At 33.6% G+C, this 72,089-nt stretch overlaps 1 protein-coding gene across 2 annotated transcripts; it reads left to right on the top strand.

Moving 5' to 3' along the window:
- The first annotated feature begins 27,205 nt into the window (after positions 1–27,205).
- Positions 27,206–61,459, top strand: LOC148942141 (uncharacterized). Of its 2 annotated transcripts, XM_089103071.1 has the most exons (4): positions 27,207–27,285; positions 33,927–34,179; positions 42,677–43,228; positions 59,442–61,459. In XM_089103071.1, the coding sequence occupies exons 3-4, from the start codon at positions 42,838–42,840 to the stop codon at positions 60,713–60,715; spliced, it is 1,665 nt and encodes a 554-aa protein (XP_088959197.1). In that variant the 5' UTR covers positions 27,207–27,285; positions 33,927–34,179; positions 42,677–42,837; the 3' UTR covers positions 60,716–61,459. The 2 variants fall into 2 exon arrangements, with proteins under 2 accessions (XP_088959198.1, XP_088959197.1); XM_089103072.1 differs by lacking the exon at positions 33,927–34,179 and having other exon boundaries at positions 27,206–27,285.
- The last annotated feature ends 10,630 nt before the right edge of the window (positions 61,460–72,089 follow it).

Genomic DNA, 72,089 nt, shown 5'->3' with positions numbered 1-72,089 from the left:
TGAGAAAATATCTTTCTTTGAATAGACAACTCTATAAAATTATTGCCTAGAATCAAACGTTTGTCCATAAGCACAAAATTCCCACTGACTTGCTCTCTCTAAAATCTATTATTTTTTTCGAGTCATGAATCTCATGAAACCAACTTCTGACAGACCTAAATTTTTTCTATTCTAGAAAGTATACGCTAGTCTACTATAGAAAGAAAAATACCTTTGATTTAGAAATATTTTTATTGAGCATAGTTACAACAATAATATTCACTGATGTATTTTGTTCTCATCAATATATTTCGATAGCACATCTAATGCTGCCCGAAGTTTATTTATATGTATAATATTCAGTTTCACAGCAAAACATAGTTGTTCCTCCTGCTTAAATTTGCTAAATGATATCACGTATATAGCATATATATCGTCCCATTCAAGGCATAGTCTACAGCCACCGGTTATTTCCACAGCCACATTGGGTACTCGTATATTGTTGCTGCTACCGGCTCCATCATCAATCTCCAATATTGTAAATGCACCACTCATGTTTCTCTACTAATATCCTCTCAAATAAACTATTCTCTCTGAATTAAATTCTCTTACTAATATGAATTGTAATAAAAACCATCCCTTTTATTCAACTCCAATCACCAATCAAGTTATCGTATATTGAGTAACCACCGCTGTCACTGATAGGCTCCTAAAAAATGTCTAAATCAAACAGGCCATTCATTGTGCAATTCTTATAAATAACAAAAAACCAGTTTCTTGTACGCTTCATATCTATTACACTTTTTAGCATATTCTTGTAGAAGTGAATGTATGGTTGAATGTATAGTTGAATCTATAGTTGAAAGTACTAGATAGATTACTACTAGCGCTGTCAACCAGTTCCCTCTACGCTGGCAACCCTGCTGAGCAAGAGCAATAAGTAAGTAAGTAAGTACTCCAGGAGAGTACCTACCAGCAGATTATCAACGATATTAATGTTATAACTTGAATGATGGGGAACAACCTTTTTGAAGAACTAAAATGATCTCAGCAGACACAAAGTGTGCTTAATGTTTATAACCGATATCGCAACCAAATAACATCAACCCGTCTAATGGACGCCAATAATGGTCAATCCTTTTGATTAACAGCTTACGTCAATCAATTGATTGAAGCATGATTGACCGTCTGGGATCCGATTGAGTCGCTTAAACTTTCTATAAATCACCATCAACGCTGGACTCAAACAGACGTCAAACAGGTTCCTAGACGGTCAATCATACTTTAATCAATTGATTAGCAGAATCTTTTGATCAAAATGATTGACCGTCTAGGGTGTCCTTAACTCCAACCTTTTCTGTGAAATAGAATGACTCAAATTCAACAGAAAATTATCAGAGATCATTGTTACTGTATCATCACTTAGTCTGTCTGAATGCACAACACCTGAGCAGCAAAATAGATTCCTTTAATCGCATTGTTTCACTAATGAAGCGAGTAGAAAGAGGGGTACCAGTCCCACGATGACACCACTGCTGCCACCTACAATTGAGTGCGCATGTGCCTAAACATATAGACAATGTATTGATCCACGAGAGGGGAACTAAATTTCTGAGAACTTGATTTGCATAATCGAGGGGAGAGAATTTCCGAGAAATTGATTTACATAATCGAGGGGAATTATTGATTTACGAAAGGGGAATTAAGAAACAAATATGGCTTCTTTGATCTTAGGTCTGAGGGATAAACGGTCTTAAGGTCAGAGAGAAAAATTAATATTCTATTTTTAAATATGGCTTCATTGATCTTTAGTGTCAGGAATTAGAAATGACATCACTTGTTATCTTGGAATTATGCGGGAGTCTAAAGAGATAGAAATTCTATTTTTAAATACGGCTTCTTCGATCTTTAGGTCACAGAGATAAATTAATATTCTATCGAAACCAAAATAGTGTAGCTAGGAACATCTATGAGATGAAGAGATTAACGCGGGAAAGGGTTTCCTAGGAATTTCAAATGTGACAGCGCAGGGATGCTAAAACAAAAGGAACACACAGAAATTACGTTTAGGGGATTTTTGGGCAAAACCGTCTTAGACATTTTAGGGAATTATTTGGGCGAAACAGTTAGAGACATTTTAGAAGATGATTTTAGAAGATGATTTAGAAGAAAATTTGGGGTGAAACTTTGTGGTCGTTATAATACACAAGTTCCATTTGAACAATGTTGTGAGGTCCTCTACCCCAACCCCAAAGGGCCCTCCTACCCCAAACCCAAAGGGCCCCCCAACCCCAATACCCCCCCCCTGGGGCCCCCGATCCCCAAAATGCCCCTAGACCCCCAAACGGCGCCCAGTGCCTCCAAAGGCCCCCCGGTCCCCCAAAGGCCCTCGAGCCCCACGAGCCTCCAAAGACCCACCGGGCCCCCAAAGGACCCCCGCACCCCCAAAGCCCCACCGAGCCCCTCCCTTCCTCCCTCCCTTATTGAATTTTTTTTAGTTTTTTCGGACTGAATTTTATAGACTTAAAAATTATCCAACATTTTTCTGGTTTTTTCTTTAACCCATTGGCGTAGAGTTTTAGCCTAGAGTCTTAGCTTAGAGTTTTTGTTAGAATTCTAGTTTACTTTAGTTTTAGTTAAGAGTTTAGAGTTTTACCTTAGAGTTTTATTTAGAGTGGAAGTTTACTTTAGTTTTAGTTAAGAGTTTAGAGTTTTAGCTTAGAGTCTTAGCTTAGAGTTTTTGTTAGAGTTCTAGCTTAGTTTAGTAATAGTTAAGAGTTTAGTTTTTAGCTTAGAGTCTTAGCTTAGAGTTTTAGTTAGAGTTGAAGTTTACTTTAGTTTTAGTTAAAAGTTTAGGGTTCTAGCTTAGAGTCTTAGCTTAGAGTTTTGTTAGAGTTCTAGTTTTGTTTAGTAATATTTAAAAGTTTAGTTTTTTGCTTAGAGTCTTAGTTTAGAGTTTTTGTTGAATTTCTAGTTTAGTTTAGTTTTATTTAATAGTTTAGAGTTTTAGCCTAGAGTTTTACTTAGAGGTGAAGTTAAGTTCAGTAATAGTTAAGAGTTTAGAGTTTTAGCTTAGAGTCTTAACTTAGAGTTTTAGTTAAAGTTGTAGTTTTAGTTAAGTTTTAGTTAAGCGTTTAGAGCTTTAGCCTAGAGTTTTAGCTTAGAGTCTTAGCTTAGAGTTTTAGTTAGAGTTGTAGTTTAGTTTAGTTTTAGTTAAGAGTTTAGAGTTTTAGCTTAGAGTTTTAGTTAGAGTTGAAGTTTATTTTAGTAATAGTTAAGAGTTTAGAGGTTTAGCTTAGAATCTTAACTTAGAGCTTTAGTTAAAGTTATAATTTTAGTTAAGTTTTAGTTAATAGTTTAGAGTTTTATCTTAGAGTCTTAGCTTAGAGTTTTAGTTAGAGTTCTAGTTTAGTTTAGCAATAGTTAAGAGTTTAGTTTTTAGCTTAGAGTCTTAGCTTAGAGTTTTTTTTAGAGTTCTAGTTTAGTTTAGTAATAGTTAAGAGTTTAGTTTTTAGCTTAGAGTCTTAGCTTAGAGTTTTAGTTAGAGTTGAAGTTTACTTTAGTTTTAGTTAAGAGTTTAGAGTTTTAGCTTAGAGTCTTAGCGTAGAGTTTTTGTTAGAGTTCTAGTTTAGTTTAGTAATAGTTAAGAGTTTAGTTTTTAGCTTAGAGTCTTAGCTTAGAGTTTTTGTTGATTTTCTAGTTTAGTTTAGTTTTAGTTAAGAGTTTAGAGTTTTAGCTTAGAGTTTTAGTTAGAGTTGAAGTTTAGTTTAGTAATAGTTAAGAGTTTAGAGTTTTAGCTTAGAGTCTTAGTTAAAGTTGTAGTTTTAGTTAAGTTTTAGGTAAGAGTTTAGAGTTTTAGCTTAGAGTCTTAGCTTAGAGTTTTAACGTAAAGTTTTAGTTTAATTTCTTGTTTACTTTAGCTTTAGTTAAGAATTTAGAGTTTTACCTTAGACTCCTAGCTTAGAGTTGTTGTTGAAGTTCTAGTTTAGTTTAGTTTTAGTTAAGAGTTTAGAGTTTTTACCTCAGAGTCTTAGCTTAGAGTTTTAGTTAGGGTTGAAGTTTAGTTTAGTTATAGTTAAGAGCTTAGAGTTTTACCTTAGAGTCTTAGCTTAGAGTTTTAGTTAGAGTTGAAGTTTACTTTAGTTTTAGTTAAGAGTTTAGAGTTTCAGCTTAGAGTCTTAGCTTAGAGTCTTAGCTTAGAGTTTTTGTTAGAGTTCCAGTTTAGTTTAGTTTTAGTCAAGAGTTTAGTTTTTAGCATAGATTCTTAACTTAGAGTTTTTGTTAAAGTTCTAGTTTAGGTTAGTTTTAGTTAAGAGTTTAGAGTTTTACCTTAGAGTCTTAGCTTAGAGTTTTAGTTGTAGTTGAAGTTTAGTTTAGTTATAGTTAAGAATTTAGAGTTTAGCATAGAGTCATAGCTTAGAGTTTTTGTTAGAGTTCTAGTTTAGTTTTAGTTCAGAGTTTAGAGTCTTATCTTAGAGTCCTAGCTTAGAGTTTTAGTTAGAGTTCTAGTTTAGTTTAGTTATAGTTAAGAGTTTAGAGTTTTAGCCTACTCCTAGCTTAGTTTTAGTTAGAGTTGAAGTTTAGTTTAGTTATAGTTGAGAGTCTTAGCTTATAGTTTTTGTTTAAGTTCTAGTTTAGTTTAGATTTAGTTATGAGTTTAGAGATTTTACCTTAGAGTCTTAGTTTAGAGTTTTAGGTAGGGATCTAATTTAGTTTAGTAATAGTAAAGGGTTTAGAGTTTTAGCTTGGAGTCTTAGCTTAGAGTTTTGTTAGAGTTCTAGTCTAGTTTAGTTTTAGTTAAGAGTTTAGAGTTTCACCTTAAAGTCTTAATTTAGAGTTTTAGTTGGAGTTGAAGTTTAGTTTAGCTATAGTTAAGAGTTTGAAGTTTTAGCTTTGAGTCTTAGCTTATAGTTTTAGTTAGAGTTGAAGTTTAGTTTAGTGATAGTTAAGAATTTAGAGTTATAGCTTAGAATCATAGCTTAGAGTTTTAGTTAAAGTTATAGTTTAATTAATCTTTAGTTAAGAGTTTAGAGTTTTAGCCTAGAGTATTAGCTTAGAGTCTTAGCTTAGAGTTTTAGTTGAAGCTGAAGTTTAGTTTAGTTATAGTTAAGAGTTTGAAGATTTAGCTTTGAGTCTTAGATTAGAGTTATAGTTAGAGTTTTAGTTTAGTTAATTTTCAGATAAGAGTTGTTAGTTTTAGCCTAGAGTCTTCTCCTTGATTCATATCCTAGTGTCTTATGTATAGTTGAAGTTTAGTTTATCTTTATCTACTAATTGAGAGTTTTAGCCTATGGTATTAACCTGTCGTTTAGTATGAGTTGATTTTTAGTTTAGCTTTTGTTAAGAATTTGGAGTTTTAGCTTAGAGTCTTAGCTTAGAGTTTTAGTTAGAGTTGAAGTTTAGTGTAGTTATAGTTAAGAATTTAGAGTTTCAACTTAGAATCATAGCTTAGAGTTTTAGTTGTAGTTGAAGTTTAGTTATAGTTAAGAATTTAGAGTTTAGCTTAGAGTCATAGCTTAGAGTTTTTGTTAGAGTTCTAGTTTAGTTTTAGTTAAGAGTTTAGAGTTTTACCTTAGAGTCCTAGCTTAGAGTTTTAGTTAGAGTTCTAGTTTAGTTTAGTTATAGTTAAGAGTTTAGAGTTTTAGCCTACTCCTAGCTTAGAGTCTTAGTTAGAGTTGAAGTGTAGTTTAGTTATATTTAAGAGTTTATAGCTTTAGCTTAGAGTCTTAGCTTAGAGTTTTTGTTGTAGTTCTTGTTTAGTTTAGATTTAGTTATGAGTGTGAAGTTTTTACATTATAACATTAGCTTAGAGTTTTAGTTAGAGTTCTAGTTTAGTTTAGTAATAGTTCAGAGTTTAGAGTTTTAGCTTAGAGTCTTAGCTTAGAGTTTTGTTAGAGTTCTAGTCTAATTTAGTTTTAGTTAAGAGTTTAGAGTTTCACCTTAGAGTCTTAGCTGAGAGTTTTAGTTAGAGTTGAAGTTTAGTTTAGCTATAGTTAAGAGTTTGGAGTTTTAGCTTTGAGTCATAGCTTACAGTTTTAGTTAAGAGTTGAAGTTTTGTTTATTTGTACTTAAGAATATAGAGTTATAGCTTAGAATCATAGCTTAGAGTTTTAGTTAAAGTTATAGTTTAATTAAGCTTTAGTTAAGAGTTTAGAGTTTCAGCCTAGAGTCTTAGCTTTGAGTCTTAGCTTAGAGTTTTATTTAGAGTTTAATTTGAAGTTTAATCATCGCTTAGATTTTTAAGTTTAATACTATAGTACTAACTTGTAGTTTAGTAATATTTTAAGTTTAATTCGTCTATTTTTAATAGTTTGGAGTTGTATCTTTGATTCTTAACTTAGAGTTTTAATTAGAATTCAAGTTTAGTTTAGATTTAGTTAAGAATTTAGAGTTTTGGCTTTGAGTCTTAGCTTAGAGTTTTAGGTAGAGAGGAAGTTTAGTTTATTTATAGTTAAGATTTGAGAGTTTTAGCCTAGAGTCTTAGCTTAGAGTTCAGTTAGAGTTGATGATTAGTTAAGCTATAGTTAAGAGTTTGGAGTTTTAGCATTGAGTCTTAGCATAGAGTTTTAGTTATAGTTGAAGTTTAGTTTAGTTATAGTTAAGAATTTAGAGTTTTAACTTAGAATCATAGCTTAGAGTTTTAGTTAAAGTTGTAGTTTAGTTAAGTTTTAGTTACGAGTTTAGAGTTTTAGCCTAGAATCTTAGCTTAGAGTTTTTGTTGAAGTTCTAGTTAAGTTTTAGTTAAGAGTTTAGATTTTTAGCCAAAAGTCTTAGCTTAGAGTCATAGCTTAGAATTTTGTTGATGTTCTAGTTTACTTTAGTTTTAGTTAAGAGTTTAGAGTTTTACCTTAGAGTCTTAGCTTAGAGTTTTTGTTAGAGTTATAGTTTAGTTTAGTTTTTGTTAAGAGTTTAGAGTTTTAGCTTAGAGTCTTAACTTAGAGTTTTAGTTAGAGTTGAAGTTTAGTTTAGTAATAGCTAAGAGTTTAGCGTTTTAGCTTAGAGTTTTTGTTAGAGTTCTAATTTAGTTTAGTTTTAGCTTAGTTATTATGAGTTTAGAGTTTTACTTTAGTCTTAGCTTAGTATTTTAGTTAGAGTTGAAGTCTATTTTAGGTATATTTACTACTTCAGAGTTTTATCTTATAGCAAGATCTTAGAGTTTTAGTTAAAGTTGTAGTTTAGTTAAGTTTTAGTTAAGAGTTTAGAGTTTTAGCCTAGAGTCCAAGAGCTTTAGTTAGAGTTGAAGTTTAGTTTAGTTATAGTTAAGAGTTTGGATTTCTTAGCTTAGAGTCTTAGCTTAGAGTTTCTGTTAGAGTTCTAGTTTAGTTTAGTTTTAGTTAAGAGTTTAGAGGTTTGCCTTAGAGTCTTAGCTTGAAGTTTTAGTTAGAGTTGAAATTTAGTTCAGTTTAATTTTACTTTATAGTTTTAGATTAAAGTTCTAGTTTAGTTTAGTTTAGTTTTAGTTGAGTTTAGAGTTTTTGCTTAGAGTCTTAGCTTAGATTTTTAGTTAGAGTTGAAGTTTAGTTATAGTTATAGTTAAGAATTTAGAGTTTACTTTAGAGTTTTAGTTAGAGTTCTAGTTTAGTTTTGGTTATGAGTTTTAGCTTAGAGTCTTAGCTTAGAGTTTAGTTAGAGTTGAAGTTTAGTTATAGTTAAGAGTTTAGATTCTTAGTTTAGAGTCTTAGCTTAGAGTTTTATTTAGAGTTGAAGTTTAGTTTAGTTATAGTTAAGAGTTTAGATTTTCTAGCTTAGAGTCATAGCGTAGAGTCTTAGCTTAGAGTTTTAGTTAGAGTTCTAGTTTAGTTTAGCTTTGGTTAAGACTTATAGCCTAGAGTCTTAGCTTAGAGTTTTAGTTAGAGTTGAAGTTTAGTTTTGTTTAAGACTTTAGAGTTTTAGCTTAGAGTTTTAGTTAGAGTTCTAGTTTAGTTAATCTTTAGTTAAGATTTTCAGCTTAGAGCTATATCTTAGAGTTTAGATAAAGTTTAAGTATAGCTATAGTTAAGAGTTTAGAGTTTTAGTTTAGAGTCTTAGCTTAGAGTTTTAGTTAGAGTTATAGTTTAGTTTAGTTATAGTTAAGAGTTTATAGTTTTAAATTTGAGTGTTATACTAAAGTTTTATTTAGAGTTGTAGGTGTGTTTGTTGTATTTAAGAATTTATAGTTTTAGCTTATAGTCTTAGTTGGAGTTATACTTTAGTTTATTTTTAGTTAAGAGTTTATAGTTTTAGCTTAGAGTTTTAGCTTAAAGTTCTATTTAAAGCTCTAGTTTAGTTTAGTTTTAGTTAAGAGTTTAGAGTTTTATCTTGGAGTCTTAGCTCAGATTTTTATTTAGAGTTCTAGTTTAGTTTAGTTTTAGTTAAGAGTTTAGAGTTTTACCTTTGAGTCTGAACTTAGAGTTTTAGTTATAGTTCCAATTTAGTTTAGTTATAGCTAAGAGTTTATAGTTTTAGCTTAGAGTCTTAACTTAGAGTTTTGTTAGAGTTCTAGTCTAGTTTACTTTTAGTTAAGATTCTTAGCTTAGAGTTTTACCCTAGATTCTTAGCTTAGAGTTTTAGTTAGAGTTGAAGTTTAGTTTAGCTATAGTTAAGAGTTTGAAGTTTTAGCTTTGAGTCTTAGCTTATAGTTTTAGTTAGAGTTGAAGTTTAGTTCAGTTATAGTTAAGAATTTAGAGTTATAGCTTAGAATCATAGCTTAGAGTTTTAGTTAAAGTTATAGTTTAATTAAGCTTTAGTTAAGAGTTAAGAGTTTCAGCCTAGAGTCTTAGCTTTGAGTCTTAGCTTAGAGTTTTAGTTGGAGTTGAAGTTTAGTTTAGTTATAGTTATGAGTTTGAAGTTTTGGCTTTGAGTCTTAGCTTAGAGTTTTAGTTAGAGTTGAAGTTTAGTTTAGTTATAGTTAAGAGTTTAGAGTTTTAGCCTAGAGTCTTAGCTTAGATTCTTAGCTTAGAGTTTTAGTTAGAGTTGAAGTTAAGTTTAGTTATAGTTAAGAGTTGAGAGTTTTAGCCTATAGTCTTAGCTTAGAGTTTAGTTAGAGTTGAAGTTTAGTTTAGCTATAGTTAAGAGTTTGGAGTTTTAGCTTTGAGTCTTAGCTTAGAGTTTTAGTTAGAGTTGAAGTTTAGTGTAGTTATAGTTAAGAATTTAGAGTTTTAGAGTTTTAAAACTCTAGCTTAGAGTTTTAGTTAGAGTTCTATTTTAGTTTAGTTTTAGTTAATAGTTTAGAGTTTTAGCTTGGAGTCTTAGTTTAGAGTTTTAGTTAGAGTTTTAGTTTAGTTTAGTTTTAGTTAAGAGTTTAGACTTTTACCTTAGAGTCTTAGCTTAGAGTTTTAGTTAGAGTTCTAGTTTAGTTTAGTTTTAGTTAAGAGTTTAGAGTTTTATCTTGGAGTCTTAGCTTAGACTTTTAGTTAGAGTTCTAGTTTAGTTTAGTTTTAGTTAGGAGTTTAGAGTTTTACCTTAGAGTCTTAGCTTAGAGTTTTAGTTAGGATTAGAGTTTTGAGTTTTATTAGAGTTTTATTTGAGTTTAATTAGAGTTAAGAGTTTAGAGTTTTATCTTTAAGTCTTAGCTTAGAGTTTTTTTTAGAGTTCTAGTCTAGTTTAGTTTTAGTTAAGAGTTTAGAGTTTTACCTTTGAGTCTTAGCTTAGAGTTTTAGTTAGGATTGAAGTTTAGTTTAGTTATAGTTAATAGTTTAGAGTTTTAGCCTAGACTCCTAGCTTAGAGTTTTAGTTGGTTTTAGTTAGCGTTTCTAGCTTGGAGTCTTAGCTTAGAGTTTTAGTTAGAGTTCTAGTTTAGTTTAGTTTTAGTTAAGAGTTTAGACTTTTACCTTAGAGTCTTAGCTTAGAGTTTTAGTTAGAGTTCTAGTTTAGTTTAGTTTTAGTTAAGAGTTTATAGTTTTATCTTGGAGTCTTAGCTTAGAGTTTTAGTTAGAGTTCTAGTTTAGTTTTAGTTAGGAGTTCAGAGTTTTAGCTTAGTGTTTTATCTTAGAGTTTTAGTTCGGATTGAAGTTTAGTTTAGTTATAGTTAAGAGTTTAGAGTTTTACCTTAGCTTAGAGATTTTAGATCTAAGTCTTAGAGTCTTAGCTTAGAGATTTTTCTTAGAAGTAACAATTTTTTCGTTTATGAGATTAAGTTTTCTGTCAGAAGTAGCAATTTTTCCTTTCACACTAACAAATTTTCTCATCAAAGTAATAATTTTTTACTTAACACTAACAGAGTTTTAGTAACACTAACAAATTTTCTCATCGAATCAACAACTTTTTCCTCAATACTAAAAAACTTCTACTTAAAAATATCAAATTTTTCTTAGAAGTATAATTTTTTTCCGTTTACGATACAAAGTTTTCAGTCAAAAGTAGCAAGTTTTCCTTAACACTTAAAAATTTTCTCATCAAAGTAAAAAATTGTCCTTAACACTCACGGAGTTTTAATTATAGCTATCAAATTTCTCTTAGAAGTTATAATTTTTCGTCAGTGATAACAAATTTTCTGTTAGAACTAACAAGATTTATGTCCAAGATACCAAAAAGACCGTCAGTGATAACAATTTTTTGATTGTGATAACGAATTTTCTGTCAAAGGTAGCAAGTTTTCTGCCAAAGATACCAATTCTTTATTAAAATTAAAGATTTTTCGTCACTGATTACACAGTTTCTGCTAGAACTAGCAAGTTGTCCTGGAAAGATAACAATTTTTTCTTAGAAGTAGCAAATTTCTTCCAACAGCACCAAGTTTTCTGTCAAAGATATCAAATCTTCTCTTAGGAGTAACAGCTTTTTCCTTAATACTAACAAACCTTTATTTAACACACCCAATTTCTCTTGGAAGTTACATTTTTTCATCAGTGATTACACGTTTTCTGCTTGAGCTTGCAAGTTTTCTCTCAAACATACAATTTTTTTTCTTAGAAGTATCAATTTTCATTATGATGACAAGTTAACTGTTAGAAATAACAAGTTTTAAGTCAAACATACCAAATATTTCTTGGAATTAACAATTTTTTCGTTGATGATAAAAATTTTTTCTGTCAGAAGTAGCAAGTTTTGCTTAAGACTAACAAATCTTCGCATCGAAAGTTCATCTAACCTCCAAAACCATAGGTTAGGTTAAGTATAAATAAATATTAAATAAATTAATAGAAACATTTCATCATGTTTAAGTTAGGTTAGGTTAGGTTAGCTCATCATGAGCGCTCATGATAAGCTAACCTAACCTAACTTAAAAATGGTACAACGTCGACTTGGGGGGATTTTCCGGCGAGTATGGTTAGGTTAGGTTAGGCTAGATTAAGTTAGTTTAGGTTAAGTTAAGTTAGGTTAGGTTAGCCTACGTTTAAGTCTACACTCTTAACTAAAACCAAGCAAAAATATAGCTCTAACAGAAACTCTAAGATTAGAGTCCAAGCTAAAACTCTAAACTATTGAATAAAACTAAACTAAAGTATACATACAACTAAGATTCAAGTCTGCGTCTTTAGATTTTAGACAAAAACTAAGCCAAACTTCAACTCTAACTAAAACTCTAGGCTAAGACTGTAATTCAAAACTCTAAAGACTTAGCTGTAACTAAACTAAACTACAACTCTATCAAAAACTTTAAGCTATGACTATAAAATAGAAAATCTAGACTCTGAACTATAACCAAACTAGACTTCAACTCTCAGTAAAACTCGAAGCCAAGACCCTAAACAAAAACTCTAAACTATTAACTATAACTAAAATTCAACTTTAACTTAACTCTAAGCTATTACTCTAGGCTAAAAATCGTAGCTTAAGCTAAACTAAACTAGATCTCTAACGAAAAATCTAATCTCAAACTCTAAACTCGTAACCAAAACTAAAGTAAACTTCAACTCTAACTAAAACTCTAAGCTAAGACTCTAGACTAAAACTCTAAACTCAACTAAAACTAAACTAAACTTCAACTGTAACAGAATCTCTAAGCCAAGACTCTAGGCTAAAACTCTAAACTCTTAACTAAAACTTAACTAAACTACAACTTTAACTAAAACTCTAAGCGATGACTCTAAGCTAAAACTCTAAATTCTTAACTATAACTAAACTAAACTTCAACTCTAACTAAAACTCTAAGCTAAGACTCTAAGGTAAAACTCTGAACTCATAACTAAAACTAAAATAAACTAGAACTCTAAAAAACTCTAAGCTAAACTCTAAGCTAAGCTAAAACTAGAATTCTAAGCTAAAACTCTAATCTCCTAACTATTACTAAACTAAACTTCAACTCTAACTTCAACTCTAACTAAAACTCTAAATTAAGAATTTATGCTAAAACTCTAAACTCTTAACTAAAACTAAACTAAACTAGAACTTCAACAACATCTCTAAGCTAAGACTCTAAGCTAAAAATTCTAAACTCTTAACTAAAACTAAACTAAACTATAACTCTAACAAAAACTCTAATCTAAGACTCTAAGGTAAAACTCTAAACTCTTAACTAAAACTAAATTAAACTAGAACTTCAACAAAGACTCTAGGCTAAGACTTTAGGCTAAAACTCTAAACTCTTAACTAGAACTTAACTGGAACTTCAACAAAAACTCTAAGCTAAGACTCTAAGCTAAGACTCTAGGCTAAAGCTCTAAACTCTTAACTAAAACTTAACTAAACTACAGCTTTAACTAAGACTCTAAGCTATGATTCTAAGCTAAAACTCTAAATTCTTAACTACAACTAAACTAAACTTCAACTCTAACTAAAACTCTAAGCTAAAACTCAAAGCTAAGACTTCAAACTCTTAACTATACCTAAACTAAACTTCAACTCTAACTAAACTCTAAGATAAAACTCTAGGCTAAAAATCTTAACCAAAACTAAACTAAACTAGAACTCTAACTAAAACTCTAAGCTAAAACTCTAAACTCTTAACTATAACTAAACTTCAACTCTAACTAAAACTCTAATCTAAGACTCTAAGTTAAAACTCTAAACTAAAACTAAACTAGAACTCTAACAAAAACTCTAAGCTAAGACTCTACGCTATGACTCTAAGCAAAGAACTCTAAACTTAACTAAACTTCACCTCTAACTAAAACTCTAAGCTAAGACTCTAAACTAAGACTCTAAACTATTAACTATAACTAAACTTCAACTCTAACTAAACTCTAAGCTAAGACTCTAGGCTAAAACTCATAACCAAAACTAAACTAAACTAGAACTCTAACTAAAACTCTAAGCTAAAACTCTAAATTCTTAACTATAACTATAACTAAACTTCAACTCTAACTAAAACTCTAAGATAAGACTCTAATCTAAAACTCTAAACTCAACTAAAACTAAACTAAACTAAACTAGAGCTCTAATCTAAAACTATAAAGTAAAACTAAACTGAACTAAACTTCAACTCTAACTGAAACTTCAAGCTAAGACTCTAAGGCAAAACTCTAGACTCTTAACTAAAACTAAACTAAACTAGAACTCTAACAGAAACTCTAAGCTAAGACTTTAAGCAAAATACTCTAAACTCTTAACTATAACTAAACTAAACTTCAACTCTAACTAAAGCTCTAAGCTAAGACTGTAGGCTAAAACTCTAACCTCTTAACTAAAACTTAACTAAACTACAACTTTAACTAAAACTCTAAGCTATGACTCTAACCAAAAACTCTAAATTCTTAACTATAACTAAACTAAACTTCAACTCTAACTAAAACTCTAAGCTAAGACTCTAAGGCAAAACTCTAAATTCATAACTAAAACTAAACTAAACTAGAACTCTAAAAAACTCTAAGCTAAAACTCTAAACTCTTAACTATTACTAAACTAAACTTCAACTCTAACTAAAACTCTAAGTTAAGACTCTAAGATAAAACTCTAAACTCTTAACTAAAACTAAACTAAACTAGAACTTCAACAACAACTCTAAGCTAAGACTCTAAGCTAAAACTCTAAACTCTTAACTAAAACTAAAGTAAACTAGAACTTCAACAAAAGCTCTAAGCTAAGACTCTAAGCTAAGACTCTAGGCTAAAACTCTAAACTCTTAAATAAAACTTAACTAGAACTTCAACAAAAAATCTAAGATAAGACTCTAAGCTTAGAATCTAGGCTAAAACTCTAACCTCGTAACTAAAACTTAACTAAACTATAACTTTAACTAAGACACTAAGCTATGATTCTAGGATAAAACTCTAAATTCTTAACTAAAACTAAACTAAACTTCAACTCTAACTAAAACTCTAAGATAAGAATCAAAGATAAAACTCCAAACTCTTAAATATATATAAACTATACTTAAACTCCAACTAAACTCTAAACTAGGACTTTAGGCTAAAACTCTAAACTCTTAACTATAACTAAACTAAACTTCAACTCTAACTAAAACTCTAAGCTAAGACTCAAAGCTAAGACTCTAGGCTAAAACTCTAAACTATTAACTAAAACATAATTTAACTATAACTTTAACTAAGACTCTAAGCTATGATTCTAAGCTAGAAATCTAAATTCTTAACTATAACTAAACTAAACTTCAACTCTAACTAAAACTCTAAGCTAAGACTCAAAGCTAAAACTCCAAACTCTTAACTATAGCTAAACTAAACTTCAACTCTAACTAAAACTCTAAGCTAAGACTTTAAGGTGAAACTCTAGACTCTTAACTAAAACTAAACTAGACTAGAACTCTAACAAAACTCTAAGTTTAGACTCTAAGCTAAAACTGTAAACTCTTAACTATTACTAAACTAGAACTCTAACTAAAACTCTAAGATAAGGCTCTAAGATAAAAACTCTAATCTCTTAACTAAAACTAAACTAAACTAGAACTTCAACAAAAACTCTAAGCTAAGACTCTAAGCTAAAACTCTAAACTCTTAACTATAACTAAACTAAACTAAACTTCAACTCTAACTAAAAATCTAAGCTAGGAGTCTAGGCTAAAACTCTAAACTATTAATTATAACTAAACTAAATTAGAACTTTAACTAAAAGCCTAAGCTAGGACTCTAAGGTAAAACTCTTAACTAAAACTAAACTAGAACTCTAACAAAAACTCTAAGCTATGACTCTAAGCTAAACTCTAAATTCTTAACTATAACTAAACTAAACTTCAACTCTAACTAAAACTCTAAATTAAGATTTTATGCTAAAACTCTAAACTCTTAACTAAAACTAAACTAAACTAGAACTTCAACAACATCTCTAAGCTAAGACTCTAAGCTAAAAATTCTAAACTCTTAACTAAAACTAAACTAAACTATAACTCTAACAAAAACTCTAAGCTAAGACTCTAAGCTAAAACTCTAAACTCTTAACTAAAACTAAAGTAAACTAGAACTTCAACAAAAACTCTAAGCTAAAAACTGTAAGCTAAGACTCTAAGTTAAAACTCTAAACTCTTAACTAAAACTTAACTAGTACTTCAACAAAAACTCTAAGCTAAAACTCTAAGCTAAGACTCTAGGCTAAAGCTCTAAACTCTTAACTAAAACTTAACTAAACTACAGCTTTAACTAAGACTCTAAGCTATGATTCTAAGCTAAAACTCTAAATTCTTAACTACAACTAAACTAAACTTCAACTCTAACTAAAACTCTAAGCTAAAACTCAAAGCTAAGACTTCAAACTCTTAACTATACCTAAACTAAACTTCAACTCTAACTAAACTCTAAGCTAAAACTCTAGGCTAAAACTCTTAACCAAAACTAAACTAAACTAGTACTCTAACTAAAACTCTAAGCTAAAACTATAAAATCTTAACTATAACTAAACTTCAACTCTAACTAAAACTCTAAGCTAAGACTCTAAGGTAAAGCTCTAAACTAAAACTAAACTAGAACTCTAACAAAAACTCTAAGCTAAGACTCTACGCTATGACTCTAAGCAAAGAACTCTAAACTTAACTAAACTTCAACTCTAACTAAAATTCAAAGCTAAGACTCTAATCTAAATCTCTAAACTCTTAACTATAACTAAACTTCAACTCTAACTAAACTCTAAGCTAAAAATCTAGGCTAAAACTCTTAACCAAAACTAAACTAAACTAGAAATCTAAAAAAAACTCTAAGCTAAAACTAAAAATTCTTAACTATAAATATAACTAAACTTCAACTCTAAGCTACGACTCTAAGCCAAAACTATAAACTCAACTAAAAATAAACTAAATTAAACTAGAACTCTAAGCTAAAAATATAAAGTAAAACTAAACTGAACAAAACTTAAACTCTAACTAAACTTCAAGCTAAGACTCTAAGGCAAAACTCTAAACTCTTAACTAAAACTAAACTAAACTAGATCTCTAACAGAAACTCTAAGCTAAGACTCTAAGCAAAATACTCTAAACTCTTAACTATAACTAAACTAAACTTCAACTCTAACTAAAGCTCTAAGCTAAGACTGTAGGCTAAAACTCTAACCTCTTAACTAAAACTTAACTAAACTACAACTTTAACTAAAACTCTAAGCTATGACTCTAACCAAAAACTCTAAATTCTTAACTATAACTAAACTAAACTTCAACTCTAACTAAAACTCTAAGCTAAGACTCTAAGGCAAAACTCTAAACTCATAACTAAAACTAAACTAAACTAGAACTCTAAAAAACTCTAAGCTAAAACTCTAAACTCTTAACTATTACTAAACTAAACTTCAACTCTAACTAAAACTCTAAGTTAAGACTCTAAGCTAAAACTCTAAACTCTTAACTAAAACTAAACTAAACTAGAACTTCAACAGCAACTCTAAGCTAAGACTCTAGGTTAAAACTCTACACTCTAAACTAAAAGTAAACTAAACTAGAACTTTAACTAAAACTCTAAGTTAGAACTCTAAACTAAGACTCTAGGCTAAAAGTCTGAACTCGTAACTAAAACTTACCTACACCATAACTTTAGGTAAAAAACTAAGCTGTGATTCTAGGATAAAACTCTAAATTCTTAACTACGACTAAACTAAACTTCAACTCTAACTAAAACTATAAGCTAAGACTCAAAGTTAAAACTCCAAACTCTTAACTATAGCTAAACTATACTTCAACTCCAACTAAACTCTAAACTAGGACTTTAGGCTAAATCTCTCAACTCTCAACTATAACTAAGCTAAACTTCAACTCTACCTAAAACTCTAAGCTAAGACTCTAAGCTAAGACTCTAGGCTAAAACTCTAAACTCTTAACTAAAACATAATTGAACTATAACTTTAAATAAGACTCTAAGCTATGATTCTAAGCTATAGATCTAAATTCTTAACTATAACTAAACTAAACTTCAACTCTAACTAAAACTCTAAGCTAAGACTCAAAGCTAAAACTTCAAACTCTTAACTATAGCTAAACTAAACTTCAACTCTAACTAAAACTCTAAGCTAAGACTTTAAGGTGAAACTCTAGACTCTTAACTAAAACTAAACTAGACTAGAACTCTAACAAAACTCTAAGTTTAGACTCTAAGCTAAAACTGTAAACTCTTAACTATTACTAAACTAGAACTCTAACTAAAACTCTAAGCTAAGGCTCTAAGATAAAAACTCTAATCTCTTAACTAAAACTAAACTAAACTAGAACTTCAACAAAAACTCTAAGCTAAGACTCTAAGCTAAAACTCTAAACTCTTAACTATAACTAAACTAAACTAAACTTCAACTCTAACTAAACTCTAAGCTAAGACTCTAAGCTAAAACTCTAAACTCTTAACTAAAAACAAACTAAAATACAACTCTAACTAAAAGCCTAAGCTAGGACTCTAAGGTAAAACTCTTAACTAAAACTAAACTAGAACTCTAACAAAAACTCTAAGCTATGACTCTAAGCTAAACTCTAAATTCTTAACTATAACTAAACTAAACTTCAACTCTAACTAAAACTCTAATCTAAGACTCTAAGGTAAAACTCTAAACTCTTAACTAAAACTAAAATAAACTAGAACTTAAACAAAAACTCTAAGCAAAGACTCTAAGCTAAAAAATAAACTCTTAACTAAAACTAAACTAAACTAGAAGTCTAACAAAAACTCTAAGGTAAAACTCTAAACTCTTAACTAAAACTAAAGTAAACTTCAACTCTAACTAAAACTCTAAGCTAAGACTCTAAGGTAAAACTCCAAACTCTTAACTATAACTAAACTAAACTTCAACCCTAACTAAAACTTCAACCCTAACTAAAGCTAAGACTCTAAGGTAAAAACTCTAAACTCTTAACTAAAACTAAACTAAACTAGAACTTCAACAAAAACTCTAAGCTAAGACTCTATGGTAAAACTCTAAACTCTTAACTAAAACTAAAGTAAACTAGAACTCTAACAAAAACTCTAAGCTAAGACTCTAAGGTAAAACTCTAAACTCTTAACTAAAATTAAATTAAACTAGAACTTCAACAAAAACTCTAAGCTAAGACTCTAAGGTAAAACTCTAAACTCTTAACTAAAACTAAATTACACTAGAACTCTAACAAAAACTCTAAGCTAAGACTTTAAAGTAAAACTCAAAACTCTTAACTAAAATTAAACTAAACTAGAACTTCAACAAAAACTCTAAGCTAAGACTCTAAGCTAAGACTCTAGGCTAAAACTCTAAACTCTTAACTAAAACTTAACTAAAACTACAACTTTAACTAAAACTCTAAGTTAAGACTCTAAGCTAAAACTCTAAACTCTTAACTATTACTAAACTAAACTTCAACTCCAACTAAAACTCTAAGCTAAAACTCTAAACTCTTAACTAAAATTAAACTAAACTAGAACTTCAACAAAAACTCTAAGCTAAGACTCTAAGCTAAAAACTAAACTTTTAACTATTGCTAAACTAAACTGGAACTCTAACAAAACTCTAAGCTAAGACTCTAAGCTAAAACCCTAAACTCTTAACTAAAACTAAAGTAAACTTCAACTCTAACTAAAACTCTAAGCTAAGACTCTAAGCTAAAAACTAAACTCTTAACTATTACTAAACTAGAACTCTAACTAAAACTCTAAGCTAAGGCTCTAAGGTAAAAATTCTAAACTATTAACTAAAACTAAACTAAACTATAACTTCAACAAAAACTCTAAGCTAAGACTCTAAGCTAAAACTTCAAACTCATAACTATAACTAAACTTAAACTTGAACTCTAACTAAAACTCTAAGCTAGGAGCCTAAGCTAAAACTCTCAGCTCCTAACTAAAAATAAACTTAACTAGAACTCTAAATAAAACTCTATGCTAAGAATCTAAGGTAAAACTCTAAACTCTTAACTAAAACTAAACTAGAACTCTAACAAAAACTCTAAGCTATGACTCTAAGCTAAACTCCAAATTCTTAACTATAACTAAACTAAACTTCAACTCTAACTAAAACTCTAATCTAAGACTCTAAGGTAAAACTCTAATCTCTTAACTAAAACTAAAATAAACTAGAACTTAAACAAAAACTCTAAGCAAAGACTCTAAGCTAAAAAATAAACTCTTAACTATAACTAAACTTGAACTCTAACTAAAACTCTAATGCATAACTCTAAACTCCTAACTAAAAATAAACTAAACTAAAAATCTAAAAAAAACTCTAAGCTAAGAATAAAATGTAAAACTAGAAAACCTTAAATTAACCTCAACTAATATTCAGATCTATCATAAATTATAAACAAATAATATGATCTAAAAATAGTAAAAAAAACTGAGCTAAACTAAATACTCGGACAAAAATCTCAGCTATGATTCTATTATAAAACGCTAAACTCTTAACTAAAACTAAACTAAGCTTTAACTACAAAAAAAACTCTAAGCTAAGAATCTAAGGTAAAACTCTAAACTCTTAACTATAACTAAATTAAGATAGAACTTCAACAACAACTTCAATCTAAGACTCTAAGCTAAGACTCTAGGCTAAAACTCTAAACTCTTAACTAAAACTTAAATAAAACTACAACTTTAACTAAAGCTCTAAGTTAAGACTTTCAGACAAAACTATAAACTCTTAAATATTACTAAACTAAATTTCAACTCTAACTAAAACTATAAGCTAAAACTAAACTCTTAACTAAATATAAACTAAAATAGAACATCAAAAAAAACACTAATCTAAGACTCTAAGCTAGAAACTAAACTCTTAACTATTTCTAAACTAAACTTGAACTCTAACAAAACTCTAAGCTAAGACTCTAAGCTAAAACCCTAAACTCTTAACTAAAACTAAAGTAAACTTCAACTCTAACTAAAACTCTAAGCTAAGACTCTAAGATAAAAACTAAACTCTTAACTATTACTAAACTAAACCAGAACTCTAACAAAAACTATAAGATATGACTATGAGCTAAAACTCTAAACTCTTAACTAAAAATAAATTAAAATTGAACTCTAAATAAAACTCTAAGGTAAAACTCTAAGCTAAAACTCTAAACTCTTAACTAAAACTAAAGTAAACTTCAACTCTAACTAAAACTCTAAGCTAAGACTCTAAGATAAAAACTAAACTCTTAACTATTACTAAACTAAACTAGAACTCTAACAAAACTCTAAGCTAAGACTCTAAGCTAAAACTCTAAACTCTTAACTAAAGTAAACTTCAACTCTAAATAAAACTCTAAGCTAAGACTCTAAGGTAAAACTCTAAACTCTTAACTAAAACTAAAGTAAACTAGAATTCTAACAAAAACTCTAAGCTAAGACTCTAGGCTAAAACTGTATACCAATGGGTTAAAGAAAAAACCGGAAAAATGTTGGATAATTTCCAAGTCTAAAAAATTCAGTCCGAAACAACTTTAAAAAATTCAATAAGGGAGGGAGGAAGGGAGGGGATCGGTGGGACTTTGGGGGTGCGGGGGTCATTTGGGGACCTGGGGGGTCTTTGGGGGCTCGGGGGCCTTTGGGGGCCCGGGGGCATTTTGGGGCTAGGGGGCCCCGGGGGGCATTGGGGTTGGAGGGGGCCCTTTTGGTTTGGGGTAGGAGGGCCCTTTGGGGTTGGGGTAGAGGACCTCACAACACTGTTCAAATAGGACTTGTGTATTATAACGACCACAGAGTTTCACCCCCAAACATCTTCTAAATCATATTCTAAAATCATCTTCTAAAATGTCTCTAACTGTTTCGCCCAAATAATTCCCTAAAATGTCTAAAACGGTTTCGCCCAAATAATCCCCTAAGCGTAATTTCTGCGTATTCCTTTTGTTTTGGCATCCCTGCGCTGTCACATTTGAAATTCCTAGGAAACCCTTTCCCGCGTTAATCTCTTCATCTCATAGATGTTCCTAGCTACACTATTATGGTTTCGATAGAATATTAATTTATCTCTGTGACCTAAAGATCGAAGAAGCCGTATTTAAAAATAGAATTTCTATCTCTTTAGACTCCCGCATAATTCCAAGATAACAAGTGATGTCATTTCTAATTCCTGACACTAAAGATCAATGAAGCCATATTTAAAAATAGAATATTAATTTTTCTCTCTGACCTAAAGACCGTTTATCGCTCAGACCTAAGATCAAAGAAGCCACATTAGTTTCTTAATTCCCCTTTCGTAAATCAATAATTCCCCTCGATTATATAAATCAATTTCTCAGAAATTCTCTCCCCTCGATTATGCAAATCAAGTTCTCAGAAATTTAGTTCTCCTCTTGTGGATCAATACATTGTCAATATGGTTAGGCATATGCGCACTCAATTGTAGGTGGCAGTAGTGGTGTCATCGTGGGACTGGTACCCCCCTTTCTACTGAAGCGCTGTAATTGCTTTTCGGAATGGAATGGTAGAAGTGGATCAACGTATCTGCATTAGATTTAAATCGAATAAAAAGAAAACAATTTTTCATTCAAATGTTCTGAAACACTATCGCTAAATAAAGCATTCGCACCTATTTGCTAATTCTATACATCGTGAAATAAAATTCAGGTAACTGAATTTTAGGTAACTGAAGATTAGCCACTTTTTTAGGGATGATTACCATTATCGAAACATTGTTACATGAAATTTTGATCTAAGAGCAGGCAACGAAGGATTAATGAGAAATGGTGTCATCCCCCTTCATATCTTTGGTAGGCCTAGAGATAATATAAAAACAACCAAAACTATACTAAAAGTCAGTTAATATTAAAAACCACAAACAATTTGAAGTGAAAGTAAGGAGCAAAAACAAACTAAAAATGAACAAAACATTATCAGAGGCAACGCTATAGCGTTATCTATAGTAAAGGCCATACGACTGCAATGCTTTATAATGATTTTTTTCCCCAGAGGCACTTCATATGGAAGGGGTCGTTTTTAAATTTTGAAATAACCATTTTGTTCTACGTAATTGATTTCCAGATAGAAATTATGTTTTTGAGGAGGACACCCCCCCACAGCCCACCGGACAAGGGTTGTAAGTTATGCCCTGGGGGTATATAAGCATTTTATTGAAAGCTTTGTCGTAGAAACTTCAAAAAATGCTCATTTAATTGGAAATTCAAATAGCTAGTGACTTTTTAATAGTCAAACGTGATTGGAGGGCAACTAATGCCCCTCTCACGCTCACATTTTCCCCAAACATATCCAATCGAAATTTTGAGACAGCCATTTTCTTCGACGCGGTTGAAAATTCTGGAAATTAGGTCTTCGACGATGACAACCCCCCCCCCCCCCAAAAAAAAATCTTCAGGGCTCGGGTTGTAATTTATATCCTGGGGACATATAAGGTTTTTATAGAAAGTGTTGTCGTAGAAACTTCAAAAAGGGCTCATTTTTTTGGAAGTTTAAATGGCTAGTGTCCTTTTTAATAGTTGAAAGTGATTGGAAGGCAACTAACATCCCTTCTAGACCCGTCATTTCCCCAAATACATCCAATCAAAATTTTGAGGTAGCCATTTTGTTCAACGTTGTTGAAAGTTCTGGAAATTATATCTTTGAGCATGACACTCTCCGCTCCCCATGGTCTTCAGGGCAAGGGTTATAAGTTATGCCCTGGGGGCATCTATGGTTCTAAAGGGAGGAATGCTCGTATAAACTTCAGAGGGCTCATTTGGTTCAAAATTGAAAGTTCTAGTTCATTTTTAAAGCGTCAAAAGATGTTGGAGGGTAATCCACCCCTCCTAACGCCCTTTTTTCCCAAATGCATCCGATAAATTTTTGAGATAGCTATTTTGTTAAAAATAGTTCAAAGATAATATAAAAACGCCGGTGTCAACACAACCCCCCCCCCCAGGGCCCGGGGGCCGGTATTGTAAGTTATCCCCGGGGGGCATATATGGTTCTTATGGAAGGAATACTCGTATACACTTCAGAAAGGGCTCTTTTGATTGGAAATTGAAAGTTCTAGTTCATTTTTCAAGCGTCAAAAGATGTCGGAGGGTAATCCACCCCTCCTCACGCCCTTTTTCCCAAATGCATCCGATAAAAATTTTGAGATAGCTATTTTGTTAAAAATAGTTCAAAGATCATATAAAAACGCCGGTGTCAACACAACCCCCCCCCCCCGGGCCCGGGGGCAGGTTTTGTAAGTTATCCCCAGGGGCATATATGGTTCTTATGGAAGGGATGCTTATATAAACTTCAAAGAGGGCTCATTTGATTGGAAATTGAAAGTTCTGGTTCACTTTTAAGGCGTCAAAAGACATTGGAGGACACCTACCCCCCCCCCCCTTCCAAGCCCTCTTTTCTCGAACCCATCTGATAAGAACTTTGAGATAGCCGTTTTTTGTGAATGGCTATCTCAAAGTTCAAAGACCATATAATGAATACTCCGGGGTTGACACAGCCCCCGAGGGCCTGAGGGCAGGCATTGTAAGTTATGCCCTGGGGGAATATATGGTTCTTATGGAAGGTATGCTCGTAAAAACTTCGCAGAGGGCTAATATGATTGGAAATTGAAAGTTATAGTTCAGTTTTTTCAGAGTCAAAAGAGATTGGAGGGCAACTAGCCCCCCCCCCCCCACGCCCTCTTTTTTTTCCGAATGCATCCGATGAAAATTTTGAGATAGCAATGAAGTTAAAAATTGCTCAAAAGTCAGATACCCTAAACTCAGGTGTCGACACAATCCCCCAGGGCCCGGGGGCAGGCTTTGTAAGTTATGCCCTGGGGCATGTATGGTTCTTATGAAAGGGATGCTCGTATAAACTTAATACAGGGCTCATTTGATCGGAAATTGAAAGTTTTAGCTCACTTTTCAAGAGTCAAAAGAGATTGGAGGACACCTAGCCGCCCCCCCCCTTCCAAGCTGTTTATTCTCAAACTCATCTGATAAGAACTTTGAGATAGCCCTTTTTTGTAAATGGGTATCTCAAAGTTCAAAGACCATATAACGAAAACTCCGGGGTCGACACAGCCCTCCCCCCCGGGCCTGATGGCAGGCGTTGTAAGTTATGCCCTGGGGGAATATATTGTTCTTATGGAAGGGATGCTCGTAAAAACTTCGGAAAGGGCTAATATGATTGAAAATTGAAAGTTATAGTTCGGTTTTTCAGAGTCACAAGAGATTGGAGGGCAACTAGCCTCCCCACGCCCTCTTTTTTCCGAATGCATCCGATGAAAATTTTGAGATAGTCATTAAGTTAAAAAAATTTCAAAAGTCAGATAACAAAAACTCAGGTGTCAACACAACCCCCCAGGGCCCGGGGGCAGGTGCTGTAAGTTATGCCCGGGGGCATGTATGGTTCTTATTGAAGGGATACTCATATAAACTTCATAGATGGCTCATTTGATTGGAAATTGAAAGTTCTAGCTCACTTTTTAAGAGTCAAGAGATTGTAGGACAACTAGCACCCCCACGCCCTTTTTCCCCAAAGCCATCCGCTACAAATTTTGAGATAGTCAGTTTTTTAAAAATTGTTCAAAAATTAGATAACAAAACTCCGGTGTCAACACAACCCCCCAGGGCCTAGGGGATAGGCGTTTTAAATGTTTTCCTAAGGGTGTGTATCGTTATTATGAAACGGATGCTCGTATAAACTTCAGAGAGGACTCATTTGATTGGAACTTCAAAGTTCTGATTCACTTTTTAAGAGTCAAAAGATACAGGAAGGAAACTAGCCCCCCCCCCCCCCACACACACACCCTTTTTTCCCCAACTCTATCCGATAAAATTTTTAAAATAGCCATTTCATCAAATATAATTCAAAGGCCAGATGTGAAAAACTCCTGTGTAGACGCAACCCCCCATGACTCAGAGAAAGGTGGTACGAGTAATGTTCTGGTGGTATACTTGTTACTCATACAAGGGAAATTTGTATAACAAACAGGAAGGGCTCATTTGATTGGAAATTTAATGTTGTCGTTTAAAATTTAAGAGTCAAGAGAGTTCAGTGGACAATTGGCCCCCCCCCCTCCTCCACGCCCTAAATACGTCAGATAAAAATTTTTAGATAAACATTTTGTTAAAAGTAGTTCCAAGTTCAGATAACAAAAACTCCGGTGTTGACACAGCCCTCCTGGGCCCGAGGGTAGGCGTTGTATATTATGCCTTGGGGGCATATATGGTTTTTATGGAAGGGATGCTCGTATAAACTTCATAGAGGGCTCATTTGATTGGAAATTGAAAGTTGTAATTCAGTTTTTAAGAGTAAAAAGTGATCGGAGGGCATCTAGGCTTCCCCCCACACTCCATTTATTTTTTTCCCAGACGCACTTCATATAGAAGGGGTCGTCGTATAAACTTCAAAGGGGGCAAACTTCTTTCACTTTGATATTGTTAGTTTGTTACTTTGATACCAGTTTTGATACTTTGGTGAAGATTTAATTTTTTTTTAAGTTTGGTTTTGAAATAAGGAATTCTTAAAAACTTGAAACTTTTTGCAATCAAAAACGAACAAAAATTAATTTGAAAGAAAATATCGAAAAATAAGTTTTTCACAGAAAAGTAAAGGCCATTTTAAACTTAAGATCATCAGATACAAATACCTGTTAGAATTCAAACTGAAAACGACCAGAAATTACTATTAAAGAATAAATGAAAAAGCGCTAATAATGCAGCAGGTTTTAGACTTTTACAGTGAGAGAAGAAGGCGATACCCAAACTCTTGTTTGTAGAGATTTTTGTTCGTTTCAAGCTTGATTTGCATATTCAATTTAAGTTTAATTTGTTTTTAAATTTATTTATTAATTTACACTAATAATTATTGCCTCTTTGTTTGCATTGATTGTTTATTTAATTTATGTTCGTTTTAGATTTCATTTATACATTAATAGCAAAATATTTTTTTCGTTGTAAGCTTGATTTTCATATTCAATCTAAGCATTACTCGCTTTAAGAATTATTTATTCATTTACATTATTACTAGTTGTGTGTTTTTTCCTATGATTGTTTATTTAATTTCTGTTGGTTTTGAGTTTCATTTATTCTTAGTAATTTCTGGTCGTTTTGAGTTTGAATTATAACAGGTATTTTGAATCTGCTGAGCTTAAGTTTAAAATGGTCTTTACTTTTCTTTGAAAAAACTAGTTTTCGGAATTTTTTTTTTTTAATTAATTCTTTGTAAGAAAGGATGTAAGGAAGGACTGTCCTCTTCAAAAACTTACTCTGTATGCATGCATATGACTTTTCACAATGCACAACAAACAAATTAAACAATCACAATAAACAAATGCACTAGCACACAATTGAATTTTTATCTCATCACTTTGAGAATGAAAAGGCTTACTTATTCGTAATTTGGATAAATATCAAAATTTTCAAATTTAATGTTTTGTACGGTTGTCAGTAGATAAAAAACTTGGAATCATGAGCTAGCTGTGCATAGTACACTCTAAAATTAGTGAACTTTAGAGTACACAACGGAAGTCGGAAAAGGGGACAACCGCCTCAAGTACATTGCAAGTTTTGCTTGCTTCATTTCTAATGTACAAAGTATTTTCATTCTGTTGTCGATGGCTTGTTAAGATAGGAGAAAATAAAAATGTTTAAAATTCCACTGGAGGTCGTTCAGTGAAACTGAAAGCGCTTATAAATCTCATGGACGGTGGTTAAAAAAAGAACTAAAAATGATTTTAAAAATCATACAAGATCTTGGGATAAAATGAAATCCCACCAAAGCAGGAACTTATGCTTAAATTAAACGCAAAATAACACAATAAAGAACACAGCGCCGAGAGAAACTCTTTTAATCATTACTAGTTTCTTTTGTTTCTGAAAAGAAAACAGAAAAAAATTACGTATTTTAATCTCTTTTATTTGCGTCTGTGTCTCCTATTACTTCCAAATGGGTTGGCTTTTTCAATTTTACCTGTCTTCATTTTTCTCAGGATATGCGTGAGCTCTTTCTCATGTTAAAGTAATTATTTGCTGCGCAAGTTCTTTCTTAATAGCAAAAGGTTAGCTATTTGGAGCTAGTACTAGCAAAAAGGTGAAGAGAGTAATAGGCCTACATTCCTCTTCTCAAGTAGTCTAAAGAAGGATAGAATCAAAATGATATAAAACGACTTTTGACTGTACTGGTTATGGTAATAAAAACTTTATTTTGTGTAAACCAAGCTCCATCCAAATTTCTGTGTAATTAATTTTATAATTTGTATAAGTTTATCGGTTAAATTTAAGTCAACTATTTGGTACCAGGGGTGGCCCTCTTTGGATCCATAGTTGAGGAAACAGACAAGAGGTGTGTGAAATAGATGTTCAACTGAGTAAGTTTTTGGTAACCAATGAATTTGGTGCTTGTGCTCGTCTTTCTTCGTATCTTCCAAAAATGTTTTCATGATCATTGCCTATTGAAATCAAGCTTATTCAGAAATTTTGATCCTAACAAAAGATAACCAAGAAACAGGTGGATCAAAGCCTAAAAGCCGGGGAGGGTGTGATAACCCTCATTTAAATCACTTCTTAATCATATTATACGATTATATCATGGTTTACGTAAAAGCCTACGAAAAAATTTCGTTTTTTATTTGTATTATACATAATAGTATAGAATATTATACACAGAATAATATATTCAGAATATTATAGAGAGAAAAAAGAATACTTTGCGCAAACACGTAACTAAAAGAGCAGTTAAGATTTCGATTCACCTCTTCATTAAAACAGACCATTTCGGGACATTCTTATTTCAGTCTAACGTATCGGAGAAGCTTTCCTCACTCACCAACAATATTAAAGAGTCAGAGATGGATACAGGGGGAGGGCGAGGGGGCACCCCCCTAACGTCGTATAAAGTAGTGTAATTTACTTAATTAACGCAAGTTTGCGTGAATTAAACTTGCTCCTAACGCAAGTTTTTGGGATCAACCTATTTTGCGCCCCCCTAAAAACAATCCTGGATCGGCTTCTGGAGGGAATCTAGTAGAAAATCAAGCATGGTAATTCTCAGCCAATTCTTAAACAACTTATGTTTGCTGATATTCTTTCAGCACCAGATGTAGTTGCTGCAACTTCACAAAGACAACTTGAACTGCTGTCACTTGCAATTTTCTTCAACCAGGACTTCTTTGAAGCGCGTAATCAAACAGTTCATGGTAAGGAACTGTAAGTAAGGCTCAATAGTAACCGAAACTCTAAAAAAAAAAATTTGATACCAATGTATATATCAAAAAGGTTGGTTTTTTATGCTGATTTCAAATGAGTAAATTTCATTAAGTTTAATCTTACTCATCAAAGTTTACGAGCCCGAGAAGATTCTCCTGATTTTCGAAAAAAGGGGGAAACAGCCTCTAAAAGTCAAGCAATCTCAATGAAAATCACACCATCAGATTCAACAGAACCTATCCTTTTTGTAGGTTTCAAGCTCCTGTCTGCAAAACTTTGGAATTTTGTATTTTTTGCCAGAAGAAAGATCCGCATGCGTGTTTATTTGTTTTTTTTTTACGAGTGGTGATCGTATCGACCCAGTGGTCCTTGAATATGGAGAGAGGGCTCGTTCGAACAAAAATTAAAAACTCTAGTGCCCCTTTTAAGTGACCCAAGATATTGAAGGGCAACTAGGCCCCCTCCCCCGCCCCTATTTCGCCCCAAAACGTGCGATCAAAATTTTGAGATGACCATTATATTCATCATAGTTGAAAGGCCCAATAACTATGCCTTTGGGTATAACTTGACCCCCTACCTCCCCAGGGGAAAGGTCTTTAAGCTATAAAATTTACCCATTGTTTTCGCATAGTATTTTTTTTTGGGATGTAGGCATACATTTTTTTTGAGAGGGGGACACATTTTCTGCTGGGGGTTTTCCTATCGGGGAATTTTCCATGGGGAGGGAAGTTTCCAGTGAGTGAACTTGTCAGGGAAAATTATACATTGGTGGAATTTGCCACAATTCCTACACAAAACTCTTTTTATGTGTCTTGCTTTCTCTTTCCCGTATCAATTTTACGCGCAGAATGGTAAAGAGGAATTGTCTGGGGTAAATTTTCACCGGGATTGAATTGTCTAGAGGATATTTCCGTGGGGACAGGGATTTTTTTCGTGGAGGTGGGGCCAGATTTCCTGGCATTATTTAAAAATAATTAGAAATTAAATAAAACAAAATAAGTTTTTTTCAACTGATAGTAAGGAGCAACATTAAAATATAAAACGAACAGAATATATTACGTATATAAAGGGGGTTGCCCCCTCGCAAAACCTCGCTCTTTATTCTAAAGTTTGAATTTTGTCCTAATTCTTAAATTATGACTCTTGAAACACAAGGGCCGTTTAATTAGAACAATAAGACGCCTTTTTAAAAGTACTAAAAAACTTTAGCGTAAAGAGCGAGGTGTTGAGGAGGGGACAGTCCCCTTTATTTAAGTAATAGCTTCTGTTCGTTTTAAGTTTGAATGCTGCTCCTTACTTTTAGTTGAAAACACTTGTTTTTTTTTATTTCATGTCTTGCCAAAAGTGAACAAAAACTTCAATATCAAACAGTTCGTGGTAACGAACTGTAAGTAAGGAGCGACCCGGCTCAATAGTAACTGAAACTCTAAAAACCGGGATTTTGATCTCAATAGATATACCCATTAGATATACCCATAGATTTTGATACCCATAGATACATCAATAGAATCAGATGTTTATGCTGATTTCACATATATAAGTTTCATTAAGTTTAGTTTTACCCATCAAAAGTTACGGGCCTGAGAGAATTTGCCTTATTTTCGAGAAAAGGGGAAACACCCCCAAAAAGTCATAGAACTTTAATGAAAAATCACACCATCGGATTCAGCGTATCAGAAAACCACACTGCGGAAGTTTCAAGCTCCTATCTGAAAAAATGTTTATTTTCTTATTTTTTGTCATAAGAAAGATCACCACGCATGTGTTTTTTTTTCCAGGTGAAATCGTATTTATCTAGTGGTCCTATAATATCGTGATAGGGCTCATTTGAACGGAAATTAAAAGTTTTAGTACCCTTGTTAAGTGATCGAAAAAATTGGAGGGCAACTTGGCACCCTCCCACGCTCATTTTTTCCCAAAGTCACCCAATCAAAACTTTGAGATAGCCATTTTGTTCAGCATAGTCGAAAATTTAATAAATATGTCTTTGAGGATGACTTAATCCCCAACAGTTCCCTGGGGAAGGGCTGGAAGTTATGAACGTTGTCCATTGTTTACATATAGTATTGGTTAATGGGAAGTAGAAAGAGGTTTCAGGAGGGATTTTTTTCTGATGGGGGGGTTGTCAGCGGAGGGGGTTACGGGGGGAGGATCCTTCCATGTAGGATGTTTCCTTGGGGGAAGGGACATTTCTATGAAGGGGGCGCTGGATTTCAGCATTATTTAAAAAACGTTCAGAATTTAATTAAAAAAACTAGTTTTTTCAACTGAAAGTAAGGAGCAACATTAAAACTTAAAACAAACAGAAATTATTACGTAAATGAGGGGGGTCACCCCCTAGTCAACAACACTCCCTCTACGCTAAAGTTTTTTTTAGTACTTTCAAAAGAGCTATCTATTCTAATTAACCGGCCATTGGGATTCAGGGGTTTCTGATTCGAACAAAATTCGAACTTTAGCGTAAAGAGCAAGGTATCGACTAGGGAGCAAATTTCCTAATATATGTAATAAAAAATACGAATATAGAAGTTCGTTACGTAGGTTAGTTCGTAAGTTACTTCAGAACAAAATTTCGAGAAAGCCATTTAGCCAAAAAAGTAAAATTAATATGCAAATTTCGTTTTAATTATTCATGTACGGTGAGCTAAAATCAAAGCTGCATTAATTCAAAAACGTTCCGAAATTAAATAAAAAAAAAAAAAGTTTTTTTAACTGAAAGTAAGGAGCGACATTAAAACTTAAAATGAACAGAAATTATTCCATATGCAAAAGGGGCTGTCCCTTCCTCAATACCTCGCTCTTTACGCTGAAGTTTGAATCTGTCACACAACTTAATTTTTTTAAACAATAAAAAAATTAGCGTAAAGAGCGAGGTATTGAGGAGGGGATAGCCCCTTTCATATACGGAAAAATTTCTGTTCGTTTTAAGTTTTAATGTCGCACCTTACTTTCAGTTAAAAAAGCTTGTTTTTTTATTATTTAATCGGCTTAAAGAGTGGTAGCGTCTGGAGCTTCTATATGGTATGACAAAATGTAGTTCCTAGATCAATGTCTGGAACTGAGGTCCTTTTTTAGAAGGCTAGAATAAGGAGTAAAATTGCCAAATGTCTGCCAGGTAAGCTCTCAGGTCATCTTAGTCCTCTTATTATGCAAGATTCTAAAAAAAATTGAAAACTGATGCATTGAAATCTCGGCTAGACTTTGTGCTTAGCTGTCAATACCATATGCTCCAATTCTTTGATGATAATGTTTGATGGAACCAGCCTCCGGACCAATTTCCATCCTTTTCCCAAACTGCACTGTACTGTTAATTAAACGATTCGATTTTCTCGCCAAATATTCTTTCTAAGGCTTTTTTGTAGCTGATGTTGTTTATTTTCTCACCTTCAAGTGTTTCTGTTGCAATCTTGGTCGTTTACAGGATATTCTAATTTTTCATACTTTTCATCATTTCTAGTACATGAGGCAGGCAATAATATCAAAATTGAGGATCGTCTTCAAAATACTGCTGGTTTGGGCTTTTGTCTATGCATCGACGTTCTTTTTCTGCTTTATCAAACAGTTCGTGGTAACGAACTGTAAGTACGGAGCGACCCGGCTCAATAGTAACAGAAACCGTAAAAAACATATTTTTGACACCAATAGGTATAACACAAGAATCGGATTTTTATGCTGATTTCAAATTTATAAATTGCATTAAGTTAAGTCTTACCCATCAAACGTTACGAGCCTGAGAATATTTTCCTTATTGTCAAAAAAAGGGATAAGTGAGATCAATGAAAATCACACCAACAGGTTCAGCGTATCAGAGAACACTATTGTGTAGGTTTCAAGCTCCTATCTGCAAAAATTTGAAATGTTGTGTTTTTTGCCAGAAGAAAGATCACGGATGCGTCTTTATTTATTTATTTTTCCAGGGGTGATTGCATCGACCCAGTCGTCCTAGACTATCGGAAGAGAGCTCATTCGAAGGGAAGTTAAAAGTTCTAGTGCCATATTTAAGTGACCAAAAAATTGGAGGGCACCTAGGCCCCCTCTCCCACCTCTTTTTTCCCAAAGTCATCCGATCAAAATTTTGAGATAGCCATTTTGTTCATCATAGTTGAAAGGCCCAATAACTATGCCTTTGGGTATAACATGATCCCCCAACAGCCCCACCCGGGAGGTCTTTAAGTTATATAAGTTGCCCATTGTTTGCGCATAGTTTTTGTTATTGGGATGTAGGCATATTTTTTAGGGTGGGGGGGAAACAAATTTTCAGCTGGGGGTTTTCCATCGAGGAATTTTTCATGGGGAGGGAAGTTTCCAAGGAGTGAACATGCCAGGGGAAATTATACACTGGGGGAATTTGCCAGAATTCTTATACAAAATTCTTTTTATATGTCTTGTATTCTCTTATTTGTCCCAATTTTACCTGCATAGTGGTTAAGAGTGATTGTCCGGGGTACATTTTCACCGGGATTGAATTGTCTAGACGATATTTCTGTGAAGAGGGGGTTTCTTCGTGGAGATGGGACCAGATTTCCTGGCGTTATTTAAAAAACGATCATATAGTAGATAATTTCGGAGACCACACTGCCTTTCCATGACGATAAATAAAAGTTCAAATAGGGATAAAATCCTTTTAATAGACAGTGATGATGATAACAGTGATAGAAATTCACAAAAAATACCAGATATTTCATAAAGAAATAAAAACGAGAAAAAAAGGGGTTTTTATAGGACAATTTAATAAACTGAAAAAAAAAAGCGAATATTTCTAGAGGACAAACTCCTCTATTCTTCAGTGCGAAACGAAACGATGTATCAATAAAAGCCAAAAATTAAAAGAATTAAAACCAACTACCTAACAACCATAAAAGCGAGTTATTCGCCAATATCCGCGATTTGCACAAAATCCAAAAAAACATGAACTGCCATCGACGGATACTAGCGAGCTGATATTTCGGTCACATATACAGTGACCGTTATCAGTAGATGACGGTCACTGTATATGTGACCGAAATATCTGGTATTTTTTGTGAATTTCTATCACTGTTATCATCATCACTGTCTATTAAAAGGATTTTATCCCTATTTGAACTTTTATTTATTTAAAAAACGATCAGAAATTAAAAAAACAAGTTTTTCAACTGAAAGTAAGAGCAAAATTAAAACTTAAAACGAAAAGAAATTGCTACGTATATAAAGGGGGTTGCCCTCTCCTCAACACCTCGGTCTTTTTACTAAAGTTTGAATTATGTCCTAATTCTTTAACGATGACACCTGAAATACAAGAGCCGTTTAAATTGAACAATAAGACGCTTCTTTAAAAGTACTAACAAAATTTAGCACAACGAGCAAAGTGTTGAGGAAGGGGCAACCCCCTTTATATACGTAATAATTACTTCTGCTTTCCTGTTTTAATGTGGAAAAAGTTTTTGTGATTTTTTATTTAATTTTGTTAAGAGCTGACAATATTGCTTCAAACGAAGTAACTACTGCTTGCGTGGTCAGTTGTTGAAACCCCTTTGATCCGTTATGTGTTTTGGAGATTGAAGTTATTTTTAATGGAAGAGAAGCATTCTTTAAGGGTGGCAACCCACTTTGTAGATGAAGAGAAGAACCGTTATATTTCTTCTAGGATATTGAATAGCTCTGCTATCAAGAGAGATAAATTGCAATCATGCTCTATAATGGTGTTTAGTTTGTGGGCCTGGCAGGGATTGTAACGGACATGGCGATTGACGAGTTCCGATAGTTTCCGCTGAACTCCATTATACTGGCCGCAGATTGCAGTTATATTTTCCTAAGACTAAAAAGCCGGTACAGCCAGAGGAATTTTCTCCCTTCGACACTGTCCCTGTCGCATTTTCTACCATATCCAAGCTGGTTTTGTGAGTAGCCTCTCTATCATTAGCTGGTTTCAACATCCAATAGTCTCTCTCTCTCTCTCTCTCTCTCTCTCTCTCTCTCTCTCTCTCTCTCTCTCTCTCTCTCTCTCTCTCTCTCTCTCTCTCTCTCTATGTGATCTGATTAAATAAAAAAAACAAGTTTTTTTTAACTGAAAGTAAGGAACGACGTTAAAACTTAAAACGGACAGGAATTATTCCGTATATGAAAGGGGCTGCCCCCTCCTCAACGCCTCGCTCTTTACGCTAAAGTTTTTTATTGTTTAAAAAAATAGAGTTGTGAGAAAGTAAAACTTTAGCTTAAAGAGCGAGGCGTTGAGGAGGGGACAGCCCCTTTCATATACGGAATAATTTCTGTTCGTTTTAAGTTTTAACGTCGTTCCTTACTTTAATTTTCTTTGGTATCGAAATTAGCAAGCTGCTGCCCCAACAACGGGTAAAAGGTATAATTCAGTTGTAGAACTGCCCTCTGCTGCCATGTTAAGAAAACTGGCAGGGTTTTAAGCGTGTCTTGAATTTGTATGATGAATTCTCTCGAAAGGGGTAGGGCTTGAAAGGGGATGAGGGGAATGTACCCCTTTGCCTTTTGTTAAGTCGTATCAGTCGTTAATTTTGGCCCCATTTAGTTTCTGGTGCCAATTCCGATCAAAGACAGGCTGATTCGTTTTTTCTCGTCCTGGAAAGACTTTCAAACTTCCTAGTTGAAAATTGCTTATTTTGACACAAAATAGTTTCAATTGAACCTCCTATTCATCATAGACCTTGTAAAGTTACCTAATAAGAACGAGGTAATTCACTTGCTTTCATTAGAAGTCAGAGAGAAGAAAATTGGCAAAAATTTTCATTCGAAATCTTATTCTTTGATGTTAGATATGACACCTGAGGCTTCAAAATCTGATACGCTTGAAGTTGTAATCCGTGCTATCAAACAGTTCGTGGTAACGAACTGTAAGTAAGGAGCGACCCGGCTCAATGGTAACCGAAACTTTAAAAAACGGAATTTTGATACCAATAGATACATCAAAAGAATAAGATTTAATGCTGATTCTTTCAAGTTTTATCAAGTTTAGTCTTACCCATCAAAAGTTACGCGCCTGAGGAAATTTGGCTGATTTTCGAAAAAAGGGGAAAAGACCCCCTAAAAGCTATAGAACCTTAATGAAAATCACACCATCATATTCAGCGTATAAGAGAACCGTACTGTTGAGGTTTCAAGCACCTATCTACAAAAATGTGGAATTTTGCATTTTTTGCCACAAGAAAGATCACGGTTGCGTGTATATTTGTTTTTTTGTTTTGTTTTTTTTTTTTACCAGGGGTGATCGTATCGACTCAGTGGTCCTAGAATATCGTGGGAGGGCTCATTAGAACGGAAATTAAAAGTTATTGTGCCCTTTTAAGTGACAAAAAAAGGAGGGCAACTAGGCCCCCTCCCACGCTTAATTTTTTCCCAAAGTCACCCGATCAAAATTTTGAGATAGCCATTTTGTTCAGCATGGTCGAAAATGTGATAAATATGTCTTTTAGGATGACTTAATCCCCCGAAGTCTCCGGAGGGAGGGCCGAAAGTTATGAACTTTACCCAATGTTAACATATAGTATTGGCTACTGGGAAGTATACAGACGTTTTCAGGGGGGATATTTTCTGGTAGGGGGGGAGAGGTGGGTCGGTGGCTATTTGGGAGGATCTTTCCATGAAGAAAGTTTTCATGGGGGAAGGGACATTGCTATGAAGGGGGCGCCAGATTTCCCATCATTATTAAAGAAAAAGATCAGAAATTAAATAAAAAAAAGTTTTTCAACTGAAAGTAAGGAGCAACATCAAAACGTAAAACGAACAGAAAATATTACGTATATGATTGAGTTCACCCCCTAGTCAATACCTCGCTCTTTAAGCCAAAGATTTTTTAGTACTTTCATAAGAGCTATTTATTCTAATTAACGGCCTTTTTTTCAGGGGTGATCGTATCGACCCAGTGGTCCTAGAATGTCGTGAGAGGGCTCATTCGAACGGAAATTAAAAGTTATAGTGCCCGTTTTAAGTAACCAAAAAAATGGAGGGAAACTAGGCCCCCTTCCATGCTCATTTTTTCCCAAAGTCACCCAATCAAAATTTTGAGATAGCCATTTTGTTCAGCATGGTCAAAAATATAATAAATGGGTCTTTTAGGATAACTTTATCCCCCAAAGTCCCTGGGGGGAGGGCTGAAATTTTGAACTTTACCCAATGTTTACATATAGTATTCGTTATTGGGAAGTATACAGACGTTTTCAGGGGGGATTTCTTCTGGTAGTGGGGGGAGTGGGTGAATTGAGGGTTATGTGGGGGGATCTTTCCTTGGAGGAAAGTTTTCATGGGGGAATGGATATCGCTATGAAGGGGCGTCGGATTTCCCAGCATTATTTAAAAAAAAAGATCAGTAATTAAATAAAAAGAAAAGTTTTTCAACTGAAAGTAAGGAGCAACATCAAAACTTAAAACGAACAGAAACTATTACGTATATGATTGGGTTCGCCCCCTATTCAATACCTCGCTCTTTAAGCCAAAGATTTTTTAGTACTTTCATAAGAGCTATTTATTCTAATTAAAGGCCTTTGTGATTAAGAGGTCATTTTTAAAGAATTGGAACAAAATTCAAACTTTAGCGTAAAGAGCAATGTATTGAATAGGGGGCTAACCCCTAATATACGTATTAAAAATATATGAATATAGAAGTTCATTACGTATGTTAATTCGTAAGTTACGTATATTTATTACTAATAAAAACCTTCGTAAATAAAATTAAACAACTTTCGAGAAAGCCATTTAGCCAAATAAAAGTAAAACTAATATGCAAATTTCGTTTTAATTATTGATTTACGGTGAGCCAAAATCAAAACCTGTATTAATTCAAAAACGTTCAAAAATTAAATTTAAAAAAAACAAGTTTTTTTAACTGAAAGTAAGGAGTGACATTAAAACTTAAAACGAACAGAAATTATTCCGTATATGAATGGGGCTTTCCCCTCCTCAACGTATCGCTCTTTACGCTAAAGTTTGACTCTTTGTGACAACTCTGTTTTTTTAAACAATAAAAAACTTTAGCGTAAAGAGCGAGACGATGAGGAGGGGACAGCCAAGGTACACTGTGCTTGATGATGGTTTTACTATTTTGTCACCGAGTTTTACTACGGGGGCCGGATCACTTCCTTTACGATTAAACAAAATAAACTCAGTGTTAGTCTTATGGAAAGACAGACCGATTTTTTCATATGAACTTTTCAGCACCGCAAAATTCTCTTCAAAACGGGAAAAACAACGACTTAAATTCAGAATATCATCAACGTAATTCAATAATGACAGATCTAGAACTAGATACAGAAAACTAGACCCTACCGCTGGCTGAGCTTTAACTATACTGCTATTGTAAAACGTTGGCGAAAAAAAAAGCTGCTTGACGGATCCCTTTTTGAATTGGGATAATATTAGAGAAAATGTTCATCCCACCCGGATTGACTAATCATGACCTTCACTTTAAGTTTTTGATACAAATTACGGAAAATGAGGACTACCGACTTGTCAAGACCACGGTTATTTGTACTCAACAACAGCTGGCTATGAAGACTGGAGTCAAACACTCGACTTACATCTAAACCCGCAATAATGACAGATTCACCGGTCCGATCACAGTCGAAGAGAATAATAAAAATGACCTGATGAACATGTTCTTAACTGCTACCCTTTTTGAACCCAAACTGGTTGCTGGGTGTATAACACACTTGGTTTATTTCCTCAATAACCAGAATTTCCAAAATTTCACACAAAACCGGGACAGCAGTAATAGGTCTATGCGAGCTGCACTGAGATGGATCCTTTCCCTTTTTTATAACTGGAGGGATGACACCGATACAAAATGAATCGGGCACTAAACCACATGAAAAATTCATTTGGTATAGTAGAGTTAAGGGCTCAAATAGCAACGGACTGCCATGCAAAGATGTAAAACGCAGATATTATCATCTCCCTTTGAATATTTCTTTTTTACTTTATTGATGGCATCACAGTCACTGGAGACAGATACTACAAAACCCGTACTTACGGTAGGCTCAGAGAGCCTTTTGTCGAGCTCTTTTTTGAAAGACTGTTCAAGCTGAGGACCAGCGGCAGAGAACTCGGAAGTGTAGTAGTTATTCAACTCTTCCTCCTAGGAGCTTGTATGGGGAGGGTCGGAGCGCTTATCACTTCTGTTATTTTTCACAAATTTTCAAACCAGGGAGGGGTTGATTTCGATACGAGCACTGTTTTCTTTTATAATACGAGCACGATGCTGAGCTAAACATTTAGCGAATTTGCATTTCGTATACAATCTTATTTCATTAACTGTGCCCACTTTAGGCCTACCGTTGTCACACCACAGCTGGAACCAAAACCGTGACCGACGACAGGCTTAACGAAGCTTGGGGTTTTCATTCCACTTTGGTATTTTGGATCCGATCCGCACTTTTCTTGTAGAAACACAGTCGTCATTTCTGCCACTCTCAACGCGTGCACGACTTCAGCAATAGGTAGTCAGTGACAACTGCTTGACAGCCTGACTTAAGTCTGATCTAGGCTGCAATAGGGGGTAAGGTACTTTGATTTTAGACAATATATGGTCAGGTAGGTAGGTAGGTAGGAACATCAATTTTTTCCCACTCTTGTTTCATGACCCAGCGGTTATTATTCTTGAGTGGAATGCAAGTATTACTTGAGCCAGCGCGGAACGTATTCGACACAGGTAGGTGGTTAGAAACACTGATTTCAGTGCTAAAACGGGAAGAGGGGTAAGTTGCAATCGATTTTGTTGAGAGGAAAAAGTCAAGGTTGGATGTAGACCCACTATTATGTATATATGTAAATACTAGGTCGTTGTTCAGTACACTGAGTTGAGGACAAGAATTAAGGATCTCTATCCTAGAGCTCTTAGTATCACTACGGTTACAATTCATATCCCCTTCAAAAATAGCAGTAAGGCCATGTTTCTGTGATTCTGACACAGAATTTGCAAGCTTACTGCACGCTATGCTGAACTTTCGCTCTGAATTTGAGTCATGGTAATCAGTTGGCATGTATGTAGAAAAAATAGCAATGTCTAGCAGCTGAACTGACACAAATAAACCAAAATACGAAATTGGTATGGGCAAACGTTCGGCATGAACAAGCAGAGCAACACCACCGGACAGTCTTCCTCTGGCACTAAATACTGCATGAGCACAGTAAACTTCAACCAAACCGTCCATTTGCAGCAGGTCTAGTCTTTTTTTCGATGAAATGTCCCTGTAGACATAGCACAACACAATAAGCCATGAGCTGACAGAGAAGAGGTTTTTTATTAATCACTGAACCATTCATGTTGCAGGTAGTGATTTTTAGAGAGCGACTCGTTTTAATAGCTTCTGGGCAACAGGGCACTTATACGCGTAGCACGGGTGGTCAGTCTTACCCCAGAGTGCACACTTCAGGGGCAGCTGGCAGGGGGTGTCTTTAGAGTTTTTATGTGGACCAGCCCACTGCGAGCATTTCCTTGAATTCACACAGTTAGCAGCATTGTGGCCAAATGCTTGGCATTTGTAACACTGAGGGGGCAGGAACTTATATTCTGACACAGGTAGCCGCTCGTAGCCAATCTTAGGTGGACTGTCTCTTGCTTTTTGTAGATATTCTTTACTTTCAAATTTTATGCGGAAAGATCTGAATGACCGTATTTGAGACACTTCAGTACAGTTCTGTAGACAACGCTGAATGTCAGCGGTCAACGTTCCGGGGGAATACGCCGGATAATGCCAAAATATGCACTTGATTTCACTATGGCATCTGCACCATGGTTATAGTTGGCTATAGCCTCAGCAAGTCTAGTTGTTTCAGCTTTGTCAGACAAGACAACACGCCATTCATCCTTCCCAGGGTTTAAAGTGATAATACTTGAACTAGAACTGCCGGCTATACAATCCAGAAAGTCTTTGCGGGCATTGGGATTGTCCAGATTTTTCGGAGGATTCTTGACGACCACTGAATAAGTAGGCTTTTCAGACATTATCATAGGTACAGAAGGCTGATGGACAGTCTTGACGCTTTTTTGTTCGGTAAAACTTTTCAATTCGATATAAAATTCGTTTAACTTGCGAGTAATCGTCGCGGTAGTTTTTCCGGAACCACCGGCACTTTTGTCTGGCTTAAGTATGACAAATCGGGACAGGGTCACCTTTTTCTCATCATACATATCGAATGCTCGCACAATATCTTGGACGTTGTTGATAACTTTCTGTCGTTCAGTAGGTCACGTTGACATTGCAGTGGCCCACAACGCTCTCTTGGCATCAACAATTTCTTCCGCCTTACAGAAATCACAAGCGATTTTCGTAATCGAGTCTTTTGCACATCCCGCTTTTCTCGCTCGCAAAATAAAATTCAGCACAGGATTTGATACAAGTTTCTCGCTCGTCATTTCGTTACGAAGTGATTCCGGAGAGGGCAAAGTCCGTGGGCGGGGCCAAATTTAAGTCGTCAATGAGAAAATATTGAAGATAATGAAAGTGAATGAGATATGGTGTAATGCCAAAATGTAATGAAATACGAAATGCCGTGGATGAATAATATTCGACTACTGATATCTGCTATAAAACAGTTAACAAAACCTGTGGGAAGTGCCGGTAACCAAATCACCCTTCCACAGCAGTTTAAGGATCAATGTCCAGCCGGTACCGATCTGACTGTTGTGTTTTTTCCCGCTCTCTTCTGTACAGGATGTCACTGAATTAGCGAAAAATTGGATAAAATTTGGCTGACAAATTTTTTACTAGAATTCTAACTAAAAGATTGCTGAAGACACAGAAATTTCGTACCTGTTAATGCTATCGTATTATTACATCCAAACAAAGCTATCTATAATTAGTCCTTAACAATAAGGTCACTTTGTATTTTAATCCGTAGCAGAATATTGTGAAACTTCTATAATCACTTAAGGTCACTGAATTTATTAAAGTTCGAGGCACTGAATTAATACGATTTCAAAGCAGGTTTTAAAATTCAAGAAATACAAAAAGGTGTTATCAATCTGGGGACTAAACGAGACTACTGTTTGGATTGGTAACACATCTCTATAGAGTTTCTTTCTTTACATTTAAAGCTTTGAACAACAACTGTGAAGCGTATCATCATGATCCGTGCATTGGATCATGATCCGTGTATCATTTCTGGGGACTGTCGCATAGTCACGCTAAGTTTGTACTTTATCTGAAATGTAGTGAATTTTATAGGACAGAACGACAAAAAGAATGGAAAATTCACAAAAGCGAGCAATTTTCGCAAGTTTTTGTTTGGTACCAAGGCTGTATCCAGGGGGGGGGGTTACCCGGTTTGAACTCCCCCCCCCCCCCCGAAATTTTTGACCGAGTCGAAAATTAGTAAAACCTAGGTAAAAATCAGTAAAATTAGTCGAGAACTGAGTCAAAAATTAGTAACCCCCCCCCCCCCGAAAAAAATCCTGGATCCACCCTTGTTTGGTACTGCACTGCCAACTGTTATTTTCTTTACTTTTTTGCCGTTTTACTGTCATACACACGACACAAAAAATCGTACTGTTTGGTTAAACTTGTTATTTTCTAGAAACTCCCATAAGAAATTAGAGCCTTTTTTGGTCATGAAATTTCTTTATTCTCAGATGCAAGAGAGTATTACTCTAGTATTTCTTTCGGTTAAATCCACTAGCCTAAAAAAGTGAATGGGTAACCTAGTGTACGATTATGTTATAAATAGTCCACGACAAACTAACAAGTAAAAAGGGTATCAAGAGTGTTTTGGGGTAAAAACCATAAAAGGCTAAAGGTTATAGACACGACTAATTTAGGTTGCCAACCTTTAGACTAATTTAGCAGTGGAACCCATTTTTGCTGTTCTTCGCCATCTACAGAAAAGGTGATTCATTTATAGGAAGGGTGTTAAAAGAAAAGACAGCAAAACTGCGTCTTTTTATGAGTGACTTAAGTGTCAGGGCTGATCTTTATTTTTCCTTTAGTGCCCCAGGAGGTGAAAGAGTCAGAGTCTTCACAAAGCCACTCCGTTGTGAAAAGTCGTAGTCTGACCAGATGTATCCTCTTGTAAGCTTTGTAAGGACAGACACAATCTACACCCCTGATATTACTACGTCATGAATACTCCCATATAGATTTGAGAATTAAGAGATCAGATCACACAAGAAAATTGACAAAATCATATATTTGATTTTTTGACAAAATTCTTTGATCTCTACAAAGATTGATAAAATCATTTTTGATAAAGTGATAAACTCAACCAGTATAATTGCATTCATCTGCTAATTAGACTTTTCTTTTCAATGAGAACTATTTGAAAAAAGCCATCCAAGGTAACTTTTTTATTGAATGTGCATACATTTTGAATAGATGTTTTTTTTTTTATTATGTCTTTTTCTCAATTACACATTAATTCGAATTTATCCAATTGCAGGCTGTCTAAGCACTCTTGTCCGTATTCAAAGCTCAGTGACCCTTTTAGCACGAACTCTAAACTGATTATGATCTAGTGATAAACTGACAAAACATTGAAATATGCTAACCACATGAAGATTAACAAGTACATCAATAGAACACAGTTTGCTTTGGGTCAAAATGTGTAATGTAAAGTGTACAACTAACGTTTGGAGTATCGTATTTAAAGTGCTGTCATCAAATTTCGGTCTAACAGCAGCCATATTGATTTACTTAGTAGTAGGAGCAGCTATTTTTCGGAGGTTGGACAAAAATGAAAAAGATGAAAGCGCTGCTGCTATTAAAAACATGCGGCAAAAATGTATACAAGAGTTATGGGATTTTACAGAGAGTTTGAATGTGCTATATAAGGAGAATTGGACTCGCGTTGTGGAGGAATCACTCAAGAAATTTGAGAGCAATATAATTACTACTGCTATAATGCACAGTTATGAAGGCCCTAGCAAAGGAGATAAGAACATCAACTTTGGGGAATCTCTTCTCTTTGCTGCTAGTTTGGTAACAACAATAGGTAGGGATAGGTTTCACATCCGTTTTCTTTTACTCTCAAAATTCCTAATTTGTAAAATTGTATTCCAGAAGTTAACCACAAAGGTAAACACAAATTATGACATACTTTTGCATTTTGCCTTTCCACATATCTTCATTTCGGATAAATAACTTAAAAAAAAAAAAAAAAAAAAAAACTTCATTCGGATAAAGTTTAAACATACTGGTCACTGTGAATTCTCAATTTTTTTTATAATTTAAATCGCACTTTACTGTATTAATCCTGCCTATCCCCTCCAAAAAGTATTTTTCGCATGCGTCTTTTTTTGCTTTCAATGTTTACAACTTGTTGAGGTGTAGCAGCTATGACTTAATGAAATAAAATAAACAATTTTGGAAAGAAAATTAAGTTGCTTTACTAAATTTATCCTCTCGTGGTAAATAATATAGGCTTACTTGATGACGCTAAAGTACCAAGTTCATAAAAACAAAAACGCTTTTGTCCTATAGCCCTATCTTAGATAAACTCATAGATTGAGTACCTTATTTTCATCGAAGTCTCCAAGTTGAACTGTGATGATGAATTGTAAACTAATGAATTAAGTTTTGTAACGCTTCTTGTCTATAAGAACTCAAATTTTAGCAATCTATTAATTCCTGAAAACAACTACCATTTCAAAGTAAAGCTATACCTTCTTAAATAGACTGCTATCACATGTTCCCGGTGATTTTTACCCGCGTAGCTTTTTTAAAAATTTACACCCGCTACAACTATAAAAACTAGATAGCAGAATGTGGAGATCATTTTTATTAAAAATTGAGTTCCTGATTTTATTTTCGTATTTTTTTATTGAAATATATGTGTTTTGTGTAAGTTTCCTTCAACCATTTCAAATGATCAGATTACATTTTCACTGTCTTACGCACTTTTAAAGAGGGCAGAGTTGTCTTTCTACTATTAAGCAGAAAAGTGTATGTCGAGTAAAAGTAAATTTCTTTTTTACTTTTAAAAGACAATCTGTGTATTTTACAAAGAAGTTCAAGACATCTTGCCTTTTCTTTGTATTTAGGATCCTTCTCTGAAATGTTGAAACTGCAGGAACTATGTTTTCCAGCAGTGGTGTCTTTGAGGGGGTGCAAAAGGGGGCCGTTGCCCCCCTTCAATAATTTGGAAAGAAAACTATAATTTATTAAGTTGCTTTAAATCTTGCTCTTTTTAAGTGTCAAATTTGCTCTTTATTTTGAGCAGATATTTTTTTTTATTAATCCAAGCTCATTTTCAACATAAGGAAGACTAGAAAAATCTACCAGTTTAAGATTAGACTCTCTTGTTTAAAACTTTTAAAGTGGAAATGAATACACCCTCTACATCTGCAAATAGGACATAAACAGAATTATTGAAGAATAAGGTGGTTATACAGGGAATATAACTTCCTGAATGAAAAAGAAAATAAGACTTAGTGCTTTTTATTATGATATTCACACTATAATGAGATAGGTCAAATCGGTTGTGATTTGGTCATGGAATATGGTAGAGGAGAATCCGCTCCAGGAATCATTTTTTTTTAATTTCTACTTCCAGTATTTATTTGGAACTTGAATTCTCTTATCTGTCGTTGAAACGCCCAATAAACGCTGATAACGTCCTATCCCTTGCGTTTTGGATTCACTTGCTAACGCATAAACATTGAACTGCCTCTGTCTACAATACCATGCTGACTTCTCGCTATTTTTGCTTTTCTAAATATTTCTTTAAACCAGCTAAAAAAAACTGACATAAATGTGCTAAGAATTATGACCAAAATTAATCGCATTACACACAACGTCAGTGCTACTTGTGCGACACTTGTCTCTGCATAAGTATGCTGTACAAAATGTCTGCTGAGAATAAAGTGAATTGAAACGAAATCTTTATAATTTTCTCATAGTTTAGAAAATTTGTGTGTACGTAAGATAAGATTTATTGCTGAATAACGGCTATCACAAGTCCAAAAGGGCCGAATTCGCACTTTAGCGTCAAATAAAGCGAAAATAGAACAACAAAAACAAACAATCCAAAAACAACAGGAAATTATAAAAGGGTCAATGTCAAATACGTAAAAATGCTAAAAAAAAAACAAAAAAAAATTCATAAAATTAGAAGGCCAATGTCAAGTCAGCAAAAATGTAAAAAAAAAACCGAAAACTCGTAAAATTAACAAGGGGATAAAGTAAAATTAATACGTAAAATTAAGTTTGTTGGTGACTAACAAACATAAATATAAAACCTCCAAATTTGCAAAATGAATATTAAAATTAATAACTATGAGGTAAAGAGTGAGTGAGGGGGGGGGGGGGAGGCAGCGGAAATGCACTGGTTGAAAATGTCAACTATGTAAGAGATAAAAGTTCTTCTATATCTTTCAGTGCAAACTCTTATTGGGGCAAGAAGGTGAATTTTGTTGACACAGAACGCGGGAGGCGGAGTCGAAGGGGTGAATATTGACCAGAGAAAAGTGAAGTTAGTCGAGGGTTATGAAGGGCATTGTTAGCAAAACGCAAGGTAATTTTTGCTCCCCTTTCCTTAAGGGTGACAAGATTAGCTCTCCTAAGAAGGGAAATATATGGTACTTTACCCTCATTGAAGATAATTCTTAGACACCTTTTTTGGACTGCCTCTCTTCTGTCCGACAATTCAATGGATATGCCAGGATGCCAAACAGGACAGGCGTACTCGAGGGTGGGGCGTACAAATGAGAGGAAAATCTTCAAACAATGCGATTTAGGGCATTTAAATTTTTTAAGAAGTTTGAGGAGGGACAGTGTGACATTTGCACCTTTTAAGATATCTTTAATATGACAATCCCATTTTAAGTCGCTTGAGATGGTAACACCCATTAATTTCATAGTAGTAACAGACATTTCAGGGGGATTGGACAGGAGGAAGAAGGGAGAGTTTTAAGGAAATTAATAGTAAGAACAGTTGACTTTAAAGGGTTGACTTTCATATCATCAGTAAGAGCTTCGGCTGATATCGATTCCAAGATGTCCATTGGGTTGCTTTTTGAATTTTTGGAACATGTCTCTAAGACAGTTAGATCATCAATGAATTTCCATCTATCCTGAAAATAAACACCAAGGTTGTTTATCATTGTAAAAAATAAAATCGGACCTTGGGGCACACCATTATAAATTGGGAAGGGATCAGAATATACATTCAGGTTGTTCACGACTTGCATTCTGTTAGAGAGGAAAGACACAATTATTCTAATTAAATCAGGGTCGACTTGAAAGTCATTAGATAGCTTTTCTAATAGTTTATTGTGGTTGATTAAATCAAAAGCTTTTTGCAAGTCAACAGCGATAACATTGAGCCAGGTATTGGGTTTTTCAAGTGTGCTACAAATTGTATCCATGAGGTGAACGAAATAGTTGGTGGTAAATGTAGAGTGTAAGTTCCAAATTTTCTTTGATCAAAATTTGGGACTATTTTTGCTTTCGACCATTCAGCTAAAAAGCTTTCATATAACTTTGAAAAAACTGGAGTAAAAGCAATGGGATGGACACCATCAAAATCTTCATTGTTATCTTTCTTTTTTACGGGAGTAGTAAAACCTAATTTCCAACACTTTGGGAATTTACCAGTAGAGGTAATTTCATTAAAAAGTAGGGACAAAGGCTCTGAGAGATTGTCGGCAAAGGCTTTAATTAGTGCAATCGGGATGTCTAGTGGACATGTACTACACTTTTTAATGTTCTTAATTTTTGCCTCCACATCCGAGGGCGAAATAACGGGAAAATTGAGAGAGCACAAATCATAAGGAGTGTCAAAAGAAAGGGGAGGGAGGTTCTGAACTATGGAGGAAAGAAACCGGTTCAGATCATTGGCTGTAACTGAAGGGTCTTCTTGGATATGGAAATCTATATTATTTGGTTTTCCCACAAATTCTTCTTTTTTCTATTATACCATTGTTTTGGCTTTGTAGAAAATAAATCCTGGACTTTGCATTTGTAATATGAAGAAGTAAATTTACGTATTTCCTTTTTTATATGTTTACGCAGTGAGTTCGCTTCGGATGTTTTACCACTCTTTAGTAGATTCAATTTAATTCTAATTAGTTTTTTTCAATTGGGTAGTAATGTATGGTTTGTCATTAGAACATGTTTTTACTTTTTTCACCGGGAAGGAATTTATGTATTTTCTCATAACAGACCTCAGTTACGTAACAGACCTCAGTTACGGCAATTACATCAATTTTGTTTTTTTTGACAGAGGGCCTCTAGCTCGATCAGTTTGTCGAAATTCAGGCTTTGGGCGTTCGTAACAAGCAACTTTGGGAAAGTAAAACGGTTACTAAAGAGGGCAATATTTTGTTTGTTAATTGTGGGAGACAGTGGGAGGAACGTGGATCTGGGGGAGTAGAGGCATCTTTTTCGGGATGAAGGCTGGGATTCATTTGAGAAGCAGGATTAAACTTCTGGTTGGGTTGAGCAAGGAGGGTTTTAGAGAAAGGGGCCACATCTTTTAAACCTGGGTCACTCTTGTCTGATAATATTTGGGAGGGAAATAAGACGGTGGTGTTTTCAGGGGGTTCAACTTGGGAAGGGTTAACATATAAGCAGTTTCAACCTTTTTTTTATTGTTATTAATTTTATCATGCAGCACTAGGAGACCGTGCTTTGCTAGTGAAAGGAATCATAGACATAAAAACGATATTCAGTGTAACCCCATCTGGAAATGTATTTCCCCCATACCTTGATTTACACATGACAAACTTGTGTGTAATTTTTATAGATTTTTTTTTTTTTTAAACAAAGATACAAAGGGTAAGGTAATTTCCAAGCTCTAGGAGTCAATTTTCCCTTACAATTGACATCCCTGGCAATCTTTAATTAATTTACGGTTTCTGCCGCAATGATGCCAAGATTTGTTCAGATTTTCTGGATATTCTTTGTCAAACAGTGCCCAACGGATAAGTTAATAATTCTAAGTTTATTTTTCGAATACTTTAAAATTTAAAATAAGCTCGCTATTTAAATGCAGGGAATATGTCAAAAAATGATGTTTTATAATCTGTGATAATACTTTGACTTATCCAGTATCTTTACTTAAACAACGCTATTGTGCTGCCTATGATTTATGAAACTATGATTATGCCTATAAAACAAATTAATTTAATAAAAATTGTAAATAATATTTCAATAAATCACGTATTTTATAAGTTTAGTACAACAAATTAAATCTTACAGGGTCAAAATTCATTCAAAATTACGAGCAAATGAATAGTGCGATTCTCGGGCCTATTAGAACAGAGCTTCGTTCAATTATGAGATTAAACATCCTGTGCTGAACGGGGGGTTGGGGAAAGTGAAGGGGGATACGTACTGTAGCATTAGTGGCAAATCTGGCTGAAAAAGGGTGAGTGTATACGACTTTCAACTTTGCCCACCCGAAAGCTTGTTTACGCTATACTGCTGTCGTCTGCAGTAGCTCATTGCTGACAATTTTAGTAAAAGCCAAACACCAGCACTCACATAAATGATTGTTTAATGTGTGTTTATTGTTTTATATGTATTGCGTAATGGTTTTGGATTTACCAAGTAGCGTGTTTGTTAAATTGTTATTTTTCTTCACTACCGCTTGAATAGCACCTACTTCAATAGCACCCCCTCTTGCCCCCCCAATAAAATACTGTAGCTACGCCCCTGCTTTCCAGGTAACCCATGTTATTTAATTGTACTATTCAGAACCAATACTGAGTAACCCTGATTTTGATACAATTCGAAATTAAAATCAAATGGAATCAAAGCACCTTGTATAAGACTAATGGAATCAAAAGTCTTATATAAGATTTTGGAATCATACTTTTGAATACAGGAATTTCATGAAGATAAGGGTCAAGACCCTGAAAATCAAAACTATTTTTCTCTTTATTAATTATCCATTTTATTTTTCTTAGAGTCTAATTTCACTTGTTTCATGCAAAAGTGTGATTAAGCCCCATCCCTTGTATTGAAACATAAGTAAATTCCGAATGTTTCTTACACAAAATGATTGGCACAAAGTAGTTATAACAAAAAAGTATTTTTTTTCTTCACTTTTTAAAGAGCTTAAATACTTAAAACAGTTTTGAGTAATAATTTTTTTATATCCTATTCTTCAAATATAATTCCCGAATTATCTTGTAGTTTTTCAATGTTCTTTATTCTTTCAAGCGAGGTGGAAAATGACCTCGTAGATCTTACAAAACCTATCAAAGATAATTTTATCAGACACGAAAGAACTCCAATTATCCAAGATATAAAAGATTGAATATTTAATAAAGTGCAAAAATATAAGCATTTTTAAAACAAAACTATTTTGATTTTGTCGCATCCGGTTATGCCAAAACGCAAATAATTTTCCTCATTAAATCCATGAAAATAATATATTTTAATTTTTTTTTCTTTTAATGTTTCAAATAGACCTCGGTGCCGCGCCGGCGGATCGACCGAACGCCGCCGACGAGAGGCCCGATCGAACGCCGCCGAAGTGTCGTAACGCCGCCGGCAGAGGCGGCGGCGTTCGGTCGACTTCAAATTAATTTTGCGTCAATTCTTTATTGTGTCAACCGCAAAGTCGGAGCTATTCCTTCTCGTGTGGTTTAGTATTTCGATTTTCCTGATTAGAAATCAAGCAGGGTTTGTACTATCCCCGAATGTTTGGGGATTTCCCCGAAAAAAAAAATTGGTTCCCTAAATCCCCGATCACGTAATCACGGTGCCATCTCTACCGAATTATTACCGGTGACTTTTCTTGCCAAATGTTACTTCGCATGCCATAGTTTTTCACTGTTCTTTTGCGGATTAACTTTTGTCTCTTTCACTATTGTGCATGTAAACCAGAGGGACATAATATGCTTCAGTAATTAGTGCAATGCGGACTGTCTATCATAATCTGACAAAAAAAGTAATATTCTTTTGAAAGGAGTTTGAATAATGTTTAATGCAATTTCCCAATGAGTATTTCTTATGTCATTCATAGTCGAGAATTTTGTTTTCAAGTTGAATAGAATTATAGAACACATTCACTACTATACAGCTTCAGCCTTCAGTTGGATTTTGAAATTGACAGCCAACAGATTGTTTCTACAACTGAATTGTAAGTTTGCAGATTTTTTTTTTTTTAATTTTTTTAGATAAGATTTTCATTTATATTTAATAAACAATTGTTGAACGCCTGATAGAAAATACAATCTTCTTTCTGAAACATTTTTAGCCCCCCCCCCCCCCTAAAAAAAACCGTTCTATTTAGACAAAATTTAGCTATGGACTAAGCTATGTAGGCCTACAAGGTTAGGGAATTAAAGATTGAACCGGAAGTTACCCCAAAAATATGATTCATAAATAAATTATAAATTATTGCTTATAGGGGGGGGGGATAGGGGGCTATCATTTTCAAATGATAATACCTCATTTTTTTTGAAAGCAGGGGTGCCAAAAAAATAATAATTTTTTCATTTAAAGTGGAGACAGAAGAAAATGGTATCAAATTCCCTAGGAAACCATTGAAATATTTTGATAGACCCAGGGCCCCCCATTAGCACTTGTTCATTGTCTTGGGTATTTTGTGATTTCTTATAGGCTACTGGCCTAATTTGGCTTTTGTGTGGGCTCCCTTTTAATTAGATTCTTTGGATCTTATTGAATGCCACGGCGAATCTATGACTCAGTTTTCCAATAATTTGAGGTATATCTGAATAATTTTGATATTTTTGTGGTTGTCTTTGTACCTCTTTACTCATACCCTCAATTTTTTTTTTAAGGAACACAAGCTGTTTAACGTTATTTTGCGTGTTTGTTTGAACCATAGAGTGACCTAGTTAATTAAGTAAATTATTTTTCTAATGAAAGCTGAGACGGTATCCTATCAAGGTGGTATCCAGAGGGAAAGGGGGTAGGGAGGTATTACATTTAAATGATAATATCTCGATTTTTTTTTTATTGAAAGCAGGGATCCCAAAAAGTTTTTTTTTTAATTTAAAGCAGAGGCGGCATCCTATCTAGGCGGTATCCAGATTGGGGGGGGGGTAGTGAGCTATCATATTTAAATAGTTATACCTCGATTTTTTTTTTTGGAAGAAGGGGTGCCAATAAGTTAATTATTCTTTTTTTATTTAAAGCAGAGACGGTATCCTATCAAGATGGTATCCAGAGGGGGGGGGGGGTAGGGAGTTTTTATATTTGAGTGATAGTACCTTGATTTTTTTTTTTATTGAAAGCAGGGATGCCAAAAAGTTGAAAAATTGACAAAAATTAACAAGATTTTCGTGAGCTACACTTGATACAGCACTTGCATGTTTTTATCGTCCAAAGGGAAAGGGATATATACGTCCAACCCTTTTTTTTATTGATGAAATGGGTTTACTTTGAAAATATTCATTCATCAGTACCAGGTAGATTCACACAAAAACGAAATGGTGTGACGAAAGCAATATTGACATCACCACCTACCGTTGCGCTCGAGTGACAATGGCGCCCTTGGTCCAGTGCCCATGCTACATTAAAAGTCCGGGTTATAATAAAAGCTTTTAATTTGCGAGGTTCAAGGAGAAGTCTTTAACAGTCTTTTGACCTCAGGGTACTACATGTTACAACGTTCCTACGTATCTACAATGGTTTAAAAAATTCGATCACCCCATAAATGATTACCAAAAGTATGCACAAATATAACAAATGTAACATTTGGAATATTATAACACTTTTTTCAAAGGTTTGAAGAAAAGCAAAAAAGGCTAAATACCCCTAACTACGCTTGAAAGCTATTTTAAAAAGAAACTCTTTGGAGATTTCCATGGAAATTACCACAGCAGAAGCTTTGAGCCTGGGTGGGGATCAAAGAGGAGTCTTTGAGTATTTAGACCACAGGTGACTTATTTTTGCGACTTTCTTAAATTTGGTAATTTTTGTGAGCATTTGGAAATCAAAGCTTAAAGTCAATAACTGACACTAAGTGTCCTAACATTTTGCTTGGATTAAAAGTGACGAACTAGGATGAAAATCTCAACATCTTCCTGGAGCTACTTCAGTCTGCTTATTATTTTATTTAATTACATTTAAAACGGATGAGCTTTCCAATTTTTACCTAAGAAAATAGCTGGCATTTCATTTTTGTTCATACCGAATAAACCATTAAGTGTTTTTTGTTTCACTGTAATTGAAGTGTTCATCATGTAATTTTCAATTTGATAAATTTACTCCTATTAAATGCAGTTTATAATTTGACTGATATAAGGTATTTATCAGTTTATAACTTGGAATGAATCCCCAAAAGAAAAAATGAATAATATCCAAAAGAGCAGCCAAAAGCAATAAAAAAGCAGCAGTTCAGCTTTAGCCTACATGACATATTCTATAAAGGAGCCCAAAAAAAAACTTTAAAATATATATTTTTTTAAGTTGTTATTAAAAACCAGTTTTTAATACATTAGGCTTTTTAGGAATCCAAAAGAGCAAAAAAAAACAATCAATATCAAAGTTGCCCATTTCAACTGTTTTAAAGGTGACAAAATAGATATAGGCAAAGATCATTATGAAAAAATTAAGCTTCTAAGTTCAAACTTATATTCAAAGTATTTACCCAGATAACTGACGAATTTTGTGATACGGTATTTGAAGTTTTGTATGCAGTAACACTCGATGAAAAAACTACTAATTTTGATAATTATTTATGTTGAAAATACATAGCTAATAGATACTTCAACTACTCGTATTATGTAAGGTTTCTGAAACGCCACAGCCATTTCGTTTCTACCAGATTTCTACTTCTATTGATGAATAACGAAGAAGACCAGTTTCCAGCCAGCGACTTGTGAATTTTTGAACTCATGACTAGGCTCGACTCTGTTGTAAATTTAAGCTGTGATTTGAGAAAGACTGATGAAAACAATAATGTTTGCGGTCAACATTGATCGCGCCGGCGGCGTGCCAACGACATCTTACCGGCGGCGCGGCGTGGCGCGCTGTTTTTGGGCCCGTCGCCGCCGGTCTTCCCTCATCGGCGTGGCGCCGGGGTCTAGTTTCAAACAAGTTAGAAAAAAGCATAAGAAATCATTATGCAACGTCTGAGATTTAATAAATTCAGCAGGTTGGGTACATTCAAAGTTCCAAGCAGCTTATATTTTTTTTTAAAGCCTTGTTGAAGTGTATTGTCCTCTACAATTGCCTCACAATTTGTTTCTCCACCTAATTTGATCCACTCGTTTGAAAAGGTTCAAATTTATATATATATATATATATATATATATATATATATATATATATATATATATATATATATATATATATATATATATATATATATATATATATATATATATATATATATATATATATATATATATATATATATATATATATATATATATATATATATATATATATATATATATATATATATATATATATATATATATATATAAATATTTAGTTTTAATTAAAAAAAAGTTAGTTCAGTAAATATTAATTTATTCAATTTTTTGTATATTTTGGGTTTATAGTTAATCATTTCACGGTAACAAATAATTTATTAAGTTACATTGATGATTGCAAATAAGCCACGATTTATTTTACAAATATTTTGTTTTATCTCTTTTAATTAAATTTTCTCTCCTTTTCAAGTGTATTTATGGTTATGCTTATGCTGATTAACTCATTTCTCAAGAAATTGCTCCAAATTATAATATTTCTGGACATCCTTTAATTAATTATATGGGGTACGAAACCATTTCTAATTTATGTGGAAATATTTTAGTCAAAAATAAAGTGCTCATTAACTTTTATAAATTCTCATTTTATTTCTCAGTAAAACTTTATGGCTTGTAGAAATTTAGATCTTATTAATTTAGTTCAATTCTAAATAACTTCTAATTTAACTCTGCAACAAATGAAACATGTTGCATAAGTAGAATATTTAAAAACTTAACATGAAATACTTTTCCAACTTTGACTATGTTTTCCTGGCTAATCAGCCTTATGAATATTGCTAATTAAAAAATAAACAACTTTTCCAAAAGAAAGTTTTCCAGGAGAAGCAATCACGTCAAACTTAAAACAAACAGAAATTACCGGAATCAAGAGCAGGGCTAACGCCTCGTAAGTCTTTTAATGGCCAGAGCGTTATTTGCACCTCACTGGAAAAAAATGTTTATATATGCTCTTTATAAAGTTAATAAATAAAAATCAATGAGATTTCCAGGAATGAATTTCATACTCTATTATGCTATCAGTCTACTTTTATAAATTCTTTTCAGTAATCTTGGATATTACGGTAATTTTCTTTCTTTTTTTGTTGATGCTGTTGATGTTATGGCGAATAAAACTGCGCTTTCCAAAATACATACTGTTTTCAATGAAACTCACACGAAATTCAAGCCATTTAAAGGTTTTGAGAGGGAGGGAAGGAGACAGGTAGCTCCAGTCTCATTTGTAATTTTTGATTAGCCTTGAGGTATCATTTTGAGTGTAGGTGTTTTTGTTGATGCAATGACAAATAAAAACACACTGATCGAAATACAAATTGTTTTAAGTAAAGTGAAAATGACACTCTGGTATCTAAAGGGCTTAGGGGGGTGTTAGACTAATTCCTGTCTTAGGTAATTCGTTTGCATTTTAAGTGCGGCTTGATTGGTCATTTTATTTTCTATTCGTTTTGGATCTTGTTTTTTCATTGAATTGTAGTTTCTGTTTATTTTAGGTTCAAATTATTATATGACTTTATTTCTATTTATTTTTGGTATTAATATAGCTCTTTGCTTTTCTGTGCTTCTTTTGAAATTATTTTGAAAATAATTTCTGTTCGTCTTTAATTGGTATATTTTTTTACTGGTTAATAATATGAATATTTCAAAAGTCTTTTTTTTAGTTTTTTCTGCTTAATAATTAAGATTCTTGCTAGCAATTTAGGTTTTGGACAAAATTTGCATATTCCGTCAGAATCTTGAATAAAAATAGCTTTATGCAAGCATTCTCAATTATAGCTTTGCCATAAAACTAAGGATAGATGTCCATTTGAGAATGTCGCTCAAATGGACTGAAATTCCACACAATCCTGATATTAACCTAATACAAATTTGAATGTAAATGGAGAATAATGATCCACCATTTTATTAAATGAATCTTACTGTATTATATTTTGTTGTAACTACTTGCTTATTTAAATAAACACATTTCGAGTTTTTTTTTTTATAAAAAAAAAATTAATAATGGGTCCCTATTAAGAAGAGTACCTCTAAATTTTGTTTCGAACACCAGGGAGTTCTCTTGATATAAGGTTCACTTATCCACTCAAAACACAAGTTTCACTAAACCCCTCCCCAAAACTCCCTGAAAATTTAAACTCGATTCCCAAAATCATTCCCGGGATAAGTCCTATGTATAACCAATTAGCAACATCCATGTTTTACGACCCTTGGATGAGAGTATGTGGGGATCCTGTTATTCTCAAAGGCATGTTTATTGAGCCTTTCAACTGTTTTGAACAAAATACCATCCTCAAAATCTGGATCAGGTTTCTTAGATGATGCAGGGAGTAGCAAGAAGAGTATGGAAAGGGGCTGACTGACTTTAAATCACTTTTACCCCCAAAAGAGGACACTGTAACCTTCAGTTGCCAATTTGAAAGACCCATCCTGGTTATCCTTGTACATAGTGGCTTTTGATTTATCTCTACCCTTTTTCCCAAGTCATAATTTAACGTCAAGTTGTCCCCTTCAACATTCCTTGAAAGTTTTAACTTAAGACCTAAACCGTTTCCAGGATGTTTCGTATACATCAACTTTACAGCCTTGCAGCATTTGTCTTTTGATTTATCTCATTACTTAACCCTGTGTAATAAGTTCCATTGGATCTTATAGTGCAAAATGTTCTTTTTACTTTGATTGGAGATCAAAATTCGTTAGATGCTTTCCCCTCCCTCCAACTTTACATTTGAATTCCCTTGTCCCACCATTTCCCTTTTTTTTCTTCCTTAGTACCTGGAAGTGTCAACTCTATTCCCTAAACCATTTCAAGATATGCCTGCAAGAATACAGTCAGACTATTTCAATGACCTGAATATACATTGTTGTTTAATTCAACCCCCCCCCCAAGTCAAAATTTAAAATGTAATAGGCTCCTTTCCACTCTTAATTCCCCCCAAGAGTTTCAAATCCATACCTTAATCCATTCTCTAGACATTGTAAAAAACTTGGAAAATCAGTGTAAATGGTGTCTTTTGATTTATTCATGTACACATGTTGTTTTCAAAGTTTGCTCCTGGGAAGCTCTCGGAAATTTGGGCTAGAAAACTACGCGTTAGAGTTCCCTCCAAATACAAATTATCAAGAGTAACAAGGCATTCTTCCAATTTCTAGTCCCCCTTCTCCCAACAAAAGCCATGATTTTCTTGGCCCAGTGAACGATCTATGAAAGTTTCAAATTAGTTGAACCCCCAGGATCGAACATGCTTCCCTTTTGTGTTACTCAATCTTTGTTTACACAATAGGCGAAATACAACTTGCATAATTTATGGCCCTTGGTCCAGAGGTCGTAGGGTTCATGTCATCTCCAGACACGTATTTGTTGAACCTTTCGACTATTTCAACAAAATGCTATCTTAAAATTTTGCTCGGATGCCTTGGTGCGTTGCGGGGAGGGAGCAACGAAAATGATCATGAGAGGGGATCGTCCTTTAATCACTTTGGACTCTCAAAAAGAATAAAAGAACTTTCATTTCCGCATCCTTTCACGCATTTGGATATATCCACGGACAGCATGGATGTACGTAGTGTCTTTTGGCTTAGCTTTTTCCTTTCCCTTAAGCCATAATTCTAGAATATGCACTTGTAGCAAGATCAGGTGTTATCGGTCTCACTTGGCATCTGAAAGTCAGATGTTTCACAAAAATTTGTTTAATCTTAAGTCAAAATTTTGCGTCCATCAGACTCCCGTCCGTCACCATTTCCCGATAATTCTAACTTAATATCCTAGGCCATTCTTGAAACTTTTTAGAAGACAATTTTGAAAATCTGGCAGCACACAGTATATTTTGATTATTTCGCTCCTTAAATGTACATAAATTATAAGTCTCCTAGGAACTTAAACTGCAAAAACTTTACTTTTACCTGAAGTGGAGGCAAAAAATTGTTTAATCCTTTCCCTAACCCTTAGCACTATAGTTCGATTTCCCTTACCCCACCTCCACCTTCTTTTGTCCAACAGCACGCAGTAGTTTTAATTCCACCCCTCTAAGCCGTTCCCGAGATATTGCAAACATGATATTTTGATAACCTGGGAAGTGAGATCGGTTGACCTATATCTGGACCTCCCCCCAACCCCCATATCAAAATTTAAAGTGTAATTGACATCCATCCCTTCAGTACGCCCTCAAAGTTTCCGCTTAATACATTGCGTCATTCCTTAGGTATCGTAAGTAATTTGTTGTCTCTTGATTTACTTGAGTACTCGTGCAGTTTACAAAGTATACTCTTTTGTAACTTTGGGAATCTTAGCCCAGCAATTGATCGATAAGAGCTCACTTGATATACAACTAAATAAAATAAAAATATTATTTGGATTATTTCAGGACCCCTGGCGCTCCTCTTTCCAAACAAAATTTAAGATTTTTTTGACTCAGGAAACGATCTCCGAATGTTTCAGACTAAACGGACACCCAGGATCAAACCAGCACTATTTTCCCTTTTAAAAACTATACGTAAAAAATAGCAACTTGCATAGTTTACGGTCCTTCCCCCAGGGACTGTGAGGATCTTGTGATCCCTGGAGGCATATCTGGTGAACTTTTTAACTATTTTGAACAAAATGGGTATCGATAATTTGAATCGGATGATTTTGAACAGGAGCGGGAGAGTAAGTATTGAAATGGGTCAGTGGTGAATCCAGGGGACGAGGGGGGCACGCGTCCCCTAACATAGTCTAAAGTAGCGTAATTTACTTAATTAACGCAAATTTAAGTTAAATTAACTTACTCCTAACGCAAATTTATCGGATCAACCTTTTTTGCCCCCCCCCCCCGCTAAGAAAATCCTGGATCCGCGCCTGAAAAGGGTACGAAAAGGGGGCTGATTGTCCTCCAATCACTTTCGATTCTTAAAAAGGTCACTAAAAATTTCAATTTTCAAGCAAAGGAACTTCCTCCAAAATTTCTCCGACCGTCCCTACCATACGAAGTGGGTATAAGAATCCAGGTATAAAAATCCTATGGGAGCCACTCCACTGTTGGCTTAGGTAGGGCTACTGCGCTGATTATAACAGTCGGCAATAACAATCAAGTAATGAACAAAAGTAGAAAAAGAAAGAGTTTGCATAGTATGTTACGCAAAGCCTATCCCAAATTAAAACCATTTTTAAGAGGTTTATTCAGGTTTATCCTGAATTTTTATTCAGGATTGGGAGCGGAATACATATTTTTTCAGGACTTCATATGGAAATTTGTGCGCAAAAACTATCATAAAATAGGCATAGTGTTCATTAGTTCTTATCGTTAGCGTTTTTAGTTCCTTCCATGGTTACCAAAGCTTTTGATTCTTTAAGAAAGAAAAAGTTTATGTCAACAAAAAAATAGAATGAAAAATAGACCGCTATATTATGGTTTGGAGTACTTCAAAAAAGTCAACAGCAAATTCTTTTCAGGCTAAGCAGTTATTTTTATGGAAGTAGTTTCTTAGACAGCGCTGCAGTTCCATTTAAGATAAAATTTATTAATTTTGGAGTGTATAAAAAAAAAATAATAAGCAATGAATTTACGCTATACCGTAAAAAAGAAAAAAACAAAAATTCAGATTTGACAAAGTATAGTTGTTGTTTAGTAAAAGTTCAAGTTCAATGTTTTTGCGACTGCGGGCCACTTTTAAATTTCAATTCAAACTTGTACTAAGCCACAACTGTATCCTATCAGATGTGAAAATCTTTCGATTTTCCCTTTTTCCTTTTGTTTTCTTTAGTGTTTTCTTATCTCTTAGTTATATATTTTTGTATGCGGTAACTTTATTCTAGTCAGAAAACTGTTTATATGAATAGTTTTACGCTCTATAGTTTATTTTTACTTCATTTTATTTACAAGACATTTTTACAGACTAGGAGAGTATTATTACTGTGTATCTGAACTCGCGATTGTGGATTAGACGCCAACTTTTAAATTGAATCCTCCCCGGCTATAATATTTCCCGGCTATGGAAATCTATATATGTTATTCGTTTTTAAACTATATCTCATTTCAGGTAACACATCGTCCATACCATCTTCAAGTTCTTCTAAAATAATTACTATCTTATATTCAACGCTTGGTATCCCACTCGCGCTATTATTTTTAACAAAAAATGGAATTTTTCTTGCTGATGTTTTGCGAAAATTATTCTACGAACTTTGCTGCTGCCAATTATGCACAGGAAACAGAAAAACAGATCAAAAGAACGAGATAGAAGTGAAGCTGGAGGAAAACAATGTACTTCATAATGTCAGTTTCATTTCTAAGCAGCTATATGCGGGTAAACATTTAGACAAAAAAGATGAAAGAGTCACTGAAGGTTATAAAAATAACTCTATGAAAGCATGCTCTCAAAAGGGGAATGGGTCGTATAAACAAAGAAAATTGGGGAATAAAAATCATACATTTGTGACACCACAGGTGCCTGACAGCTTTGAAATGGTTGAACACACACTGACAGAAGGTAAAGAGAAATTTGAACAATTAAAATTCCAGTCAGCTTTTCAGAACGACTATTCTTGTAATGAGTCATACCTAAAAGAACAGGACATGTGTGGATTCTATTTTCAACCTACCTTAAATAGTACCAAAGCTATTCTAGAAGAGTCACAAACAAAAAAAACTGAGCTCGAGCAACGCAAGAGCCCGGTCTCAGCTAATAATATTGCAGGATTTGAGCACACAAGCCCAATATCATCATTGCATAAGGAAGAAAATGTTAGTCTTCAATGTTCAGCCAGTGTATCAAGTCCTACTAAAATTGCGTTTGATCCACCTAATGTTAGTCATGAGACTAAACGGCCGTTGACTGATCAGCCACGGCGTAAAAACTATCAAATGAACTCTCCATTGGATATGAACTCGACTGAATTACTTTTAAAAACAACGGACTTTTCAGATTTATCTCATTTTACTCGTATAAATTCTTTTAAGGATTTGCAAGGCGATGAAAAAGTTGTTGTTAGAAAGAGTACATCTTATCAAGGAAAACAGAAAGTGGAGAAGTTTCATAAGTTTCCCGTGTCATTAATTTTAAGCATCATCATTCTCTATATTATTCTTGGAGGCTTTGTTCTCTCAGAATATGAAGGGTGGACTTTTTCAGAAGGAGCTTATTTCTCATTTATGGCATTGCTAACTATAGGCTATACAGAGCCGGGAATGGTAGGACGCAATAATAAGGGGAAAGAAAGTCCTATCATAGTTTGCTTCTATTTGACTTTAGGACTAACAATAGTGACTATGTGCTTAAACTTGATACAAGTGAGAACAAAGGCTCAATATTAACAAGATTAATTGTGAATAAACGAGTCTAAAATGGAAAAACCAAGCATAACAATAGGTCAAGTGATACAAAACTGCATGGAAAAATATTTTTTATATGTTTGGAAGATCTCTGCATTACGAGTTATAATGATCATATGAAGTTGCTCTTAGTAGATAACAATGAAGAATTTGTGGATGGCTCAGCTTCTTCGAGAAGTTTTTTTTCAGCCATGGTGAGACCATAAGGACGAAAATAAAAATTAAAAGAGAATACACTTGTAGTTTTCATAAACCAATGCATTATGCTCTCCTGGTTTTGATTATGATGTACAAAGGTAAAAGATTTCAGGTACTTCCTTTGGATTCGAATGATAAAAGTATTTTAGTTACGTTTTGCTGTAGAGTCATACAAATTTTCTTAATTTAGAAGTAATTTACACCCATGCAGCAACAATGTCTCTTTCTTTTTCGTACTTAATCCCCATTCTTAGTGAAAATCATTTTGAATGTATAAATTTTGTATTCTACCAATTGTTTTGACGCTAAAGTCTGAAAGAAATATAAGTTTAAGAGTGGTTTTGTTTAATATAGCAAAGGTTCCTTTATCAATATTCCTTTTTTATAAGTCTACGTTTAATCACATTCCTGTTTACTTTTTGTTCCTTACCATGTTGTATGTGCTTCATTAGAGTTACGCGTGTATGGGCGTGTACATGTTATTTTATGTTGGTTAGTTTTTAATTGCATAAACAAATACAGACAGAAGCTATTAAAAGTGAGAATTTGAATTTTTATTTTTATTCTTTTTAGCTAGAAAGTATAATTCTGTTGTTTGAACTACTATTTGAATAGCACTGATAAAATTTGGCTGTTATGTTGGATTAAGAGTAGCCTATAATGAATACTTCCAAATATAAACATAAGAATATACTTTATAATATACACTAAGTATAACATAATTTGGTAAACATATCAAGATTATTGATCTGTGTTGGAAAAATTATATCTACCTTCATTCAAAAGTTAATCCTCTTGTGCTGGCTGAATATATACTATCATTAATAAAAAAGGAGCAAAGAACTAAATTAAATCTTGGTAGCTGGGTCCAAGGAGCTTTCACAAATTTTAAACAATTCATATTTTAAGCGAAACCTGATTTTACTTCAATTTGGATCTATATCCAGTGCCTACTAGCTTGCTTGTGAGCCTGCCTTTTCACTTCCACCTCGAAAGGACAAAAATGGCTTGAACAAAAGACAGCTTAGTGATATGGTACTTTTTTTAGGATTAAATATCATTGACGAAAGTATTAGCGAAATAAGAATAACATACCATAGAGAGAGAGATTTATTCTAGACAAACAAACAATTTAACATCAGTTTAGCAGCCACACCAAGAAGTAAAAACTTGTCCAAGGGGGTGGCAAAAATATACTAACATAAAAAAACAATAAAAAAAAAAAAAAAAAAAAATATCTATATCACAGTCCCCGAACAGCACCACAAACATTACACCTTAACATTTTAATTGAATTTAGTATCATATTCATAACCATAATCATCACCTCCAGGAGCATAAATATTTGCAAATATAATAAAAAAAATCACTAAAATTCAAACTTACTAAAAAGTATTCCTTTAATTAGTATCTTAAACGGAGAAATATCAACTATATATTTTATATTTTGATCAAGATGGTTCCAACTTCTGATCCCCCTATGAAGTAAAGAAAAAATCTATGGAGCTGAAACAACCAGCGGAAAATTAATCTCTACAGATGACCTAGTATCATAATCATGGAGGATGGAAGATCTCAGGTTTGCTAAGCAATCAAAGCACGGGAGGTTTATACCCCTCTGAATCCTGAAAATGAACAGAAGTCTATACAACTCCCGTAATCCGGAAGCTGGCAATATCTTTACACGCACATACCCGTTTTGTACCGAATCCCGGTGTTGTAGGCCATTTAACAGCCCAACAGCGTTGTTTTGTAAAACTCGTACTGGCCAAACAATAGAAGTAAATGTTCCAAGCCAAACACTACTACAATACAATATATATGGATGGATAATGAAAAAATAAAGAAGGCGCATAACAAAAGGAGGACAAAAATGCTTAAGTTTTCTCATTATACCCAGGTTGCGAAACACAATTTTACAAACCTACTGTACATAGCGCTTGAATGATAAAACTTCCCTATTTATCCTCAACCAGGAATTTAACCTTTCAACAGTATCTTTTATCGATGTCTGAAGCAATTCTTCTGTCTTCGCGATACTAACAGCAACTGTGTCATCAGTAAATAATGATACCGTCTCATTCCGTGGTTTTTTAGCCATAACACTAACATTAAAACAACAACTTGGGATACAATTAGGCATATCATTAATGAACAATAAAAAAGAATCGGTCCAAGAACTGAACCTTGCGGGACACCACAAACCACTGGGCGGGTTCCTGATTGTATACAAGTCATTTCTACAAACTGATACCGGTTACTAAGGAAACTCCGTATAAGGTCATGAGCTTTACCTCGGATCCCATAGACCTCGCAATTTTCCAGGAGTAGGCCATGGTCAACTGTATCAAAATCCTTCTGTAGGCCTAGAACACTGCACCAACCTTAAATCCTTCATCTAAAGCTATGTTAATTATACTCGTCAAAAATATAAATGCATCCTCTGTCTTCCTATCTTTTCTGAAACTGAACTGATTAATATTCAGCAAATTAAACTTCTCTAAGAAATGGGTCAACCGATTACTAAAACATTTTTCAATAAGACGAGAAATAACTGGCAAGACTGATATTGGGTGATAATTACCCAAATCATTTCTATCACCACCTTTATAAACTGGTGTCACTCTTGCTTTTTCGAAACAATCTGGAAACCTTCCTTGATGGAACCAATCATTGATCAGTGATGTCAAAACACCAGATATAGAAGGAAAAATACATTTCAGAATTTTTAGGCTCACCAGGTCACTACCGGACGAACTATTTTTCATGCAATAGATATTATCCCTTAACTCATCAAGTGTAGTCATCTTTAGACGTAGTGTTACATTTGCAGGAGATGGTAGAGTAGATGCAAAGGGTGGGTCTTCTGGAGATGAGGAAATCATCTCGGCTATTTGTAGGCCTATTGAAGAAAAATGATTTAGAAACTAATTACATATCCCTGTACCATCTGAAATTATAACGTCATTAACTGTCACTTCAGTTGGTACAATATTAGACCGCTGATCTATAACATTACGTAGGCCCTTACAATTCAAATGAAAAATCCCAAAATCTTCCGATCCACAATGCCGACACTCAACATCCTGAAAATCATAACTAAAAACAAATTTAGAATCCTCAGGGGGGTTAGAAGCTGGAACCACGAAGTCCAACTTTCTATTAATATATTCGTTAAAATAATTATAAGAATTTAACTTTTGATTTTCTAAATCAATTACACTAAGATCCCCCAGAGGTAGAATAAGATCTCTAAGCACTATCTATTAAAAATCCAAATGGCCTGTGGTGACGAATAGGGCATGTGCCAATCACTATTAAAAATAATCTCTCAATTCTCACAGCAAACCATGAAACAAAAATAATCAAAAGAAAAAAATGAAAAAAAAAAACACAAAAAGAAATAAGGCATAAATTCTAAATAAAGGCAAACGAAGAAAACAATCATTGTTAATTACCAAAGAGCACAATACAATCACACACGAGGGTATCCAATCTAAACTCTAGCAGCCAATTAAAATTACTTAACTTTACTTCACAAACTATAAAAAAAAATAAAAATCTCTCAATTAACTACACACAAGCAGAACATTCACTTCTGCTTCCCGAATCGTCCTCTTTGACTACGCTCTCCAAAGTGATGGCTAATAACCGGTCTAACAAGTTCAGTAATTACATCATTCTGAAAATACTTAGCGATCGATCCGTCAGGGCGTTTAAATTGAACAGTAGGCGGGAAAGATTTAGAAACTCTTGCATCAATACCTGCATCTCGTAACAGGGCTTGCTTATTAAATAAAATTTTCTAGCCCGACACAACTCAGGGGTAGGATCATCACTAAGAAACAATTCCTTGAATGGGCCAAATATTCTTATTCTTGAGTTTTTTTTTTTTGCACTGCGTAATAGGCCATTTTTTGTTGCCTTGTCACTCAGTTCAACTTTGAAAAATTTGGCATCCTTCTTGCACTGAATAATTTTGAATGGTGGTACAGTAGACTGTTCTAAGCCCAATTTAACAATATCCTGAAACAAAGCAACAGCAACATTTCCACTTTCACAACCTGCATTCCAAACAAGTATGTTTTTATCCCTGTGTTCAATTTCAAGTTTAATAAGCCTATCCGACATTTCCAAAACTGCAGTACCCTGGGTCTTAGCTTCATCAACAAGAAATGAAAATTGTGATTTCAAGGATCTGTTCTCATTTGTTAGAGCTTCGATTCTAATATCGTGAATAGCAACTTGAAAACACTGGTCTGACTGGGTCACCTCTAATTTGGAAACACGATCGTCAGTAGAGGAGGGGGTACCAGCGCGACCCCTCACCCCTGCTGCCACCTACAACTTTTTTTAACACCATATATGAGCACGAGAACCACGTGGTTTATGGTTTTTGTCAATGAGAATTTGAAAAACAGGAATTTTGTCACATTTATGTATGTTTTCTTGGATGGTTATGTGTGATGGTCGATTTATTTGATGTTTTTCATGGATGTTTAATGGTTTTTGTCAGTGAGAATTTGAAAAACAGGAACTTTGTCACATTTATGGATGTCAACAGCAATTCATGTCTGTTATATGGTTTTCGCAGTGAGAATGAAAAAACAGGAATTTTCTCACATGGAAAAACATGAATTTTCTCACATTTATGGTTGTTTTCATGGATGGTTATGTGTATTGTTCAATTTATTTGATGTTTTTCTCGGATGTCAACATCAAATTATGGATGTTTTATGTTTTTTTTCAGTGAGAATTTGAAAAACAGGAACTTTCTCACTTGTAAAACCATAAACCACGTGGTCCTGTCACGAGTAGCACCTGTGAACTTGATTTACATAATCGCTAGGGGAAATTATTGATTCACAAAGGGGAGAATTAAGAAAAATTAAGGCTTCTTTAATCTTAGGTCTGAGGGATAAACGTTCTTTAGGTCAGAGAGAAAAATTAATATTCTATTTTTAAATAGGGCTTCATTGATCTTTAGTGTCAGGAATCATAATTGACATCACATGTTATCTTGGAATTATGCGGGAGTCTAAAGAGATAGAAATTCTATTTTTAAATACGGCTTCACGGAGCTTTAAGTCAGAGAGATAAATTGATATTCTAACGAAACCCTAATAGTTTAGCTAGGAAAATTTATGAGATGAAGAGATTAACGTAGGAATGGGTTTCCTAGAAATTTGAAATGCGTTAGCGCAGAGATGCCAAACAAAAGGAACACACTGAAATTGCGTTTAGGGATTATTTGGGCGAAACCGTTTTATCCATTTTATGGGATTATTTCGGCGAAACAGTTAGAGACATTTTGAAAGAAGATTTTAGGAAAGGTTTTAGAAGAGAATTTGAGGGTGAAACTCTGTGGTCGTTATAATACACAAGTTCCATTTGAACAGTGTTGTGAGGTCCTCTACCCCAACCCCAAAGGGTTCCGATACCCCACCCCAACCCCCAAGGGTTCCGATCCCCCACCCCAACCCCGAAGGAAGCCCCGGTACTCAAAGGTCCCCCCAAGCTCCCAAAGAGCCCCAGCCCCCCAAACGCCCTACTCAGACCCTCAAAGGCCCTCCTCTGGTCCTCAAAGGGCCCCCAGACCCCAAAGGGCACCCCGGACCCCTCCCTCCATCTCCTCCCTCCTCCCCCTCCTCCCTCCTCCTCCTCCTCCCTCCTCCTCCTCCTCCCACCTCCTCCTCCCCTCCCCTCCTCCCCTCCTCCCCTCCCCTTCCCTCCCCCATTTTTTATACTTTTTTTGTGCATTGAGACACAGAACGACCCCCTCCCCCGGCCCCTCCCCCTCCAAAGGTCTGATTTTTCAAAGCTCATTTTGAATTTCCTTCGTTGAAATGCAAGAGTTGGAATGTTTCAGTAGTGTTTCTTTGTGGTTTACCTTGTCACAGTTAAATTTTCTTGATTTTTTAAGGTTCATTTTGAACTTACTTCTTTGAAATTCAAGAGTTGAATTATTTCGGTAGTGTTTGGTTTTGGTTTACATTGTCACAGTTACATTTTATTTATTTTTAAATGTTCATTTTGAATTTCTTTCATTTAAATGCAAGAGTTGGAATATTTGAGTTGTGTTTGGTTTACCTTGTCACAGCAAATTTTATTGATTTTTTAAAGTTCATTTTTAATTTATTTCGTTCAAATTCAAGAGTTGGAATATTTCAGTAGTGTTTGGTTGTGGTTTACCATGTCACAGTTACATTTTCTTAATTTTTCAAAGTTCATTTTGAATTTCTTTCGTTGAAATGCAAGAGTTGGAATATTTCATTTGTTTTTCGTTGTGGTTTACCTTGTCACAAGTACATTTTCTAGATATTTCAAAGTTCATTTTGAATTTCTTTATTTGTTATGAGATAGATTTACTTTTTAATCAGTGGGTGGTAGTTTTTTAAATTGTAACAGTTACATTTTCTTGATTTTTCAAAGTTCATTTTGAATTTATTTCTTTGAAATGCACGAGTTGGAATATTTAAGTAGTGTTTGGTTGTGGTTTACCGTGTCACAGTTACATTTTCCTGATTTTTCAAAGTTCATTTTGAATTTCTTTCGTTGAAATGCAAGAGTTGTAATATTTCAGTAGTGTTTGGTTGTGGTTTACCTTGTCACAGTTACATTTTCCTGATTTTTCAAAGTTTATTTTGAATTTTTTTCGTTGAAATGTAAGAGTTGGAATATTTCAGTAGTGTTTGGTTGTGGTTTACCTTGTCAAAGTTACATTTTCTTGATTTTTTTCAAAGTTCATTTTGAATTTCTTTCGTTGAAATGCAAGAGTTGGAATATTTCAGTAGTGTTTGGTTGTGGTTTACCTTGTCACAGTTACATTTTCTTGATTTTTCAAAGTTCATTTTGAATTTCGTTCGTTGAAAAGCAAGAGTTGGAATATTTCAGTAGTGTTTGGTTATGGTTTACATTGTCACAGTTACATTTTCTTGATTTTTCAAAGTTCATTTTGAATTTATTTCGTTGAAATGGAAGAGTTGGAATATTTCAGTAGTTTTTAGTAGTAGTTTACCGTGTCACATGTAAATTCTATTGCATTTTCAAAGTTCATTTTGAATTTCTTTCGTGGAGATGCAAGAGTTGGAATATTTCAGTAGTGTTTGGTTATGGTTTACCATGTCACAGTTACATTTTCTTGATTTTTCAAAGTCCATTTTGAATTTTTTTCTTTGAAATGCAAGAGTTGGAATATTTCAGTAGTGTTTGGTTGTGGTTTAACATGTCACAGTTACATAAACATGATTTATAATAGATATGTTAGAATTTCTTTCTTTGAAATTCAAGAGTTGGAATAGTTCAGTAGTGTTTGGTTGTGGTTTACCGTGTCAGAGTTACATTTTCATGATTTTTCAAAGCTCAATTTCAATTTCTTTCGCTGAAAAGCAACAGTTGGAATATTTCAGTAGTGTTTGGTTGTGGTTCACCGTGTCAGAGTTAAATTTTATTGATTTTTCAAAGTTCATTTTGAATTTGTTTCGCTAAAATGCAAGAGTTGGAATATTTCAGTTGTGTTTCGTTGTGGTTTACATTGTCACAGTTACATTTTCTTGATTTTTCAAAGTTCATTTTGAATTTCTTTCGTTGAAATGCAAGAGTTGGAATATTTCAGTAGTGTTTGGTTGTGGCTTACCATATCACAGTTACATTTTCTTGATTTTTCAAAGTTCATTTTGAATTTCTTTCCTTGAAATGCAATAGTTGGAATATTTCAGTAGTGTTTGGTTGTGGTTTACCTTGTCACACTTACATTTTCTTGATTTTTCAAAGTTCATTTTGAATTTCTTTCGTTGAAATGCAAGAGTTGGAATATTTCAGTAGTGTTTGATTGTAGTTTACCCTGTCAAAGTTACATTTTAATGATTTTTCAAATTTCTTTTTTATTTTATATCGTTTATATTAAATATTTTTAATATTTATTGTTTTTATTTTATTTTATTACATTGAAACTTAAAATTTAAAATTAAATTTATCTTTTCATTAATAAAATATATCTTAGAAATGCAAGATTTGGAATATTACAGGAGTTTTTGGGTGTGGTTGACCTTGTCACAGTTACATTTTCTTGATTTTTCATAGTTCATTTTGAATTTCTTTCGTTGAAATGCAAGAGTTGGAATATTTCAGTAGTGTTTGGTTGTGGTTTACCTTGTCACAGTTACATTTTCTTGATTTTTCAAAGTTCATTTTGAATTTCTTTCGTTGAAATGCAAGAGTTGGAATATTTCAGTAGTGTTTGGGTGTGGTTGACCTTGTCACAATGACTTTGTCAATATTTTTCATAGTTCATTTAGAATTTCCTTCATTGAAATGCAATATTTGGAATATTTCAGTGGTGTTTCTTTGAGTTGTACCATAACCCATTTATAGTTTTAAGATTTATCATAGTGCGTTGATCTTATATACAGATGAATTTCAAGATTTGGAATATGTAAGTCGGGTTTTGTTATGTTTTACCTTGTCACAGTTAAATTTTCTTGATTTTTCAACGTTCATTTTGAATTTCTTTCGTTGAAATGAAAGATTTGGAATATTTCAGTAGTTTTTGGTTGTGGTTTACCTTGTCACAGTTACATTTTCTTGATTTTTAAAAGTTCATTATAATTTCATTCGTTGAAATGCGAGAGCTGGAATATTTCAGTAGGGTTTGGATGGGGTTTACCTTGTCACAGTTACATCTTCTTGATTTTTCAAAGTTCATTTTGAATTTCTTTCGTTGAAATGCAAGAGTTAGACTATTTCAGGTGTGTTTGGTTGTGGTGTACCGTGTCACAGTTACATTATATTGATTTTTCAAAGTTCTTATATAATTTCTTTCTTTGAATTTCTAGAGTTGGACTATATCAGTAGTGTTTTATAGTGGTTTAAATTTTCACAGTTACATTTTCTTGATTTTTCAAAGTTCATTTTGTATTTCTTTCTTTGAAATGCAAGAGTTGGAATATTTCAGTAGTGTTTGGTTGTGGTTTACCTTGTCACAGTTACATTTTCTTGATTTTTCAAAGTTCATTTAGAATTTCTTTCATTTAAAAGCAAGAGTTGGAATATTTCAGTAGTGTTTGGCTGTGGTTTAACTTGTCACAGTTACATTTTCTTGATTTTTCAAAGTTCATTTTGAATTTCTTTCTCTGAAATGCAAGAGTTGGAATATTTCACTAGTGTTTGGTTATGATTTACCTAGTCACAGTTACATTTTCTTGATTTTTCTAAGTTCATTTTGAATTTCTTTCATTGAAATGTAAGTGTTGGAATATTTCAGTAGTGTTTGGCTATTGTTTAACTTGTCAAAGTTGCATTTTCTTGATTTTTAAGAGTTGATTTTTAGTTTCTGTCTTTGAAATGAAAGAGTTTAAATATTTAAGTGGTGTTTGGTTGTGGTTTACCTTGTCACAGTTACATCTTCTTGATTTTTCAAAGTTAATTTTGAATTTCTTTCATTGAAATGTACGAGTTGGAATATTTCAGTAGTGTTTGGTTGTGGTTTACCTTGTCACAGTTACATTTTCTTGATTTTTCAAAGTTCATTTTGAATTTCTTTCATTGAAATGTAAGAGTTGGAATATTTCAATAGTGTTTGATTGTGGTTTACCTTGTCACAGTTACATTTTCTTGATTCTTCAAGGTTAATTTTGAATTTCTATCTTTGAAATGCAAGAGTTGGAATATTTAAGTAGTGTTTGGTTGTGGTTTACCTTGTCTCTGTTACATTTTCTTGATTTTTCAAAGTTCATTTTGAATTTCTTTCCTTGAAATGCAAGAGTTGGAATATTTCAGTAGTGTTTGGTTGTGGTTTACCTTGTCACAGTTACATTTTTTTTATTTTTCTAAGTTCATTTTGTATTTCTTTCATTGAAATGCTAGAGTTGGACTATTTCAGTAGTGTTTGGTTGTGGTTTACATTGTCACAGATACATTTTTTTGATTTTTCAAAGTTCATTTTGAATTTCTTTCGTTGAAATGCAAGAGTTAGAATATTTAAGTAGTGTTTGATTGTGGTTTACCTTGTCACAGATACATTTTCTTGATTTTTCAAAGTTCATTTTGAATTTCTTTACTTGAAATGCAATAGTTGGAATATTTCAGTAGAGTTTTGTTGTGGTTTACCATGTCACAGTTACATTTTCTTAATTTTTCAAAGTTCATTTTGAATTTATTTCATTGAAATGCAAGTTTTGGAATATTTCAGTGGTGTTTGGTTGTGGTCTACCTTGTCACAGTTACATTGTCTTGATTTTTCAAAGTTCATTCTGAATTTCTTTCGTTGAAATGCAAGAGTTGCATTATTTCAGTAGTGTTTGGTTTTGATTTACCTTGTCACAGTTTAATGTTCTTGATTTTTCAAATTTTATTTTGAATTTCTTTCGTTGAAATGAAAGAGTTGGAATATTTCAGTAGTGTTTGGTTATAGTTTACCTTGTCACATTTAGACTTTCTTTTTTTTTAAAAGTTCATTTTGAATTTCTTTAGTTGAAATGCAAGAGTTGGAATATTTCAGTAGTGTTTGGTTGTGGTTTAACTTTTCACAGTTAAATTTTATTGATTTTTATATTATCATTTTTATTTTATATAGTTTAAATTCAAGAGTTTTAGTATTTCAGTAGTGTTTGGTTGTGTTTTACCTTGTCATTGTTACTTTTTATTTATTTTACAATGTACTTTTGAATTTCTTTAGTTTAAATGCAAGAGTTGGAATATTTCAGTAGTGTTTGGTTGTGGTCTACCATGTCACACTTTCATTGTATTGATTTTTCAAAGTTCATTTTGAATTTATTTATTTGAAATGCAAGAGTTGGAATATTTTAGTAGTGTTTGATTGTGGTTTACCTTGTCACAGTTACATTTTCTTGATTTTTCAAAGTTCATTTTGAATTTCTTTTGTTGAAGTGCAAGAGTTGGAGTATTTCAGTAGTGTTTGGTTGTGGTTTACATTTACAAAGTTAGATTTTATTGATTTTTCAAAGTAAATATTTAATTTATTTATTTGAAATGCAAGAGTAGGAATATTTCAAAAGCGTTTGGTTGTGGATTAACATGTCACAGTTACATTTTCTTGATTATTCAAAGTCTATTTTGAATTTTTTTAGTTGAAATGAAAGAGTTTGAATATTTCACTAGTGAGTTTTTGCGGTTTAAATATTAAAAGTTACATCGGATT

Source organism: Artemia sp. Qi Xiang Cuo, chromosome 17 (assembly GCF_049724085.1).
Source record: "Artemia sp. Qi Xiang Cuo chromosome 17, ASM4972408v1, whole genome shotgun sequence".
NCBI classification, from domain to species: domain Eukaryota; kingdom Metazoa; phylum Arthropoda; class Branchiopoda; order Anostraca; family Artemiidae; genus Artemia; species Artemia sp. Qi Xiang Cuo.
The sequence above is the reverse complement of the archived record's forward strand: the minus strand, read 5'-3'. Positions and strand labels throughout refer to the sequence as shown.

Coding starts and splice junctions, on each gene's coding strand:
- LOC148942141 (XM_089103072.1), top strand. CDS start 42,838: ATGTGTAATGTAAAGTGTACAACTAACGTTTGGAGTATCGTATTTAAA. Junction 43,229..59,441: donor TAGTTTGGTAACAACAATAG/GTAGGGATAGGT, acceptor ATCTCATTTCAG/GTAACACATCGTCCATACCA.